We start from the raw sequence: 72,089 nt of genomic DNA on the forward strand, positions 1-72,089 counted from the left end.
CAAATAATATATGGGACCATGTATAGAACAAGGGCAGTGTTGAGCTAACCTCGCCCCTATTGGCCCTGGGATAGAGAACCCAATGACCCCAGCACAGGAGGGCTGGCCCCACCCCTCATAGGAGAACTGCCCCCTTACTCACACTTGGGAAAGCTGGCCCCATCCCTCACCACTAGTCAGAGAGCTGGCTCCAGCCCTCACCTGAGGGGAGTAATCTCAGCAGCTGAGACTGACCAACACAGCTGCCACCTAGGTACACATCCAGGGCATTGAGTTGGCACACCTCAACATCTACCCCAACTGTGACTGCAGAGCCGTAGCTGAAGAATTTCCATGACTTGGGGCAACAACAGGACATTCAAGAGGAGTCTCTGTGAAGGTCCAGTATTGATGGTGTACCAGAAGTCAGAGGCCTTGAACCTGACCAACAACACATTATACAATGAGCACTTGCAAGTAAAGCTGTTTGGGTAAAAGGGCATAGTGCATGATGGGTAGAAGTTCCCAAAGACACTGAGACGAATGAAGAGGCAATAGAGAGGTGATCAAGATGGAGGATTGAAGTAGATTTTGTTGTTGTTGTTGTTGTTTGCTCTTTGCTTTGTTTTGTTTCTGTTTGTTTATACAAAAAGTATATAAGAATATAATTTTTGATTAATATTCTTAGTCATATTTTTATTTTATTTTTATTATTTCTTTTTAAGTTTTCCATGAGGGGGGCCAATACAAGTGTGAAGGGCAGATAGAGAGGGGCTAGGAAATGGGTGGGATCGGGGTGCATGATGTGAAATTCCCAAATCAATAAAAAAATTATGTTTTTTTAAAAAAGTAAGTAAACCAAGACTGTCATCCTGATTCCCTACCTTCTTCTGTTGTTATTATTGTTTCTAGTGAGTTTTGCTTTTTAATAACTTGTCAGCTCTTTCCAGGAGACCTCTTGTTTCAGGCCTAGTTAGGTCACCTGAGAATTCCTTTCAATTTTCAATCAGTAAAATTAAGATTAGAATCTGGGTCTTCTCCATAAAGTGATTAGCTTTTTATAAGACAGATTCATCTCTCCACATACAGAGAAGATAGAGAAATGACTTCCTGGAATACACGTAGTGTGTGAAACCCTTAGGGATAATTTGAATGAGATACATCTCCTATAGGCTCAGGTATTTGAACACGTGGTCTTCACCTGGTGGTCCTATTTGGGGAGGTTATGGAGCATTTAGGAGGCAGAGCCACGCTGGAGGAAGCACATGCCTGGGGTGGATTTGAGTGCAAATCATCTGTCCCCATTTCCAGTTCACTCTCAGCTTCTTATATTATTAAGCATGACCAGACAGCTATCTGTTCCAGCCAACTACTGATATGCCTCTCCATCATAATTGACTCTAACCCTATGGTACTTAGACCAAAATAAATGTTATTCCTTAAGCTATTTTTGATCATGATATTTTGTCAAAGCAACAAACATGTAACTATACTCCCTTACTTAAAGATAGTAGGACCCAATTACTTTCATTTGCCACTATTTCTATGGTCTGCTCAAAAAACATTTATTTTCTAGCCTGCTTAAAAGATGCTGTTAATCAGGTGCAAGGTCATCTTTTTCAGATGGAAGATGCCTTCTATGGAAATATTAGATATTCTAAATTCCAAGCTCTCTTTTTCAAAATGTCAATGGAGCCAACACTTCACACCTTGATTCCTTTAGACTGCAGTGCTCTACTGATAGATGTCTATACCAGCACCACCTTTCTTTTGGCTGATCCAACACACAGCATGCACAATTCACCAAAAAACACATCAGCTCCAGTTATCCCCACTGATCAAACACAGAGGTAAGATGAGTTCTTGCTACAAATGGAGCTCTATAGCCACTAAAGACACATGTTTGATGGACATTCTTATCATCACTCCCGTCTGCAATTCGTGGGCAGCACCAAATTAAACATTAATAAGTGACTCTCACTGAGGCTTAAGGTACAGTCTAAGATGACACATCACAGAATGGGTTATTGTGACTGGAAATTAGATGGCATCAACTGCCAGCATCTCATATCTTACTCCTGCAGAGAAACCTTTGCAAGTTCCTTAACGCTATCTACATTTGTGTGTTTTACATAGTGAACATTATACAGGTATTCTTGGTGATGAGTGGCAGGAATGCAAAAAAAATGTAACACGTAGAAATTGTTAATGAATGAGTTTACTGATGCACACAGCTGAGCCTCAGGAGTATCTGTGCTAGAGCTCTGCTTGTAAATAATTTTATTCAGGTGCTAAAACTCTGTGGTATCACATACATCTTATCCATCCTTTCATATTTATGACTATTTTCTTTTTCTTTTTTTCCTATTACAAGTTTTCTTCTAGTAGTGAAGGAAATATGACCAATGGGAAACTTAGTTGTTCCAACTGTACAGTCTTGTCACTGAAAATAGAACAATATTTTTCCCTCCTGGTGACACTTGTGAGATGCTACACTGATTTTTTTTTAATTTACCTCCCAAAGCGTAGGTGAGCCATGAATGTCTGGGAATGTTGCCAGTGTCTGCCCTCTCCCATCCTAGTTTACTTAGCTATTGATTTCTGTCAGTGGAGGTTACACTGATTTTATAGCCATCGCTGAACAAAGGCGCATGCCCATTAGATACTGGCAATTCTATAAGAAGCCTCGTTCAGTTCAGTGCTCAGTCCCTTATCAGCCCTGTGGGTTCAGACAGTGGTCCCATTTTCTGGGACTTATTACTCTATATTTGGGGGCAAGTTCTCTCTACTCAAAATGATTTTGTGAGTAAAAGTTTAATTCAATTACAAATTTATTAGACACAATTCTGTGTGGGTGTGTGCCAATTAATCTGAGTTAAGTGCACACTGCCTCCACATTTGCAGAAACACACAACAGATCCTAACTGATGTGACTCGATATCCACCTGAAGTCAAATCTGTGTAGCTTTGGTCCATCAAAATAAGTTCTGCAGAAAAAGTTTCTTTTCAACATTAATAAATACCTGCCAATGGAACAACTACAGATAAATAATGTAAGCATATACTTTGAGGTATTTGGTACATTGTGTTATTAAGCCATAATTCTGTTTTATAATGAAGTTAAATGACATCAACTTCAGAATGATCTTGCATCCACTGCTGTCACAAGACCTTCTAGCCTGTGGCCATACTGATCTGAATGCCCCTTAACTCCCCCACAAGACCTTCTAGAACATGCTGCATAAACAGAAGTGGATGAGAATCCACAAATATTAAGCACCCTGTTTTCCATTATGATACCATGCCCATAATTCTTCCTATAAACCAGCTGAATCCTTTCCCTGCTTTTTCTTAGAACTGGTTATGACGCATAATGGTTATCACCTTGACGGTCCAGCAAAAAAAAACCACACACACAATTTATAATTTAGTGTGAAAACTAAAATAAGAGTTGTAGCTCAAAAAAGAATGAGACAGCTAAGTAATCTACAGGTGGGAAGATGTTTGGAAAAGCTACATGTACACATGGCTAGAGAGAGATTAAAGGAACTAAATGACAAGTACAGTATGGAAATCATTTTAAACTTTCATAGTCTGAAGACAACCCTGGAAACTTTAATAGAGTAAGTAACTCCTCAGTAGATTTTGGGATAATTTGTATGACAACACTTAAGAAAAGATATGATGGCTAGACACTAGGAAGTGAAGAGAGGGCACAGATGTACTTTATTACAGCATATTTCCCAGCAGCTCCAAAGAGATGCTCAGAACTTGCATGTAGGACTAATTATAACACAACCTCTAACTACCAACCCATGGATAATTACTGAAAGATGGAGAGAACAGGAGCCACTCTGAGCTTATTAAAATAATTTCTCAGTTGCATATGTCAGGCTTTTACAACACTTCTTGTGGAAGGTAAAAATGCTCACAAAGACTTTTTGAGTATGGGAAAAAGAAAACACTTATCTCAATTGAATAAAAAAATGTGAAACCCTAAATTAATCAATAATTTTTCCTTCAGAATTGCTATGCTGTTCCTATGCTATACAAATCAATGTGACAGTTCAAGCATGACCAACCTGTGGCACATAGTTAAATGCATCTAAGATAGCTATAAATGCAGCCCAATACATTTGTAGAGGACAATATCTTATCACAATGCCAAAGGTTTTTGACACCATACCAAAGGGTAGACATTATGGAATTTACATATTCAGTGATTATTCAATGATAATGTTTCAAAAGAAAAAATGAATTAAATATTTTTCATATCGATGGGAAACAAAACAAGGCAGAATGGAACAGAGTCTAACAAAGGTGTGTAAAGAAAACCATAAATATCATAGAGGTATGAAAGACCAAAGAATGTCTATAAGGAAGTTGATTTGGATTTGAAAGAATGGAAAAAAGAAAGAAAAGGGAGCTGATGAAGGGTTTTAGTTCAAGAGGAAAAGACTTATTAAATATCACTTTAGTCAGTGCTTACAAACAGAACAGTTGATAAGACACAAAGACTGGTGAAGATTAGGCTATGGATAAACTTACATACCAAACTTCTGAATTAAAGTGCAATTTCCTAGGTAATATAAAGTCACAGGGCATAGTATTTATTGTGTTGCACTTACATTTGTGCATGTATGAGAGTATTGTGTAATGTGTTTGTGTGGCCATGTGGATGCAGGTATGCATACTTGTATATGTCCATGTATGTGGAGATCAAAGGTCAACAATGAATATCCTACTCTATCACTCTTCATTCCATTTTTTTGAAACATAGTCTCTTCAGTGAACCTAAAGCTCATTGATTGGTTAGATAGACTCCTGCCCAGGGAGCTACAGGGGACTCTGCTTGTCTCCATATCCCCAGGGTCTAATTATAGATCCATGGTGCCTTGCCAAGCTTTTATGTTGGGTCTGAAGATTTGAAACCAGGTCTTCAGACTTATACAACAAGAGGATCACCCACTGACTTGTCTTTTTAGCCTCTTCTTGAACATCTTTGCTGAAGGAGCATCACAGTCATTACTGGGCCTTTAGGAAATTTTCCTGGAGCAAGATTACAGGCTTGATCAGAAAAGGAGAAATCGAAATCAGGGGAATTAAATAAATGACTCTTACAATATTATGAAGACCATAGCAAATCAATATGACAAGAGAAGAAATGGAAAATGGATGGAAGAAAAGTGGCATGTATCATTTTTCTAACTATTTTTAATTAGAATTTTAAGAATATATAGTAAAATAAAAGAGTTCATCGTCAAGTTCCAAATTGAATAGTTGAGAAAAGAAAAGATAGTGATGTTTGGAGAGAGAGGTCCCTGAGAGCTGGTAGAGAATGAATAAAATTCATTGTGGAGTTCTATTGGGGACTGCTAGAACCTTGAACAAAATGGAGTCTGTCAACCATTTCTTGGCCTTCTGCCTACGTGACTGCGAGCACACATGCCCTTGAGACAAAGGAAAAGGCTAACCATAAAAGTTAAATTTACACAGGGCAGCCCACCCGCCTGGCCAGGGGGAAGTAACCCTTATAGAACAATTGTCTTTGTTAACAAAAGGTTAAAGTGTTCCTTTGAATACTTCCTACCCCTCCCTAATTCCTGCACCTGACTTACGCTGACAAGCATTTGTGGAATGCGACTGATGACTGATGGAAAATTATAGCTTTGTCTTTACCGTATTTGGTGTATATTTGAGTTGAGACTTGATTGACATGCTTGTACCACCCCCTGAGAGTTTTTCTCTATAAGTACCAGCTCGCCCCGAAAATAAACGCTCTTGATCAGCGAACGTTGTCTTGAGCCTGTTTTCCTTTAACCTCTTGAAGTTTACTTTTAAGATCAGATCTGCTCGTGGAGGCCCACCAAATTAGTAGAGACCCTCATCACCTCATCCCCGCGGGTCGGGGGTCCCTTCCGGGGGTCGCAGAGTTCAAGTGCATTTCTGGGAGAATGGCATGTGGGAACTCACTAAAACAAAATAAACCTAGCACACATACAACTCAAAGAAACTTAGCAGAGGAAAGGACACACATCTACACAGTGAGAGACAAGGAGGTGGTTGAGACAAGAGAGTCTAGTGGAGGAACTTCATAAGGTGGTGAAAGGGCTTGGAGCTGGACTTCTAAATAAGAAAACCAAGGACTTTTAGTTTGATTTTTTTTTTGTAAATTTTGTGCTTGAGAAAAAAATGCATCAATTTCACTCCTCCCTTTTTCCATTACAACTCTTCCTGTGCTCCCATTCCCTCTCAAACTCATGGATGATCCCTTCTCTATTATTATGACACATACACACTCAATTTTTATTCATAAACAATATATATTTTATATTACAAATATAATACCTAATTGTCACATATATACAATACATATACTACATACCACATATATATGTATGTGTGTATATATATATAGAGAGAGAGAGAGAGACAGATAAATAGATAGATGATAGATAGATAGATAGATAGATAGATAGATAGATAGATAGATGGATAGATAGATTATGCATCCTACCTTCTCTCAGTGCTTTACCTATGGGTGGGACCTTATAAAATTTCTCCCACCCATATTAGCTTGTCAACTGGTTCTGTCATTATGTTGGAAACCAAATTATAATTGATGCCCATAAAAATATGAAGAGAATAATTCACAAAGGCAGAACTTTATTGAAAAGTCAAAAGTATGAGAAACATTAAAAATCATGGGATGCTTGAACTGGCTAGATGTGGCCATTTACTACTTTAATTAGTTTCTGTTTTCTCCTCTCCAGTAAAGTATATGGAAAATATTTGCATAATGTAGCAACAAAGGAAAAAAGAAAGACAATTTATGTGTTTGAGTTTCTCAACACTTTCACTCATGAAGTAATAAATTAACATACCTCTTAGCTGCAAACTAAAAGAAAATTAGGGTCAGATATATAACTTGGTAGAAGAAAAGAGACCATTTTTACAAACCACCTTCATCATTAAGGCCACTAGAAAACATTCTTATATTAAGAACTATTCTCTACCCATTGTCACCATGTGAATAATTCACATCTGGGACAAGAGAAGTTGCTTGAAGAAGGCTAATTGGAGATCCTCATCATAACAGCTGCATAGAAGTTTAATATGCTTCCCAGAAATTGAATGTTTTCAGTGGAGATTTTGTTCCATTGAAAAAGGGCACCCAATGAAAAAACAATTCTCTGACATTTCCAGGCAGAATATTTCACAACGCCAATAACCTGGAAAAAATTCCCCCAAATACATTTGATATCATTATTCAATGTGTCAGCTTTCTCAGCTAACAAAGAAAAAAGTAGTTTCTACATTGATTTGAGTTCCTGTAGCCAAGACTAAACTGTAGATGGATGTTTCTGTCCCACCTAGTCCCACAACCCCAAATAAACACACAGAGACTTACATTATTATAAACTGTTTGGCCAATAGCTCAGGTTTCCTTTTTGGCTAGCTCTTTCTTAATTATTAACCCATTTCTATTAATCTATGCATCTCCACTTTGTCTTGGCTTACCAGCTCCCTTGGCAGCTGCAGGGCATCTCTCTGGCAGCTCTTCTCTGTCTTCCTCTTCCTAGCATTCCCCTAGTCTGGTAGCCCCACCTATACTTCCTGCCTGGATACTGACCAATCATCATTTATTCCTCAACCCATAAGAGAAACATATTCACAGCATACAGAAAGATACCACCATCACAAAACACTTTCCCCTTCTTAGTAAATATTCTCATTTACTAAGGATAAATGGGGGATTTGTGTGGCATTTATCTCTAAGGTCATAAGGTTTATTCAATTTTTAATTAGATATATTATTTTCAAGGCAGGAGCCTACTCCACAGAGTTTGAAAGACTGTGTGAGAATTGATTGCCTTTTTCTAAAAGAGAAAGTTTTCAAGAGAAACTGATCATATAGCTTTAGGAAGCAGGGTAGGTGCTCACAAAAGAAAGTGCTGTGAGTTGGAAATGGACTCCCCATGAGATGTGGGGAGGAACATTTTAAATCAGTGACTCAGTTTCCTCATCTAGAAATGAAAACTTTAGATTGGTGAAATATTTATCAATTACTAAAATAGTAGTAAGCTCTAAAGATTAAATAAAATAACATAAAAGAATAAAGAGGGGGCTGAAGGTGGCTCAACAGTTAAGCCCATTGGCGTTCTGCTCTTCTAGAGGTCCTAAGTTCAGTTTCCAGCAATCACATGGTGGCTTACAAACCATCTTTAATGGGATGGAATGCCCTCTTCTGGTGTAAAGGCATACGTATAGACAAAACATTCACATAGGTGAAGAAATAAACTAGAAGAAGAATAACAATACGAACAAGAAGAAGAGAAAAGAGAGGAGGAAGAATGGAAGCCTTAAGTTGTAACTATTACTTAGTATGCCAAAGAAAAATTTGCCAAGCACCCAAATTTCTCTTTTGCTCTATAACTTTATTTGTTTATTTTATATATTTGTAATTGCATCTCTTAGAAATGCAGTTTTATTTTTATTTTTTAATTTTATTTCAATTAGAAGCAATCTTATTTTACATACCAAGCCCAGTTCCCTCTGCCTCCCATCCTCCCATCCTCCCATGCTCCCCACAAACCCCCCATTGTATCCCCCATCCACTCCCAGGGAGGGTGAGGCCTTCTATGAGGGATCATCAAAATCTGTCAAGTAATTTGGGGCAGGGCCTAGGTCCTCCCCTGTGTATCTAGGCTGAGACAGTATCCCTCCATGGGAAATGGGCTCCCAAAGTCTGTTCCTTCAGTAGGGATACATCCTGGTGTAGAGGCACCATAGACTGCCCAGTACACCCACATTTTGAGAAGCATGATATTCATGAGCAGCTAACCGTGCAAAGTTGATAGAACTGCATTTGTGAACATGTAGGTACTGTAAATGCAAAGGTTTTTGAGTCAGTGAGAAGCTAAACTGGGTCCCCTCACCTTCAGGTCCAGAAAAATCAGTGAAGCCTGACAAACAGAATGACCATCAAGCTTCAAGATAAAATAAAGAGTTTGTGGGTTTCTTCAAATAGTTGGAAAGCTTCTAGAAGGATAATTGGGGAAATGAAATGAGTAATTGCCTTTTAGAAAGTTCATTTTGGCTACTGTATGGGGGGTAAGAAGCGAGACATGGTAGTCGCTGTGGGAGGTGGGCGAGTACTCCATTTTGAAAGGTATTATAGTCTTTTTTCTATAGCTTCTATTTTCTGAGTAAGTTAAAGTCAATGTTGGCCTTTGGTAAGTTAGAAGAAGGTGTTGATGGGACTATGGCCAATGAGTGGAAACATGACCAACTATGAAGGTAACGCTAAGACTGTGGGGTGAGGAGACCTAAAGCTATGGCCCCAAGTTTCACTGAAGGCAGGACCATGTTGTATTTTTATCCTGCTGTACTTTGCTCTTGAGACAGACATCAGGTTTACCTGGAGATAGAGTGTCACTGAGTATGGTGCATTGGCATGGGAAATGAGCAACTTCCCTGCAGGACTCTGAAACCTAATCCTGGCAGAATGAGTGGGGGCACGACACTGCATGGGTAGTGAAGCATGATTGTTAGTGAATGGGGCCCCTAACTCACCAAATCCCCCCCCAGCAGCAATAAGAAAAGCAAGTTGAATAGTAGGCTGGGGATTCAAAGTCATGTGGTTGATAAAGAGACTTTGGAGGTGTTAGAAATGACCTAGAATAGACAGTCACTCAAGTGGGTGATCATCTCTATGTGTTACTTTGTGTTCATTCAGTCTTTCTTCTTTATCGGTAACCCTAGTGGTTGCCAAAAGAATTACAAAGTTGAGACCAACCTTGATCACTGCCAATTAAGGAAAGAGCTTCTCTTTGACCTCAGTGTTTGAAGTCAGGCTTCCATGGTTATAGCTGTGATTCCCACACTGTGCTAGGGACTAAGACTGAGATTAGAGAGAGGGGGAAGATGGGAGAGAGAATGGAAGAAGAGAGAGGGGAAACCGCTGTCACAAAGCAAAGCAAGTGAATACATTTACTTTTTAAAAAAAGTGAGTGAGGTTAAACTCTTTCCTGGCTTTTGGGGCTCCTGATGAGCCCCCTTCACCTGGTCACTTCGGGTGCAGGATGCACTCACTTCGTTCCCCAACTGATCCAAGCTTTTCTCGGTGCTTCCCTTCAAGTCTCCTCCCTAGAGATCCTCAGACTGGGTATCTAGCTTGGGTAGCTGCAGGCTCCCAGTGTATTCCCTCTAAGGCCTACTTGTCACTATGAAGTCCGAGTTTTAATTCTGGACAGCTTTCTTTGCTATGGTTCTTGGTGTCGTGCAGGTTTCTGCTCTCCAGGAAGCCAAGAGGAACACCAGATAGGAGACCATCTGATACTAGGTGCCTGGCTTCTCAGCCTAGCTTCTGCAGAAACCAGGAGTGCTTCCCCTTCCCACCCCCACTCCCCCACCCTTCTATTCTTGACGTCAAGCTCCAACAGACAGCAGAGGAGCCTTCTGCCTGGGAAGAGCCCAGGGAGAGTGACAGGGAGGGGAAGCCATAGCAGCAACAGCTTGGAGGAGGGAAGTAACTCTCCCTTGCCAGCACAACCTGGGCGAAAGGAACGCAGTGCTAAAGGAGACCTGCGGGCTCAGGGAGCCGCGGGGTTACTGCAAAGAGGGGCGGGGAGAAGGCGGAGGCGCTGCATGCAGTGCGCTGGCTCCAGAGGTGCCCGCGGGGAATGTGACATCAGCGGGGCCCGGAGCTTGCGGCTGGAGCAGGCAGCTAGCCTCGGCTGCGCGGTGCACACCTCGCCCGGGGGAGGACACAGAGCCAGGCAGGCGGCCGGGATGTCGGCGAAGGAGAGGCCAAAGGGCAAAGTGATCAAGGACAGCGTCACCCTCCTGCCCTGTTTTTATTTCGTCGAGGTGAGTTGGCCCAGGGCCCTGGCATAATGCAGATCTTTCCGGACAGCTCCGGAGAGAATTTGGGTCCTGGGTAAGATTGGTGAGCACACCGGACAGAGCACCAGGACGTATTCTGCTACTGTCACCAAATGCTGGACCCTCTCCCTTTCCCCCTACAGGTTTTTCTCCAGATCTCCCCTGAGTCTGCCTGTAGACACCTGCCAGCACCCTCGGGTTACCACTAGGGATGGCTTGCTGGATGGCCTTCAGGGAAGGGATACCTGTGAGAGTATAGGTCTAGTTTGGCCCTGTAGTCACAGTGTGCACAGCGTCCATAAGTGCCCCGCAGGGGCCATGATGCCTATATTTTGGAATTTGTGATTTTCAGTTTGTTGATGGTATCCAGAACTCTGTAAGCTTTTGATGGGAATTCAAATACATACAGCATTGCCTGGACTATAGGACCAGGGATGTTGATGTGGTTTTAGGATGACTGGTGGTATCTATTAACCCTCCCAAGCCCTTCTCCTACTACAGTTGCTATGATACTTCATCTGCTTCTAAAATTAGGTCATTTCTAGATGTCAATCATACTAGCCTTTTGCCATGGGTTGTGTGGGTGTGTGCACGGACATATATTCATATATATGCATACAACACAGTGTATATACTTACAAAAAACGTGTGAATATATATTTTAAATGTATGACATCATCTAAGTTCACATGATCTGTATCTGTGCTTTTATTCTGATCTGAGCACTATTACAGTTAAGAAATTAACATGGGATTGCACTCAAAATGAACCTCTCTGACTTACCTAATGCAGCATTTGAGGGAGGAACAGTTTATGGGAGGGGTGTGTAAAGATTGACAGGTACAGGATTCCATGTATTGTGATTCACTGAATTAGGGAAGACATTTTTAAGCAAGGGGGTTATTAAATTACAGGTGGAGAGAGGATGTACTGCATACATTTAGGAAAAATCTAATAGTTTTAATGGTAAAACTGTGCTCCTTGTAATTACATCTCAGGTTGAATACAGAATTTTGAAACTATTGCTGCATTGTAAATAGTCTTCCTCCGTTGTCTTTTCAGCCAAACATGGAGGTTCTCAGTTTTAAATAGAGATAGCAGATTCTGTTTTTAATGACTTACAGACTTATCTGAATTGGGCACGAGCCACTGTCTTGAAACTTGGAGAAGAAATATTGTATCAAGCCTGTCCTTGGAATAACAATATATCTGGAAGTTTCTTTTCTGTGCTATATATTTTTTAAAGATTCCAGTGTTAAGAAAGGTATATGTGACCTGCATAAATTTCAGAGAAATGACCTGTGACCCCTTCATCTAGGACCTATAGAAAAGCAGAGGGAGAGAGTGAGAGAGAGACAGAGACAGAGAGGGAGAGAGAGGAGAGAGAGAAAACCCGGTTTGCTTAAAATCATTGTTTCATTTATTATCTTTTTAACAAGGAATGTTGAAGATGTTACTTGGGTGATTGAAAACTGTGGGCCCAGAAGATTCCACGAGCAGAATAAAGTAGTAGGAAACCAGGTTGCCTGCCTTCCAGATCAGTGGCTAGACTGCTTGTGGCATTGCTAACCCATTTAGTGGTATTTCTTGCTAAAGAGCTATTAATAACATCTAAATTTATTATATTTATTGAGTAGAAATTAATAAATTGTTGGGCCTGTCTCTAGGAGACACTCACTTAAGGGTCCCTGGAAACTGATTACACTAGAACACAAATGTATGGCTTCCAGCAATACTTTCTGAATGAGGGTACAAGCCAAAAAAACTTAACTGTTTCCTTAAATAATAGAAATACAGACTTTTGAGGAAACTTTTGAAGAATACATGTCCTTTAACTTAGGATTTTAAGGTAAACGTGTCCATAATTCATGGGAATAGTGTCTCTGGGAACAAATACCTTACAAATGTTATGTATTTTCCAGGAGTAGAAATCATTACTTTCATTTTGACACCCTCTATGAATTCCTTAGCTGGACAAGTTATGGAATGCTCACTTGAAGACAGTTGTTGAGTATATTATAAGATTTGCCTTTTGTATTCATTTTCTTGTTTTGGTTTTTATGTTTTGAAATGGGATTCTATGGAGCCCAAGCTGGTTTCAAACTAACTAGTAGCAAGACAGGCCTTGAATTCCTGACCCTCCCGCCTCTCTACCTTCCACATACTGGGGTAACAGGCATGTAACACTGTGCTTCCCTCACGGAGTTTAATTGAGCATCTATAGCACTACATTTTGGGATAATAGATTTCTAATAGAGAGCTACAAATTTGCATTACAATTATCTCCCTTAACCTTAAATGCATGATGAACCTCCAAAGAGACTGCAGAAGATGGGAGAAACCATCAGTCTTCTAACTATTTAGGAGCTGTCAGGAAGCACTGCCCAGCTCTTTAGAAATGACTAATTTTGAAGCTGGTGGGATGAATCTTTGCAAGATGAGTGTTTTGTGAGACGAGTAAACAGCTCTTGAATAAAAGCACTAGAAGAATGACACTTGGACTTGGAGCCTAATTTCCCATGATCCCAGGGATTAAGATAGATTGTCAAAATACAAGTAAATCTCATTCTATCACACATCAGGCCCAGAGCCTAGATATCATAACTGAAGTAAAAAATGCATGTGAAGGAGCCAGTATTTGGGAAGGGGTATGAAAGTCTTTTGATGGTGGGGACAAAGCTCTCATTCTTCAAGACATCTTCGGCTTTAGATTGCTATTTACAATACCCATGGGTTACAAAATAACTTAATTGGGAAATTTTTAACTTGGACCAGAGAGTGTTTAAAATCAGCTTAGATGCAATTCTGGCATGAAAATAACAAAGTTTGATTGATTGGGAACAAAGTAGACCTTAAAAGATAAGATTGACGTGGTTCAAATATCACTAGTGTTATAGTGGATAACTTTGATTCTGCTTGCTCTCTCATTCCACATTTTTAATGTGATAAAAACCATGTAGACACAATATTAGCACACATATATTCACTTACAATAGAAAACTAAAACACCTATTTCTTAGCTATAAAATATACTCTGCTTAAAGCATCAGGCCTGTGTGAAGGTGGGTGCATTGTGTTGATTCATTTCCTCTTTTACGATTGCCTTTGGCCTGAAGTGTATTCTCTCACTGCTAGTCTGGACAGGATCTAATTCATTAATTCATACTGTTCCCCCTAATCCATATCTTCCCAAGTTTCTAGAAAGGGTTTGTGTTTCACAGGTTCTCTGAAATCAATCTGCAGCACTGGTCATGGGTAGGGGCAGTGGAGTGCTCTTAATTTTGTATAGGAAATACGACCATTATTTATGAAGTCTTAAGAAGAGGATGCACCTTCTTGGTCAGTCTTCATTGGTTTTGATTTAGAAAGAAGCCAGTGAGCCAGTGCCATGGCTCAACCCAGTGACCTGGCTTCAATTCCTGGCATCCACATGACAGAAGGGTTAGAAGGAGAGGATAGACTCACTCTTACATGTTGCCCTTTAATATCTATAACATAATATGTACCATGTATACATACTACATATATACATACACACAAAAAAACAAGATGGCTTCTAGAATAGCACCCTACTTTCTGGATAAGTTGGATAATTCAGCTTTTTTGTTTTGGTGTTCAATATGAGAAAAAGGTCAGCTGTGGAAAGACTCTCACACAAGCATGTATCCAAGGCAGTCTTATTTTAAACCAAACGTAGACCAAAATTTTCGTGTATTTTAATTGTCAAAGCCCTCTCCAAGTGATAGGTCTATGTTGGTAATTGCAGCTGGGAACATAGGTCCGTAGCATTTCTGTGTTCCTCATCATTTCTTTCAAGTTTATGTAGCTTATTTGATCTTCCTGTGAAATATTAAGGTTTTTTACATGAACATTAATATCAGAAAGAAAAATAACATCATAATATTTCTGCATTTCCATGTTCCAAAATAGTAACTGTGAATTTTCCCTCCTTTTCTGGATTGGATAGAGATAGTCTCCTCAAAAACTGCTCTAAAACCTGCCAAGTGAGATGAGCTAGCAAATCTTCACTCCCCAGTCAGTTATGATCCACAAATTGATGCAAAGAAAAAGTCAAGAGAGAAGGGGATAGATTAGTCATAGAGACAGGGTTAAATGAGGACACTTCTGCAACACCAGGTATGGAGCACATAACCTCCTGTTAGTAACTTCTCCTCTGAGGCACAAACTCTTTCTCCATGAGTAAATCACTCCTACATTTTTATATTAGGAAAGAAATTAGCTCAGAGATTTGTAATAGTAGCATTGTTGATGATGGTGGTGACAATGATCTTAGTCACAATGATAATAAAGTATAGTGAATTTCAAGTGCTCTTTGTGTGGCGGAAACTCTGGACACGTTATCACTGGTCCTCAGAGCCACTGCATCTAGGAAGTAGTTTGTCCTTTTGTGTTGTTTTGTTTTTGTTTTTCTTTCGTTACATGACAGAGTCTCAAGACCCAGGTTTGCCTCAAACTTGGACCCTCTGGCCTTAGCCTCCCAAGTTCTGGAATTATGCCTAGCCTTAAGCAATGCATTATTATCTTTGCCTTTTAAACTAGAAAACTGTGGCTTAGAAAGATAAGTATCTTACCAGAGACATATTACAATTAATAGAAGAAGCAAAGATTTGCTCACACACTGTGATTGCACAGTGTGCATCTTGCATGCTTCCAATAACAATGCTGGATTTAGTGATGAAGTAGAACAGAGACCAGTCTCTCCTTCTCATGGCCAACTTCCTAGTATTGGGTGTCATGTGCTTAGATATGTCTGCTTGGAATTTTGTCAGAGCTGAAGAATACAGTATTTCTGTGCATGTAGCTTCTTAATTTGGCTTTGTTGGTACAATCCTGTTCGGTGGTAAGTGATTTCCTGCTGGCATGGATTTTTTGAAACTATGATGGTTGTTCATGAATCATTTCTTTTGTCAGGAACAAATGGCATTCATCAGGTGCCTGTGGAAATTAATGAGGAGCTGTGCACTGGATGGAAGGGAAGACTAAAGCTCAGAGTTTAAGGAAGTGGAATGGATAGGATGAGTTTACAAAGTTATAGAGCTGGAGAATGACTCAGTAAATAGTGAGGCTAAGTCAAGCAGGCTTAGGAGAGACATCCTTTTGTTTGTTTTTCCCTGTTTTCATTATTTTTATTACATTATTTTAGAAAATAGTTTGCTTCACATGTCAATCCCAGCTCCCTCTCCCTCCCCTCCTCCCCCACCATTCCCCACAGCCTCCCATCCTATCCCCACTTCCCTCCACAGAGGGGACATCCAGAGTCTGTCATTTCACTCAGGGTAGGGTCCAGGCCCTCACCCAAGAGTCCAGGCTGAGAGAGCATCCCTCTTTGTGTTATGCACACATGAAATCCATTTGTATGCCAGGGATAAAAGTTGATCTACTGCCCAAGGTCCCACAGGTTACCCAGGCCTCCTCACTGACTCTCACACTCAGGGGGTTTGGATCAGTCCTATGCTGGCCTCCCAACTGTCTGTCTGGGGTCCAAGAGCTCCCTCTTGTTCAGGTCAGCTGTCTCTGCTGGTATCACCAGCCCATTCTTTGCCCATTTGCTCATCACTCCTCTCTCTCTGTCACTGGGTTTCAGGGGTTCCTTAAGAAAACTAAATGTAGAGTTGAAGAGCATGGGAAATCACTGAAGTCCTACTGTGTGAATAAAACTTGGAGACCATTTTGGGGACTGGAACTTTCTAAGATGACTTGAATCTGGAACAAAATGGTTACTTTTTATGCTGGAAATATGTCACAAATGTCATTTACAGGAAAAGTGATCTCTTGGCATGAGTATGTATTACAATATATAAAAGCCTAGGCTTTCTCTCAAGCAGACACTCTTGTGTAAGATACAAAATTAGGAATTCTTATTATAAAATTAACTCCAAATCCAAGAACATTTGCTCTGACTGGATGCTTTCAGGTAGAAGAAAAATGTTTTAAAAAGCCAAAGTTAACTAATGATATGTACTGTTAATATCAGATGAATAGAACCAGTTCTCCAGACTTCTGTTGTGCTCTTTCCTAGTTATTATGATTTCTAGAATTCTTTTATTATATATATTTATTTTAATATAATAATAATTCATATTTTATTTCATACAAGAATGTAATATAATGTGCTTTGATCATGCCCACCCCCACTCCCTACTCCAATTCCTCCTAGCCATCCCCTTCCTAACTTCGTATTCTCTTTCTTTTTAAAAAGATAACAAAGTGAGTTAGTTTTTCCCATAAAGATTATAAGCAACTTACTAGGGGCCACAACCTTAAAGAAAACTGACTAACCCTCCTTCAGTGGCAATCAATAGCCAATACTCTCAGCTAGGACCTAGTGAGCGCCTCCTACATCCATGCTGGGATTTTGATTGACTTAATCTTGTACAGATAACCACAGCTGTGGGATCTCATGAGTGAGTGACCCTGCAATTTCTAGAAGACACTTTCTCAGTAGACGTCCCCAATTTCTGATTCATATACTTTTCCTGCCTTTTCTTCCACCATGCTCCCATTATTTATAAGAGAATGTTCTGGTCTAGATAATAATTCATGCAGATCATTCTAATTCAGCACACATATGAACTGTGCCTCTGGTTCAAACCAGTTTCTCGGTGCCTTTCATGCCATCACATTAAACAGCGTGTTACAGCAATCAGCATTGAATCTGCTGTTTTTCTAAATTGTCACCCTTTTTGATGGAGCGTCGTTGACTTGAAAGTTACCAAAAATTATATTTCCCTAACCTGTTGCCAAACTGTTCACATATAATTTCAGTTTCTTCACTTAAAAATGGAGTCTTTTACAGAGAGGAAAGAAAACACTGTAAGAAATAAGATTGTAATTTACAACAATATTTATAAAAATAGCTGAATTTCCAATTATTCTTCAATGTAATTTTTGCATATATTGTAATCTCATCAAATTTTTAAGCACAAAAACAGATACTAACTCTTAATTACTAGTTAAGTAAGTGGCACCTAGCAGTCTAGGAACTTGCTTATAACTCAACTATTAGGGACTGAAGAAATGACTCAGAAATTGAAACATTTTTGCAGCAAGTGTGAAGACCAGGGTTGGATCCCCAGATGCCCAAATAAATGTCAGGTTGCAGTGATGGCCAACCTTCAGGGACCTCCCCAGAGCAAGCTGGCTAGCATGACTTGCCATATCAGTGAGCTCTGAGTTTGGTTGAGAGATCCTGTCTCAATGAATAAGGAGCAAGAACAGTGGAAGACGATTCTCAGCAGAAACTTCTGGCTCCCACATGCAAACAAACCTATACACATATTCATCCACACACATGCACATGCATACATGTATCAACCACACCAGCACACACACACACACACACAATGGAAGAAAGAAAAAAAATCAACCCATGATGTTCTCTCATCTTGTCATAAGGAAATATAAAGTTTTTATTTAAACTAGGAACTAGCCATGAGCATTTCAGCTTTCTAAGATACCTTTCAGAATAGGTTGGAACTGAAATTCCAGATAATTATGCAATGAAATCATTTCCTTGTGGTCAAATGGGTTTTGAAATGTTGAATGCCAAGGAAATGCTAATTATGGCATAATTGATGCTGAGGTGTTTTTCTGTGAATAATTAGACCCTGAGGTCCATTACTATTTGCTTGGTTGTTTTTATATCAGAAAACAATGCCAGTCAACATATGGAAGGATAATTACTTGTTTGTTATAACAAAATTTTTCTTACTATTCTAAAGCTGGCCAACTCATTAGGCCATATTATAGAGAAAAACAAATATGTGTGATTAAAATAAATGTATTTTGGAAAAAGTAAAGAAAATTATCAGTATACTTAGCAGACAAATATTGTTTAAAATGGGAAAGATAGAAACACACAAGAGAAGATTGTCAGCAATTTAATAAGGCACTAAAAGCCTATTCTTTGAGGCTTGTGTCAGGTGAACCACCATCTCAGAAGGTCCTACATTCAGAGCCCCAATGGGACCAATTATACTCTGTCAAATAAGATATATTAAAATGGTATTCTGGGCCGGGCAGTGGTGGTGCACGCCTTTAATCCCAGCACTCAGGAGGCAGAGGCATGCGGATCTCTGTGAGTTCGAGGCCGGGCTGTACCGACAGCCTCCAAAACAATACAGAGAAACCCTGTCTCGTAAAACCAAAAAAATGGTATTCTGGGGTTGATTAATTTTATACTTTCATGACTGTCTATTTAACCATTAAATAAGTTATTTATCAATTGCTTATGATGTTCCTCTTTGTTAGTTAGCTGGAAACAATATCAGAACATTGCTGGTGTATTTTCTGCAAGGAAGGAAATTTTCAGTTAATTATTAGTGAATATATAAAATTTTTAAAAGGCTGATAGTAGAAAATTTTGCTCTTCCTTTCACTTTTTCCTAGTACTGAGATAAAACCCATGGTCTTGTGTATGTGTAAGCAAAAGCTCTACCACAGAACTAAATCTCCAGTCAGTAGGTATTTTTTGTAACTGTCATATTTAATTTGTGTAGACATTTCTAACTATAAAGTAAATGACAGTGAAAGCTATATCAGAAACATTTCCTTATCTTCCAGATTATTGAAAGGCCAGAGATTAATGTCAATGTCTGTGGTCCACATGACCCCTCATTTTAAAACTCTCCTTAGACTTATTTTATAATTTAATGGGAAAATACTATGGGCTGTTTGCTTAAGACAGAAAGAAAACCAGAAAATCTGGTAAACATCTGCATGGTTTCTCTCCTGAAATGAAATCAATACTTAAAAATGAAAATGCCACTTTATCCAAGTATGTGCTCACCTTATTTTTCTTTAGAAAATATCAAGAAGCATTTGTGCAACACCACACAGCAGATGGCATATAAAGAAAAAATGTTGCCATATTTAATTTTTAAATTCCTCAGTGATGTTTCTAAGAAAGGAAATATATATGACCTTTACAAATGTGAATTCAGGAGGAAGATGCCTTGAATTGGTAATCCATATACCAGGCTGAATAACTTTACAAAAATCATGTAATTTTGCCATGCTCTGTGCTCAAATCCATAAGATATACATATTAGTAGTACCTTCCTAAAAAATATTGGAGATTGCCTAAACTCAAACATGCAAAGTCCTTTAAATAGTACCTGTCAAATACAAGGAGCATTAAATTGCTGTTAGTACTGTATTTTCGAAAGTCAGTTGTATGTTACAGGGAAAGAGAAATTGTGTCCATAGAAAGGATTTATAAAGCAATTACTTTCAACACATGAAATACTGGTCCCTGGCCTCGGGTCTTTAGCTCTAATTTGGTTTCACAAACAAAATTCTTTCCAAGACAATGCACATACTTCAGTGTCTAACCATGTATGAGAAAACAATCTTCGGTGCCAGAGGATAAGGCCAATGTTCACAAAGACCAGGCCCCAAGTCCAATGCTACATCAATATTCAGGTAGTAAAGCAGCCACTAAGTGTTATATTAGGCTTTGCTATTAAATTATTGAGTGGTTGTCATTAGTCTTCTTAGAGATATAGACATATAGCTTAAATTCAGGCATAAAAACATATTAGGTATGGTAACTATTTTCTATTAACCTGCATTGCTATTGGGAGGACCCAATTTAGGTTTCCTATGTTCTTGAACTCTAATAAAATCATTAGAACTTCAAAATAGGAAATATTTCTGTTGGTGTATATGGTTGATAATAAATAAAGCTTTCAAATAAGGAATTTTTTAACTGCACTATAAGACTATAGTGTGTGTCTCTGTGTGTGTGTATGTATGTGTGTGTGTTTACTACAAGAACAGTCTAAGCATATGTCATCTTCTTTCTCATCATCTACATAGGCATTAACTTGCTCTACACTGAGGAATAGGCAATAGAATAAGAAAAGAACAGTTTCTTTGTTCCAAAAGACCTTGTTGTTTAAATAGGAGAGACCCTTAAATGAGCAATTTTTAGCTCAAATAATGAATGATGACTGTGGTAGTTCAGGCATCCTCAGAACACTACAGTGTTCATGAGGCAGGAATCTTGGAGAAGTACCAAAGGCCAGAAATCCTTTAGAGCCTTAGGTGTGTCCTGTTTTTGATATATTCAAAGCAATTCACTAAGGAAGATAAAAGTGGAGACAAAATCATCCCAAATCCTAAGTACTTAAAACTCTTAAGATATCACCAAAATAAATTAAAGCGAAATGGCTTTGGAGACACTGCATAAAGAACCTCTAAAATCTGGGAATACTGTATTAGTAGGGTTGCACTTTGAAATTGTCTAACACCCCCCATTCTAGGTGCTGCTCAAGCCCCTTGCACACATGGCTCCCACTAACCTTCTGTCCTCTGAGCTGGCACAGCCACCGTCTCCTGGGGCTAACTTCCTGAAAAGCATTAGACAAGTGCCAGATGGCCACATGTGACAGAATAGCAGTAAGATGTAATGGGGGCACAGGATTTCAGGAATTTAGCTGAGCAGGAATCAATTATTGCTCTTGCCACACAGACATCAAGCACACTGTTTAACGTATCTGGGGCAGAGATTCCCAAGGAAGTAACTGAATTTAAATCAGACAAGTAAAATTAAACATCTAAATAAAAATCAGTAGCCACACCTCTCTCTTTAAGTATGAGTGTGCTTGAGTATGACTCTGTTTAAGTCAAATTACAATGGGACCTAGAAAAGAGAGATCAGAGATCTGAGCAAGTGAAACATTTGTCATGATTAGTTAATAAGGAAGAAGTGAATACAGAAAATGTTTAAGAGTTAAAAGGAAAAGGATGGCCTTTTTTTTTTTCAAAGCACACAAGTGTACTTGGAATTTTCTTTGGGCCACCAATCAGCTCTTAAATAAAGACATGGAATCTTATTATTGATGATGAATGCTTGGCCTTAGCTTAGGCTTGTCCCACTAGCTCTGTTAACTCAACCTTAGCCTGTTTCTATTCATCTACGTTTTGCCTTTGGACCTTCCTTTATTCCATATGTCCTACTTTGCTGCTTCCTCTGTGTCTGGCTGGCCAGCTCCTGACATCTCCCTGGTGTCTCTTTTTCTTTCTCTCTTTTTTCCTTTTTTTTATTTAACATTTACACATATTACTCTCAGTTCTCTCTCCATCCTCTCCTCCCCCGACCCCCCAATGCTCCCAACCCCCCCACAATTCCCCCTCCACTCCTCAGGGAGGGTAAGGACTTCCATGAAGGATTTTCAGAGTGTGTCATATCATCCCCGGCAGGGCCTAGGTCCTCCCCATGTGTCCAGGCTGAGTGAGCATCCCTCCATGTGGAATGGGCTCCCAGAGTCTCTCTGTAAGCCAAGAATAAATACTGCTCTACTCTCCAAGGTCCCACAGATTGCCGAGGCCTCTTCTCTGACACCCAGGTTGAGGGGGAGTATCTGAATCAGTCCCATGCTGGCCTCTCAGTCATCAGTCTGGGGTCCATACGCTCCCCCCTTGTTTAGGTCAGCTGCCTCTGTGGGTGTCAGCAGCCTGATATTGATTCTTTTGCTCATTACTCCTCTTTGCAACTGGTTCCAGGAGTTCAATCTGTTTTTAGTGTGGGTGTCTGCCTCTGTTTCCATCAAATACTGGATGAAGGTTCTTAAACACTGGGCAGAGACCAGAGGGGACTGGAGACTGAGGTGTGGCCAGACTCAGGGTGATCCTTCCAGGTGGGGCGGGCTTCTTTCTCTTTTGAACCCAAATTCCTCCTTCTACTTATTCTCTCTGGATAGAAGTTCTCCCTGTACCTCCTCTCTTGCTATTGGTCATTCAGCTTTTTATTAGACCAATTAGGTGCAATAGGCAGGCAAAGTAAACCAACAACATATCTTTACATAGTTAAACAAATATTCCATAACATAAATAAATGCAACATATCCACAGTTAAGTATTCTACAACATGAATAAACACAACACATCTTTACATAGTTAAACAAATGTAACAATCTTTGCATAGTTAAACAAGTATTCTGTAATACATAAGTCTCCTACACAGCCCATTTCCATCTTGGGAAGTGTAGTCATTCTTGCATACCATTTGAGGTGGGGGGCAAGCTAAAACTCACAAGCAAAGCAGTTCAGAGCAACTTTCCTGGACTTAGGCAACTGTGCAGGAGTCTGGTACTCTCACTACTTTATGATAGTTATATAATTCATATAACTTATCTGCACTCCAGTTTTTCATATTTAAGTTGAAGATGCCAACAGATACTTACTTAGCCTACATAAAATATAAATTCAATACAGCAATAATTTAAGATCAGTACAGTACCTGGAATAAGTTCCTAAGTCCTAAACACATCTATTGTAAATAGATTTTATTTCCACTTCCTTTGATAGTAAGTTCCTGGTCTCCTTTAGTTGAATCTCCCATTTAGTGAACACATTCAAAACAGAGATTTATGTAGAGATCTAACTTTCAGATTCCTGAGCTTAGGATAAGACCATTAATATACAAATATCTATAATCAATGACAAATGAACAAGTCTTCTAATGAAGCTATATATTAAATGTAGGAAGTGAGGGCCTAAGTTCTGAGCAGAGGGCAGAAAAATTGCAGAGAAAAAGGAATGAAAGAGTACTTGTTGAAAAAGAAAGAATTGATAATGAACCATAATGCAAAGATGTTCAAAATGTCACTTTTGAGATGTAAGCATTATAGGGAACCAGAGAAGTGTTTGTGGAGTGTATAGCATATAGACATATGTCAACATTTTTTTAAAAGAGAAAGCCCCATACACAGAAGTCCATTAATGTCATTGTAAAAGGTATTCACACACTTCAGTATTACAAGGTTGCTGTTGGTTGCATTGTCAAATGTAAATTCTATGAAAATCAGCCTGTAAGCCACTGTAAGGGGAGGCAAAAAGAAACTGTAAGAAATAATATACAGGAAATCTTGATACTTTTATTTAGGGTGGTGAGAGCTGAAAAAGGTGAGAGCAGATGCTTCTTCATTACTTTGCATGTGGACGACTTTAGAATCAGAGAGCTGTGGAAGAACTCTTTATTTCACTGGTAATGAGCAAATCCCCAACAGGTTGAAAGCTTGTTCAAATCCCTAAAACTGGGGAATAAATGAAGGAAGAAGCTGGCTTATCCAGGCTCTGAGGCCAGCACTGGTTTTCCATGCTCCTGCTGTTTTAATTTCTATCTACACATCCCATTTCATATGTGAAAGCGAGTTCAGATTTCCGGACCTCTGTATGCTAAATATTCATTCTAACCTGCCCCTTTATTGAGAATAAAATGTTAGTTCTTATAATCTATTCTTAAGTTTAATTCTTACTTATCTGAATATGCTATTATTAAAGCAAAATTTGTTTTAGAGATCATAAAGCTTTATATTATATTTTTGACACTGTTATTGCCAATATTTGGATGAAATATTGTCTACACAGAAAAAAAATGCCACAGAGCATCATTAAAGCTAGTATAACAGGGAAGAGAAAGTGTCCTCATCAATGTGTTGCCTCTTGACAGCATTCTCAGTCCTTAATAAAACCACTTTGACCTATTAATATTTTTCTATTTCAATTATGCAATGCTCTGGGAGATTTCAAGTTTTGTGCATGTGTTCATGTGTGTGTACATATATGAGGGAGCTAGAAGTGTATATCAGGCTTGTTCTTCGTTCTCTGATTCATTATTTTCCTTTTTGTGTTTGTGGACTGTGTGTGTGTGTAAATGTGGAGGCACAAGTGCCTTAGCACTTGTGTGAAGGTTGGAGGACAGCCTTGAGTTTGGGACCTTGGCTAGCAGGCTTGAGAACTTCTGGGGATTCCCCTGTTTCTACCTCCCATCTGTCAAACCCCTGGAATTAGAGATGTGGCTTCTACAGTCAACTCTTATGTGCATTCTATGCACTTTTATGAGACTCAAGGAGGCTCACATTTGTGATCATCATGGTTGTTCAGCAAGTGCTCTATCTGCTGAGAAGTATCCCCAGCTTAACCACTTTACTTTTTGAGGCAGGGTCTCTCACTGAGCTAGGAGGCAGACTGTTCATCAAAAGGCATTAGTTCCCCCTGACTCCTCTCTCCACCCCAGCACTGGGATTACAGAAAAGGCCATACTGGGTTTTTCTCACATGGATGCTGGGGATCCAATTCAGTTCTTCATACTTTCAGCACTTTATTGCCTGAGCTATTGCCTCAGCCCAGAATTCACTACTGTATATAACTTTGGGATATGTGTCAAAATGACATTTAGACTTCCCACTTTAAATTTCTTATTAGTCTAAAAATGTTCCTTTGAATAACTCACATAGTTATATTCTTTGACTTCTTGTGGCATTACTCATAGCAAAACCAAGATAACATTGAAATTTTTGTGCCAGTGTAGTTCTTCAAAAGTGAGGATGGTGCTTTTGTTTAAACAATCCTACAGCCATGGAACTTCAACCTTCTTCTTTATAATTTTTACCCTCCAAATAGCAAGTTGCTGTTTGCTGGCCAACTGTGCTTAAACAATCAAGAGACATCTCAATTTGAATAGCTGTAAAACAGTATCTTTGATCACTCCCTACGTGTTTTTTTTTTTCCAGCATTCCTCTTCCTAGGAAATGGTCCTGCTGGCCCTACTGCTTGGATTGCAAATCCCTGAAACCAACCTTTATTGTTTTCTCTTCCCCAATGACTGTCCACTGAATTCCTGTCATGTTTTTACAACTACTACCTTAACTAGTGGGTTCTCAATAGCTTTAGTTCTGGGCCACATAATAGCCATCTCCTTTCTTTACTGGACATCTAGGTAAACTCTGAATCCACTGGAATTTAAGTCAATTGAATTGGAAAGTTTTTCCCTCCACCATTTAGTTTGAGCTATGCACTTAAAAAAGTGTCTTGCACCTCTTACATGTGCATACACATTCTGCTTATAAATATTTTTCCAAAATTCTTTTTATCTGCCTTCCTCATCTAGAAAAGAATATCTATGACATTAAGGTCTCTGCTTAATCACAACCTATATACTGACTTGTGTGATCAGGCAGGCTCTCAATAGATATTTATTAAAGAAAACAGTAAGCAAGTCACCCAGCTGTGCTGTGTATGTTGAGTGGCCTTTTGGGGGAGATGGGGCCACCATTTCAAGAGGATTCTGTATCCATCATGGCCATGAAGTCGTCCCTAGGTAGAAACTAAGATTTGTTCCACCATCTGGAGAGCAAATTGAATGCTCCCCAATGGGGAGTAACCATGTCATTGGTATTGGCATACTGGAAACAAGCAAGTTATCTGTCCTAGATAAGATGCCATGGTTGATTGCATAAATCGTCACTAAAGCTGGTATATAACTACAGATTTGGATTTTTGAAATCAACATTACACAGAAAATGTGATCTTTTAAAATAACTTCCTTTCCCTTAGCCCTGTGTTTCAAAAGTTACCACTTTATTTTCTTTTAAATTGCTCTATCATTTTCACTCACGAGTGCATAGTAATTATGAGAATCAATCTGTTCTTTTTGAAAACCGCTTTTCTACTGTTCGGGTAATTTCCCTTCTCGGTACTACTGCAAAAAGCAGGTTAACTCACCCCGTTTTCTTAGCTACATCACAATTAAAGAATAAAATATCTATACTTGTAATGTACACAGTTTTAAACCCTCAAGATCTCATTTTAAGTGCTATCAAAATCTTTGCAACTTTTCCTATTATGTGCATATAAAATTATGTATGTTTTCCAAAACTAGAACATTTCATCTGTTAACTTTCTTACATTCAAAAGCAACTTCTGTTGCTAAGCATTTGAAGATGAAAAGACACTTCTGAAGACAAGCATTACAGAAAAAATGTGATTTAATTCACTGAGCTTGAGTGGTAAAAGACAAAAGTTGATGAGAAAGAAATTAAATGACATTTTAAGTAACAAATGGAGACACTGACATCTAAGGAATAGAAAAAATTTTCCTAATTTTGAAAAGAAATAAGGTATTGAAACAGGCTTCTACTCAACATAGATAACTATTACATAGCTACAAAAATTGGCTAATGTAAGAAACACAAAAAGACCTAGATACTAGAAATGCAAATTATTTTAATTCACATGTTAACTTATTATTTGTGTGTACCAATGAGTGTGCATCTATTTGGAAGTCATTATTATATTAGCAATCACTAATGTCAATATTGAAAGTATGATTACACCACAGCCTGAAGATTTTAGTTTGGGAAAACATCAGACCCATTCTATATATCCATTCCAGATAAGTACAAAATTAATTAATAGAGCCAGCATGCAAAAGATGGGTGCTTGGGAATTAAGGTGAGAATCAGAAAGTATAAGAAGTATATTGCTAACATTATGCAACTATATTGGACAACTTTAAACAGTAGCCATATCTTATCTGCAGAGGTCCCATTCCAGGAATACCTGAGACTTAGGATAAAGTTTAACTTAGGAATTAGACATGGGAAGAGACTAGCAACTCTAATAATAAATATGAGCATTTATCATGCCTTATGGTAAAATTTGTTGTAAGCTTTTGCAATTTTATCCATAGATTTTCTGCTTAATATTTTTAAATCACAGGTAACTGAGGTCACAGATAAAAAACTGTGAATAAGGGAATCATAGTACTAATTCATATCCCAGTACTAATTCACAGTACTGTGTCATCTTGTTTACAATTTCTTCTTGTCAACTGACCAGTGGTAATGAGTTCTCCCAACATAGATAATTTCATAGATAAGGAAACTGAAATTTAAGGAGCACTTCCAATGTCATCTGTGGTACAAAGGGACCTAGTGGTACTAGAACATCCTACTCACTTAAAAACCACCTGACTCCACTGGTTCTACTGCATTGGCAAACTTCTAAGCATTCTTTCCCTTTTTCCCATGTACAAGCATTGGAAATAATACCTTCATTCTTTGGCTATGTCTTTGGTAACACAGTTGGACAAGGGCTCCATGAAATCAGACATAAAATCCAATGGGGGAATATGTCTCTGCTAAATAAGACCAACTTTATGTTCAGATGAATTACATTGGTAAAATTTTGCTTACTTGTAAGTTCATCTTCAACAATTGGTGCAAGCATAACTGGATGCTGACATGTAGAAGATTGCAAATAGATCCATATCTTTCACCATGCACAAAACTTAAGTCCAGATGGATCAAAGACCTCAATAAATACAGTACAGCCACACTGAACCTCTTAGAAGAGAAAGTGGGAAGTACACTTGAATGAATTGGTACAGGAGACCACTTTCTGAACATAACACTAGTAGCACAGACACTGAGATCAACAATTAATAAATGGGGCCTCCTGAAACTGAGAAGCTTCTATAAGGTAAAGGACACAGTCACAAGAAAAAATGGCAGCCCACAGAATGGGATAAGCTCTTCACCAACCCCACATCTGACTAAAGGCTGATTTATAAAATATACAAAGAACTCAAGAAGCTAGTCATCCACTCCCCCCATCCCACCCTCAATTCACTCCCCAATGAGGGTGAAGCCTCCCATGAAGGATCATCAAAGTCTGATACATCATTGGAGAAGGGCCTAGGCCCTCCCCCGTGTACCTAGGATAAGAGAGTATCCTGCCATAGGGAATGGGATCCCAAAGCCCATTCATAACTAGGGAAAAATACTGGTTCTGCTGCCAGAGGCCCCATAGACTTCCCAGGCCTCCCAACTGACACCCACATTCAGGGGTGTGGATTTCCCAGCATGGCCTTGACCCCTTTGCTCATCACTCCTTCCTCTTTACAACTGGATTTCAGGAGCTTGGTTCAGTGCTTGACTGTGAATCTCTTCTTCTGCTTTCATCAGCTACTGGATGAAGGCTCTAGGATGGCATTTAAGGTAGTTATTAATATCATTATAGGGGAAAGGCATTTAAGGTAGCCTCTCCACTATTGCTTAGATTCTTAGTTGAAGTCATCCTTATGGATCCCTCTGGACATTTACCTAGTGCCAGATTTCTCTTTAAACCTATAATGGCTCCCCCTATTAAGATATCTCTTTTCTTGCTCTCATTCTCTATTCTTCCCCCAATACTATCTTCTTGGTCTCTCAAGTTCTCCTATCCCCTCCCTCCCCTTCCTTCCACCTCCATCCTCCCTCCTCCCATGCTCCCAATTTGCTCAGCAGATCTTGTCCCTTTTATCTTCTCTGGGGGACCCTGTATGTCTCTCTCCTCATTTCTCGGCTTCCCTGGGGTTGTGGATTGTAGGCTGACTATCCTTTGCTCTATGTCTAATATCCATTTATGAGTGTATACATACCATGCTTGTCTTTCTGTGTCTGGGTTGCCTTACTTAGGATGGTTTCTTCAAGTTCCATCCATTGGCCTGAGAATTTTAAGACTTGTTTTTTATGCTGAGTAGTACTCCATTGTGTAATTGTACCATATTTTCTTCATCCATTGAGGGGCATCTAGGTTGCTTCCAGGTTCTTGCTATTACAAATAATGCTGCTATTAACATAGTTGAACAGATGTCCTCATGGTATGAATACTCACCCTTTGGGAATATGCCTAAGAATGGAATTGCTGGATCTTGAGGTTGACTGACTCCCGGTTTATTGTATAGATAGTGGGGATCAAACTCAGATCCTCACATATGCAGAAAAAGCAGTATACTGACTGAGTCACTTCCCAATGCCAAACAAAACATTTCTGAATGATATGTAAGTCTGTATTGTTAGCTTTGGCAGGACCGTTATTAAGCAAAAAAATTCACATGTTCTAGAAAACTGGGATTATCTCAGTGTATGTCTTTTTCTCTAGAGCATATAGGTTGAATGAAAGAATAAATTCACAAATTATATAAAACAAAACGTTATAAACTACATTGTAATTGGTTTAAGGAGTCAAAGAGATGGTCGATGAAATTAAAGTTTCAGAAAAACAATGAATAATCTTCAATGTATTTCTCAATCACTGAGTGAAATAGTCTTACAATAAAAATTAGTTATTACAATCTGAAATTTTTATTTCACTGGATAGTGTGTATTTTTATTTGCTAAATCTGGTGACTCCAATATACTTACCATAACACATTAGGGTTTGCACATTTATTCAGTTAATTTTTTATTGATAAGTGAAGGGGCCTCATTAGCATAGTAGGTATTAGGTCAGTCTCATATTTATTGATAAGTGGTTATAGGACACTAAATACTAAATGATGTATTGAATATTACCATGTACAAGTAATAGTTTTATGCTCCAGGGACTCAGCAATAAATAACATTGGCAGATTCTTACTTCCTTAAGTCTTTATTTCAGTGGTAGTTTATAGCAGATGAAAACTAAATAACTTAATTGCTAACTTTGCTAGCATAATGTTAATTCTCAAAGTAATTTTGATTAATAAGTGCTATTAAAAATCAAGCTAGATGACAAGGTTGAGGATGGATCAAAGGTCACCGTGGCTGGATGGTACAGGGCAGTCCCATTAATGGAGGAGAAATGTCCTTCCTGGTAAGAATCAAGGGAAAGACATGAAAGGAAAAGGAGCCAAAGATGCAAAGGACCTTGGGCAGGAGTAAATTTGACTCTCATAGAACAAGCATCAAGAATAATCTGGGCGTGGTCAGCAGCAAATTGAGGAGTGACAGAAGTTGGCACTGGAAGAGTCAGACTCTGAAACAAAGGCCAGATATTGAAGAAATTTCCATTCCATGGTGTAGCTCTTGAATCTTGTTCATGTTAGACATTTGAAATTTGGTTCAGATGAGAATGGCAATTAACAGGATGCTTAAGGTGGAGAATGAAGTGGGTTAGAACATTTCCAGAAATCTCCTTGTGATGTTAGTGGTGGAAGAGTGGATGGGAGGATTGGTAAGTGAAGTGAAAGGTGAACGAATAGGCTAAGGTGACAAGGGAGAGGGGCCTGGCAAGGTAGATAACTAGGAGGCATACTGTGAATGTCAAACCCACAGCACTTTATGAATGCATTGTAGTCTGCCCCACCGAAGAGCCATGGCAGAAGGGAAAAATTCCACCAGTTTCAAACTTCAAGATGTACTAATTCTATTTGTCCTATTTACAAAAATAGACTGTCTCCTGTGTCTTTCACCCTCAGTTGCCAATATTGGCATCATCTGTGGTTAGCCTGTATTTCCTGGAACTCACAGATGTCTTCAAACCTGTGCACTCTGGATTCAGCTGCTATGACCGGAGTCTTAGCATGCCGTACATTGAGCCAACCCAGGAGGCCATCCCATTCCTCATGTTGCTTAGCTTGGCTTTTGCTGGACCTGCAATTACGGTAAGAATTGACCCCCCCCAATTTTATTGTTCAGTCCCAGAAAACAAAAGATGACCCAGTTTGTGTATCTAGCAAGCAAGTGTTCTAGATATACAGACAGACAGACAGACAGACAGGCAGGCAGGCAGGCAGGCAGGCAGGCAGGCAGGCAGACAGACAGATGAACTCTAACCCTTGGACTAGGATGATCTTGTCTTTGAGATATATTGTGTATATTGATATTATCATGTGGTTGATTGTTTAAAACTGTTGGCATTTAAAGTTTTTAAAAAATTACACAATTTCCAAAATGATCTGTTTACTTTTATACACCATTATGAGAAAAAGTTTTCTAATTAGACAATTATTCTTAATGGATACTTTATATTGCTGTTATAATTTTAATTGATGTAGGTTTCATTGCTTGTTTACTATTTGAATTCCAGAAAGTTGAAAATAAACATTTATATACACAACAGATTCTGTCCTCAAAAAGGATTTTAATAACATTTATAGATTCAGTTTCACTAAATTAACACTTTATGCTGAATATAAGCATACCAACTGTAAAGAGCTCAAAACTCACCTTCTGGTCATGCATGAATGCTTACTACAAACACATACACACATACACACAAACACACACACACATACATACACACACACGTGCATGGCTGCACATGGCAGGCAGGCAGGTAGGTAGGCAGGCAGGCAGACAGAGTGAGAAATTTGCATTTTAAAAACATGTACATAAAGAAATGCCCCAATCTACCAGAAGTGAATTAAAGCGTAGTTGTTTTTAGTTTTAAACTTTGCTATAAAAATGTTGCAAAAGAAAATCACATGCTAAAATTATCCACACCAAAGACTATACAGCTCAGTGAGTTTCTTTTGTTTTTTGTTGCTATTGTTTGTTTGTTTTCATAGTCCAATGTGAAATAATGTACCAAATGCACACTTGCTACATACGTGCAGGTATACTCTGGTTTCTCTTCAGTTTGTATAAATCTTTCGCCTTCTACTTATGTATGTGCAGGTGTTACTAACTAGACTCTTCATGTGAGGGAAAACATGTGGTTTTACTTTCTCAGAATGAGGGACTTTGCTTAATGTCGCACATCCTAAGTACATTTATTTACCTACAAACTTTGTGAATGTATGTTTCTTTAGAGCTGAATAGTATTCCATTTTATATACATATAAATTTTCAATATCGATTCATCTATTGATGGACAACTTAGCTGATTCTGATTTATCACTATAGTAAATGTAAAAGCAATAAACTTGAGGTTCAAATATCTCTAGGGTAGGATATGGACTTCTGTAGATATATGCCCAGAAATAAATATTGAAGTCATATGGTAGTTCTACTTTTTATGTGAGAAATCTCCAAATGATTTCCACAATGGCTGTATTACTTTTTTGCCTCCACCAACAGCAAATAAGGCTTCCCTTCTCTCCACATCCTCTCCAACATTTCTTGTCAAATTTATTAATGACAGTCACTCTGATTAAGGAAGGGTAATATCTTAAGGTAATTTTAATTTTCATATTTCTGATAGCTAGGAATACTGAACACTTTTAAAATAGTTATTAACCATTTTGTTTCTCTTTGAAAGTAACCTAATCAGTTCATTTATCTATTTGTTCATTGACTATGGTTAGCTAGATATGCTAGTCCTCTATGGTTAGCTGGTGGCCGCTCCATTCTCTGTATTGTAATCCAGGCAAACCTCGCCATGCCCCTCACCCACCTGTGTATGGCAGGTGTATTTACCCTGGATCTTTGAAAGAAAGGCTCCACCCACTTCTGTTCTCTTTCCTGCTTTCCTGCTGTTCCCCTGGGGCAGACAGGACGTTTCCTGTCTCCTTCTCTTCTGTCCTTTCTCTATCTCTGTGTCTCTGTGCCTCTTTACCACTTTTCTTTTTCCTTCCCCCTTTCTCCCCTTTCTAATAAAACTTCTCACTAAGCTCTGTCTTCCTGGAATGTTTATCCCCCACCATGGTCACCCATACCTGTCATGGAATCCAACAAGGTCCCCCATTTTATCATAACACTCTGACATAAGACAGGCTTTATTTATACAAGCAAGATATCACCGTAATTGGCAGTTTTATTTCCTTGGTATTTCATTTCTAAACAATTGTTTTAATGTGTTACTACACATTACAAGTAGCTTATTTTAAGTAAACCATTAATAAATAAGGGGAGCAAACTCTGCTGCCTTTTGTTCTGCCCCCACACTACTAGCCTAAAGGTCAAGAAACAATGTTCCCAGGGTGGCGTTGTTTACTTATTCCAGAAGGAGCCTGTGCTAATCTCTAGGTCCTTCATTATACTCATGAATGTTGAACAAGTGTCATTAAATGAAAAGGCACACTTAAATGGATATTGTATAAGACTTTCTGATGCATTGACATTTTTAGTTTTGGTATATCAACAATTTTTAAAAGTCTTCTGTGTAGACTTTCTAAACTCTTCACTTTAAAGTAACCATGACTCTGTATTCAAAGTACCACTCCTATAGTAAATAATAATACGTTATTTAAACCATAAATACATTTAATAAACTATTTGAATAAAATAATTGAAGCCTGATTTATTCCCTTTGTAAATTAATCATATTTGAGCTCCAGTGAATTCAGTATTCAATTAGACATATTTATGATGCACTTGGAAACACAGAAAACTCTTTATTATATTTCCTCAAATAGTAACAGATTCCTGTCATTTTGCTTAGTCATTTGGTGATAGCAGAAAAAGTATGTTTGCTTTAAACCTATCATGTCAGAAAGCATTTTTTTAGCCAAAGTATAGTACATGGATTTAATTGATATGTCTGTAAAAAATGCATAAAGTACTGCATGGCTATGTATGACTCTACCAAAAAGACTGTTTATGTGCAAGCATTTGAATAACTCACATTTTATAGTTGCAAAAGTGTTTATTCACTAATCTATGAGTGAATAAAGTGAGCAAATAAACACTGAGTCACTTGCAAAATGTCTAATTGCGATGCATCCTATCAGGAGCATATATCACACGATGCTTCTTCTCCTGACATTTTTCATGTGTTGGGAGCAGCGAACTTGCCCTCATCGTAGCTTTCTTGTTTTGTTTTGTTTTTCAAGACAGACTTTCTCTGTGGCTTTGGAGGCTGTCCTCCTAGCTTTTGTAGACCAGACTGGTCTCGAACTCACAGAGATCCTCCTACCTTTGCCTCCTGAGTGCTGGGATTAAAGGCATGCACCACCACCCGGTTCATCATAGCATTCTTATTTCTTTTGAATCCCATCACAAAGTCTCAATATACAAGTTAGGGATGCTTCCTAGGACATTGGAGCTTGAAGACCTGATAAATCAGTGTAAACATACCACCTCTTCCTCCCACAGAGCAGACGTGAGGAACCCAGGTCCACCTCCTTCTATTGGGGCATTTCTGTAGGGCCTCCATCCTGCCATATGCCTCTTAATGTAAAGAGAAGCAAATCAGGAACTATTTGTGTTTGGGGATGAACCACCATCTCTTGGAGACTTCAGAGACTTCAGTGACTTTTTTCCTTCCACAGCAGTTTCATAGTAAACAACTCAGTGTTGAGATGAACTGTGTAATTGTGGATAAATGACAGTATCGGACACCTCTCTCTCCAAATATATAGAAATCTTCTGGATTTGTTGTGATTTCATTGTTCTTTCTAATTTTCAGGCCTTTCCCCTAAATAAGAACTCTTCTCAGCATTGATTCTGTGGCATGCAGAGTCATTGTAACCTTACTACAAAAATTACTTCCATAGCTCCTACATCCTTTCCATTTCCTAGTGAAAATTAACAGACTCTCATCTTTGACCATTAAAGATACTGGTTTTCTTCTCATCTTTTTAGATGAATAAACTTATTATAAAATTTGGATCTTCTGGGGAAGAAAGGAAGCTCTAACGTCTTTGGCCTAGGTTTTTAGAGCACCCTGGTGTGAGGGAAGGGTTAACTACACAGAATAGAGAGCCCGGGGCATCTCCAGGTCTCCTTTGAAGTAATACTGTCTGAAAACATTAGTCAAAGAGCATAAATAATTCATTCATCATTGAATTGTGAGAAAATTCCCCTCTATCATTTCTGTACGGATTGACTGTAAAAGAGTTATCAATGTGATATTTGTTTGCCTTATCTTCAGAGTTCATTGAAGAATATTATATCAAAAATTTGTGTACAAATTGACTCATTACAATTATACTCACACCACATCACATGTACAGATAAATATAGCTAAGAGAGTTATAATTTTGAGCATTTTACAAAGCAAATAAAAGGTTTTAATGAGATGTTAGAAGCTCACCCAGAAACATCTAATGTTAACCATTGTTCAATCCTAAGTGCATTCATAATCATTGCAGTGACATGATCTACTGTGTCTGAGGAAGTATTAATCTCTTGAAACTCTACTTTCCTCAACTCCACACATTTATGAAACTACTACCTAATATGACAGAAACTTATTAGGGATAATACTCTCAAGCACTTGAAATATTTTTGATAAATAAAATCATAAATTCAAATCTTGCCTGTATTATACAGAATAAGTAGCACCTCAGATTTTTTGGGTAGTTAGCAAAGTAAAACTCATCAACACAAATTCCATGTAAAAATGAGAATAACTAAGGAGTGGCTCTTCTCTTGGGGGTTCCTAATCTAAGGAGAGACTATAAAGTGAATGTGTAGTATGCAATTCAAAAAGCTACTCAAAGGATAAGACAAATAGTATAGAGGGTGATGAAATTGATGTTTGGGTATGGTAAGAAAATTAAAGAGGAAAAAAGTTCTTGAATGAAAGGACATCTAAATAATATGGAATTCCTTTACTAATATTGTAGTTCTTAAAGTCCCACAGCAAAATCCACTGTTTATATCTTAAAATAGTCCTGTACTACAGTGTGGTTTTTTTATCTACTGTAAGCAGGCACTCTGAAAGATTATCCCTCAGAAAGCCTACCTACTTTTCTAGATTCTCCTGTCATCTGCATTCTCCAATAGATATCCATCCAACATGTGGTTTTTTTAAGTCTAAATTAATTGAGTTAAAAATTTTAATATAGCACAATTAGCATTAAATATTCAATCTATTTGTAGTGCCTACATTTTTGAGTACTTAGCAGCTACATGTGGATGGTCATTGCCATATTAACCAATAGAAGACATCGTTCCATCCCTACAGAAGTATCTGTGGAATGGCTACACTCAATAGTAGACATGCTTTCCACATATTTCTCCTTCTGCTAAATTAACAATTGTTTTGTTGAGCAAATATGTTTGTCAAATGTCTCTGATCCTAATGCTATACTTACTTGATTCTTCTAAAGTATCTTGGGATTAATGTCAAGATTCTCAAAGTTAGAACAGAATCAGCCATAGTGTGGTTGATTGAATCACTGGGTGTGATGCTCAAAATGCCGAGGACTGATTGTTGTAATCAAATTGAAATTCTGAGATATTTTCACACCGTTGACCAATGCACAGGAGTAGACAAGATACAGCCAGACCTCTTCACAGTTCTACAATTGCTTATTTGTCACTGCTTATTAAATCTGCAGAATAAATTGCTTACATTTCTGAAGTGCTGAGGAAAATGTATCTTCTCTGTGTTGAATTGGCAATGTGTGAAGGGATGGCGCATAGTTTATACTTGTTAGTGTGTAGGTATAGTTACACTCTTGCTGACACCATGTGACCTTTGCAGATCATGGTGGGAGAAGGGATTCTATACTGCTGCCTTTCCAAAAGAAGAAATGGAGCTGGACTGGAACCCAACATCAATGCTGGGGGCTGCAACTTCAACTCCTTTCTCAGAAGAGCCGTCAGATTCGTTGGTGGGTGTAAGGAGCCAAAAAGAAAGGAAATGCTTTTCTTCACAGAAATACAATGTCTAATTACAGATATTAAACCCTTAAAACTGTAATTTAGATGTATGTTCAGTGTGTGATGAATTTTAAGTTATACAGGAAACCGTTTTAAAAAAAGAATTTAGGCTATCTATTGAAAATGTGTTATTTAGAGTCAATGTTTCGTGAGCTAGCACACCACATATTTCAGGGAATTTTGCAAAACTCCGATTGAAGCATAAATTTAGTTTAAAGTAATTTCACAAAGTGTATGTTTTAGGTTTTTGTTTTTTCCTGGTGGAGAAGGTAAAAGTAAGGGCAAGTTCCATGTAGTCCTGGCTGGCCTCAAACTAACTATATTGCTGAGGCTGGCCTTGAATTACCAAGCCTCCTGCCTCTACTTCCAAAGTGCTAGGATTATAGGTGTGTGGCACCATGCCCCATTATGTTTTGTTAGGTTGTTTGTTTGTTTTTAATGGAATAATAGGTCATTATTAATTGACAATGATTCATAGATTAATTTATTCACATAAGTGATTCTGTTTCTTAGTGGGTTCATCCAGAAGTCACTGTACATGGAAATGTCACCCTAGACCGCTGCATCATGGCTATTATTTCTTGGTTAGACTATCTTATCTCCAACACACACCTTACATTTTTTAATGAATCTATAAGAAAAATACAGGTCTGACTAAGCAAATATCTGAATCATACTAATTACTAAATCAAATTAGCATGGGACTATCTTAATGTAGTTTGAGTCACAGACACATTATTTTTTTCACTGATTTAAATGATCATCTACAGTACCAGACAACAACCTGAGTGTTTTGTATTCATCTCAGTAAGTCAATATAATGTTGTTTATGCATACAGCATGTTAGCATAAAGGAATTGGTAGCTTCTTATAGTATCCTATAAATAATCACATGAAATTTTCTCTCCCATGACTGGCTCTGAATCATCCTCTTTGGATCATGCTCTTTGAAGATATCTTCTTTTTGTTGTTTTGCTTTGCTTTGTTTTTCAAGACAGGGTTTCTCTGTGTAGCTTTGGAGCCTGTTCTGGAACTCGCTCTGTAGCCCAGGATGCCCTGCCTCTGCTCCCCACGCCCAGTGCTGGGATTAAAGGCGTGTGCCACCACCACCCAGCTGAAGATATCTTCTTGACATTATATTGACATGGTAATAAGACAGTAGCCCCCTTCACAACATTTGAGGTAAAGAAAAAGAACCCCAAGACCTAAAGCTGTACTCAGAAAAATGTTGCCATATTAGAATAGAATGTTAGGGACAAAGAACTGTGAGCTCTGAAATACTGTCAACAAACACGGTCATCCTCCAATCCTCTCTGGGCCTACAGAGTATCATTTTCATTTTCCAAAGGTAAAATAAGTTGACTCCCTTCTTATTCAGTCTTTACCTTGACCACACAAATCTCAGATCACACTGCCTGCTCTTTGTGTCCAACACACAGTGATCTGTGCTACATCATGTAAAGAATGAATCCTAGGGGAGATGGGGAAGTGGTTCAATAGAGTGTTTGCTGCTCTTCCAAAGGACTGGAGTTTGACTCCCAGACAGAACCCACCTTAGGCAGTTTACAACTGACTGAAACTCCAGTTCTGAGGGATCTGACACCTTCCCTCTGTTCTCTATGATATTCACACACTAATGTGCATACTTATACACCTACATGTAAATAATAGACCCTGCGCATGCATATAGGAACTGGAATGCAGAGAAGCCTTCCTTGTCATGAATCCCTACTGTAACTGGAAAAGGAACTGAGGCTGTATAGATTAGAAGACAACCACTAGAGAAGAAAAATGCAAATCAGTCTTGGACTGGAGGTGGTGAAGGGGTGCCTCTCAGAACAATTTCTGTGGGTATCTCATGAATCAAAATGCAAGCATGGAGTCAGAATGAATGCAGGGAGTCAAGACAGCTTGGGAAGACTAGGCAAGTTCTAGATCACCTATATCTTAGAAGGATTTACTCACAAGACGAGCCAATCAAGTGTCTTCAAACAAGCATAGAACTTGAGGATTCAAAATTTAAGATTGGCCCCAGAATATAAAATTGAAAGTTTGGCAGGAGATATAAGAACACCATCACCAAATAAGGCAGCTCCCACAGCTACCCAGGCTGTAACTGCTGTTTGGTTATTATGGAAAAGTCTGCCTTCCCCCTTCTTTGTTACATTAACATTTTTATCAGTGCTATGCTTTATGGAAAACTGAGAATGAATTCTGTAGAGTTTAGTAACTGAGCCTATAATTATAGACCAAAGTGACAAAAGAGTACTAACAACTCAGAAATGCTCAGAACTTTAAATTATTATTTTTAAATTTTTTTGTGTACATTCTACTACAAATTTAAGTAACTTTTATTAAATTTGTTCTTTGATGATTTTACACATTCATTTAATACATACTGACTACTGTCACCCCCTGATTCGTTTTCATCTCCTTTCCATCCCTGTCAACTCCTCCTCTTCTCTAAAAGCTGTTTCCCACAATACTGAACTATTTAGCTACTGATGGATTAGAGGGAGTGCATTCATTGTCTTACTTGCAAGTCCACCAGATTCCAATGAACAGATTCAAATCCATGATCATACAGATAGCCCTGAGTAAATTCAGATGATCACAAAACAAAAAATATATTAAACATATATTTAAGATAAAACATTTTTTAATTCTATCACATTTCTCATATTCTGTCCCTCTCTAATTATTCATCAACTTTCCCCTGATATATGGCAAGTGACCTATGGTAAATAATGTAAAGAATTGACTTTAAACACTGAAGATATGGCTTATAAGTTAAGAATACACACTGCTCTTGTAGAGAACCCAAGTTCAGTTTCTAGCATCCACATCTGACCACTCACAACTGCCTGCAACTTCAGCTCTGTAACTCCAACACTCTCTTCTGTACTCTGCAGGCACCTGTACTAACAGATTGAATCCCTACACACAAAAGCATTTAATTAAAAATAAATATGTATATATATAAACGATTTATCCTAATTAACAAGAGTGACTACAGTATATTACTAATCAGGAAATTCTCATTGTACTGTTTTGCCCATAAATAACAACTTAGATGTTTAGAAAATTTCTATATTATCTCTCAAATGCTCTTAGAGAAAATGACAGCACATTATAAGATGAAAATATTAGTGTGCAATAAACATGGTAAACACTACTATACACTCAACTTTAGCCATCAACTATGTAACAGTGTTTTCCATTTTGCTTCTAGGTGTCCATGTGTTTGGACTGTGCTCCACAGCTCTCATTACAGATATCATACAACTGTCCACAGGATATCAGGCACCATACTTTCTGACTGTGTGCAAGCCAAACTACACCTCTCTGAATGTATCCTGCAAAGAAAATTCCTACATCGTGGAAGATATTTGTTCAGGATCTGACCTTACAGTTATCAACAGTGGCAGGTTGAAAACAGAACTCTATAACTATTACATGTCAATACTGTATTCTGCTGTCACTGCACCATACAAACATGCCATTTTCAGTCACAGGCATTTATATATTTTACTCATATTTTCAATGCAACAATCAATTCAGTGACTATAACACAGAGATCTGGTAGAGACTTGTTCAAAATTCTTCTCTTGAAGTCTCCAAATTTCAGTTTCACATTCTTAATACAAGCCTCCTTTTACTGAACTCATTTTTTGTATTCTGTCACAATTGGGCTAAAATACTAATGATCCATATATTATAGCAGACAGACAATATGTATATTGAACTCATTTAAGTCAAATACAATAGCCTGTGTTATATCTCTTCGTTTATTTTAAAATTATGTAAATTTTGCTCTTGCTCAAGTCTGCAAAGGTGTGACATCTGTTGTAGTTGCATCTCTTTTCTTTGAATGAACACAGAAATGTTAAACAGCTCCTGACTTTACATTTCAGACAGTTAAGGACATGAAAACACAAGAAACTATGAATATATGAAAGTTTTTCAATCAACAAAGTAAAATAAACATAAGACAAGAGAAAGTTTCTGAGATGCTCAAAAAATAAGTAGAGAGATACAAAACACTAAACAATTATTATGAAAATTGGATTTGTTATAGATGACTTCTCAACAAAGCAAATTCCCATGGACCATTCAGTAATTTTGAATCTATGTTGAAGAATCATGCCCTGTATTCTTTCTCAATACTTCCACATTTTCTTGCCTGTGTTGAATAGAAAGTGTCAAATAATTTGAAAAGCAATAGTATAACTGACTCTTTTTCCTTGATTTTATTTCATTGAAAGAAATTTCTAATCCTTTTGCTGTGTGCCTTTTTCTGACCAATGTTCCAAAAGAACTTTCTTCCCTAAGTTGTTTAACTTAAGAAAATTCTGTGTTGTTTTAGAAGGGACAGTCACATTTAAGTGGGCTAAGCAGAGAAGCAGTTTGTTCAAATAGGGCTTTTCTATACAGTTTAGAGTTTAAAAATACATTAAGACGTACTGGTATGGGAAAATAATTTCATTACTTAATGTAATGAAACTATTTTGGGAGCATAAAAAATTATCAAAGCCCTACATTTTATGAACTTTAACAAGGAATTTATATAATTGTAACCAAAACATAATTATTTTCTAACTCATTTCAGACATCATCTCACATGTCCCTTTGCCAACCTCCTACTTATTTTCTACTTCCTTTCATTTTAATTTTTACTAAAAAGTACATCTTTAATGCTCATGTCAACCAGCAATGCTCCTGAGGGTAGTAAATCACTCTGGCTTTCTCCATAAACTAAATATTAATTAAGGGTATGGCTTCTTTGTGGCTTTAAATTGAACATCTTACCCAGCCCTCTTCAGATGATGGCTGGCAGCTCATTTAAACTAAAGTGCATAATTTGGCTGTCTTCCTTTGGCAGAAAGTCATTCCCGTCCCAACACGCGACCCTTGCTGCCTTTGCTGCTGTATATGTGTCGGTAAGTAATGGTCTCCTTGTTAAGTTGTGACCTGTAGAAAAGCCAAAGAATGAGTGTTTTCCCCAGAGTGACTAAAATTAGATTATAACTTAGTACTGCTTCCCTTTAATACAATAGCATCTAAAGCAATTATCAGATGCTACTTTAAAAAAAAAAGTAGAATTAAAGAATTTTTCTAGTGCTTAACCATAGACCATTTCCATGCAATACTTTGTGGGAAGATATTTATGAAACTCATGAATGTGACAAAAAAACAAAACCAAAGGGCTTTTATTAAGTCAGTGTACAAAAACACAGGCAGGAGCACAGAATTCAGTAATTATGTAACTGCAGTGAGTTTTAGGTCACTGTCAATTTGATAAGTGTTACACAATGAAGAGTCATTGTGTTTGATTGACAACACGGCCTGAGTAGTTTTTGTGAGACAAATACACTGAAATTGTGTGGTATATAGGAGGGATATTGGGATTCTCTGGTTAAATCTATTGCTTCAGTGTTTTTCAAACTTTTCTGCAATTAAATGAATGTTTGCATGCATTTCCCTCCTTGGCAGGTTGAGAACTTAGCCATGGCAAGGGGATAGGTGAAAGTATGTTAAGTGTATCAACCAGCCTTTTGAGTTGAGCTTTTAACTTGCTTAGACTTTTTTAACACAATGGCCCTTCTAGCATACTTAACTCACATCTTTCATTTTAAAGATGTACTTCAATTCCACGTTAACTGATTCCTCTAAGCTACTGAAACCACTCTTGGTCTTCACATTTATCATCTGCGGAATCATCTGCGGGCTAACACGGATAACTCAGTATAAGAACCACCCAGTTGACGTCTATTGTGGCTTTTTAATAGGAGGAGGAATCGCCCTGTATTTGGTAAATAACATTATTAATACTTGGTGAAGTGCAATTTACTGTGAAAGAGCATGCATAGAATATCTTGTGTAATAATTAGTTACTCTTGATGTATTTTAAATTCATGAGAAAATCTTGCATTTTCATTCTAATCCAAATTATACTTTACTTCCAATAAAATGATTAATGAGTTCTTCTTATGAGCCAAAATTAATTATTAATTGCTATATTTCATACTTAAAGCACACAGAAAGAAATACCATGTATAATGAAATTTAATACATAAGGCAAGTGGATATAAGTAAAAGGAGGAATAGTGGAGGCTTAGTGAAAGTTACTATAATTTTCCCAACAACACAAGTGTAGCACCTTCCTGAATGTAACTATGTTCCAACTAACAGTGAATTTTTTACCATTTTTTAAACTCTCAATCAAGTTAAATATCTTCAAGATGAGTATCTGCATTATGAGGAAACTCATAGAGCCTATTGAACTCCGTCATGTATCCACCCTTTCATTCATGTTATGTATTCATTATCTACTCATTGTTATCCACTATGAAGCAAAGGAAAGACAGATGCATCCTACAGACACTTGTAGTATAAAGACAAACGCCAGCATAAATGATCACAACATGCTTAGTAGTGGAATGTGGTTCCTTGAGAATAGAAAACTGCCAAAGGAACATCAGGAGGCCTTTCTAGAAATGATATGGTTTAAAAAATATATTAAGGTAAAGGAAGTAGAAAGCTCATTCAAGGGGAAGAGATTATCATACAAAAAGATAGACATGTGGAATATCAATTGGACAGAAAGGGAAGTGTTGGAATGAAAATATTGACCAAATGTATAACTTGGAAAACTGGACTTATAGTGACCACATTAGTAGACCAGGTAAACAATCAAGCTAACAGATTGCTGGATAGAAAGGCGTATGAGGAGTTCCTGATGAATTAATGAGCATTTGAGTAGTTGTGTCTGAAGGAAAGAGGAGACATGAGTACTTTGGAAGCCAGGGGCATTACTTATAGAAGTATAATAGTAGTTATTTTAGGTGAGAGGGAGTGGGAGAGGGAGGGGAAGGAGGAGGCGAGGGGGAGAGGGAGAAAGATTTGATTTTATTCCAATTGCACCTTGTGCCCTGAAATTAGAACATTGACATTCCTGAGCATATGCTGTTCCTCAGTGTCAAGCATTCTATAAAAGACTAAAACCATGAAATTGCATTACTTAAAAAGTAGAGCCAGCCGCCCTCAGTTGAAATTAGCTCACAGGCAGACACCTGCTTTATGATCTCTGGAAATCCAGCAGGCATTTGATCTGTAACCAGAGTAACAAATATGAAACTGAAATTCAACCTTTTCAAAATCTAAACCAAATAAAAATTGACGGACAAAGTATAAAGACAAAGTTAAATAAAATTTGCCCCACATTTGGTACAAAAACACTAATTTAATCCAACTTTCCCACTTGAAGGTCAAGTTTAAAGCACACAGGCAAGGCTGAAGGCAGTGTGACTTGCCTGTATGTCTCTGCCCTCATTTTCAAACCCCACACAGTGTTTTTATGAATGATCCATTGTCCTATATTTCCTGCAGCTCATCTGCTTGCCATCTGAAGGTATGATTGAAAATGAAAGGGAGCATAAATCATTCAAGCCTCTTGGGCTGTCACTCAAAAAGAAGCTACTAGTTTAAAAAAATGAATAGCTTTGGAGGGCAGAAAAAAATGTCCTTGTTTCTCTCATTGCCTCTCTTTTCTTTTCAAAACACACAGAGAGTGTGACAACAACACCTGGTGGGACTGAAACGAACCAAACTTATCTAAGCAAGTAGTTGAGTGATCTAGATAGTTACAAGCTACCCCCTTAGTAATTGCACTTTCTTCACTGTTTTATTGGTTGTGGCTTATGCACAGTACCTACCTCAGTTGTGTGCCCTCTCGGGCATTCTAAGGGAATCATGATTAATGATGTCTTATAATGTGTGATGTTTGTTGTTTTTTTGCCTTGAACACCAGGGCCTATATGCTGTGGGGAATTTTCTGCCTAGTGAAGACAGTATGCTCCAGCAGAGAGATGCCCTCAGGTCACTGACAGACCTCAATCAAGACCCCAGCAGGGTTTTATCAGCTAAAAATGGTAGCAGCAGTGATGGAATTGCTCACACAGAGGGTATCCTCAACCGAAATCACAGGGATGCAAGCTCCTTAACAAATCTCAAGAGGGCCAACGCTGACGTAGAAATCATCACTCCTCGGAGCCCCATGGGGAAGGAGAGCATGGTGACCTTCAGCAACACTCTGCCCAGAGCCAACACACCCTCTGTGGAAGACCCTGTGAGAAGAAACGCGAGCATCCACGCCTCCATGGACTCTGCCCGGTCCAAGCAGCTCCTCACCCAGTGGAAGAGCAAGAACGAGAGTCGCAAGATGTCCCTGCAGGTCATGGACACTGAGCCCGAAGGTCAGTCTCCACCCAGGTCGATAGAAATGAGGTCCAGCTCAGAACCTTCGAGGGTGGGAGTGAATGGAGACCACCATGTGCCAGGCAATCAGTACCTCAAGATCCAGCCTGGCACTGTCCCCAGCTGCAACAACAGCATGCCGGGAGGGCCACGTGTGTCCATTCAGTCCCGACCTGGCTCCTCCCAACTGGTGCACATCCCCGAGGAGACCCAGGAAAACATAAGCACCTCGCCCAAGAGCAGCTCTGCAAGGGCCAAGTGGCTGAAAGCTGCAGAGAAGACGGTGGCCTGTAACCGGAGCAACAGCCAGCCACGCATCATGCAGGTCATCGCCATGTCCAAACAACAGGGTGTGCTGCAGAGCAGCCCCAAGAATGCCGAGGGTAGCACCGTCACCTGCACAGGCTCCATCCGCTACAAAACCCTGACGGACCACGAGCCGGGTGGCATCGTGCGGGTGGAGGCCCACCCCGAGAACAACAGGCCCGTCATCCAGATCCCATCCACTGAGGGCGAAGGCAGTGGCTCCTGGAAGTGGAAAGCTCCAGAGAAGGGTAGCCTGCGCCAAACCTATGAGCTTAACGATCTCAACAGGGACTCGGAAAGCTGCGAGTCCCTCAAAGACAGCTTTGGTTCCGGAGATCGCAAGAGAAGCAACATCGATAGCAACGAGCACCACCACCACGGCATCACCACCATTCGAGTGACCCCAGTGGAGGGCAGCGAGATAGGCTCAGAGACGTTGTCTGTGTCCTCCTCACGCGACTCCACCCTGCGCAGGAAGGGCAACATTATCTTGATCCCCGAAAGAAGCAACAGCCCTGAAAACACGAGAAACATCTTCTACAAAGGAACCTCCCCGACGCGGGCTTACAAGGATTGAGCCCTTCCGCCATCATACGGTGACCACCACCACCCTCAAGACCACACGTTAATTCTACCTGTGCTTTTTTTTTTTTTTTTTTTTTTTTTGGTTTTTGGTTTGGTTTTGTTGTTTCAGGAGGATTTGGAAAGCCTTCTTGCCCAACCTGACTGTTCACCATCAGCCCGGAACTCTCACTGAACTACCACAGAAATTGTGGCAATTTTTCACCAAGGGAAAAGCACAAAGCAAGACCCGGATTAGTTTCATCACCCGAAAGTTCTTAAAACCTGTCACTGAGGCTTCACAGAGGGCAGTATTAAGGCAAAGCGGTTTGGTTTCGAACCAAATTCTTTCGATGTATAGTATTTAACTTTCTGAATGTGCCAACATTGAGATTTTTTTCATTAAATTAGCTGTGGGAGCCCAAAACATCAGGCTTTCCCTACAGAAGAGGCCATGCAGTATTATATATTATTCATTGTTGCTGAATCTGCACCAGAAGCGCAGTCTGGGAGGTGCTGATTATTGCAGTGCATATACCTTGTAGACTCTCAAACTCTACTTAGCTGTGAAATAGTGGTGTGCAACCCCTCGTCAGAGAAATGCTCCTCTTATTCAGAAGATGTGGTAGAATAGGCCATCCTCGGCTTCCCTGTAGTGGCTCTGTCATATTGAAAAATGTTTTGAAAAAGGTTCTGAGCATTTCTTTGAAAAAATGCATTTTTTAAAAACATCTGAAACTCTGTAGGAATGTTTTCAGTGAAAGGAAATAACTAGTTATCTGCACCATTTTTCTGCTTTTTCTTTAAGTATTGGTAATACTTATTTCTGGTATTTTTAGTGAGTACATTTGCATACTTAAAACATTGTTTTAGAGAATATTTTGAAATTACTGTGATTATATTTTCCATTTTATGGCTATTCCTTAGTTTATTAAGTGTTTTGAGGTTATACATATATTCTTCTATTTAAAAAAATAAAAATGGCTATTTACATTCCTTGTGCAAACTACACTGCTGCGAAATTATAAACAAGAAATCTGAGCCAAAAGTCGAGATTGTGGGTTCCATTGCCAGACATATAGGTCAGGTTCAAGATGTCGCCAACCTGACGGCATAGGTTATGATGTCAGTGAGTAATCAGAAAATTTCATTTTATTCCAGGGAATTTCATTTTTACGTTATCTTCATAGTAAATTGAAACCGCAGTGGGGTGAGCTTGACTCTCTTCCCTGACGTATTTAGAATGAGACACTAAGAGTAAAAATCTAGGCAAATGCAATTGATAAATAAAAGTGTGTCACAGTGTAAATTCAAAATGCGTAGGCACAGCTTTTGATCTTAGACTGCAATCAGAAGTTTTGGCTGCCTGTCTTGAATTAAAAGCCTTGAGCCTAAATTAAAGAAAACCATATGATTGTTAGCAAGAAGAATATCAACAAAATATTGTGAAGTATTTTTCCAAGTTAGATATTTAAAGTGTGGAGAGATATTTGGTTCTTTGAATCTGGTATTAAACATTTCTATGCCATATCTTAGGGATTACAATGTACACTTGATGATTGCCAAGAGGGGGATAAAATAGAAACAGCAGAGCTGGTCGATCTGAACTCAGTGCAGTTTTCAATGAGAACAACAGCTGTCCAGCAAGGACTCATTCATCCCATCATCAGTTTCCACATGCAAAGGGCAGAGCTTTATAAAGAACTCAACCTCCTAAGGCATTAGGAATTTAGATGAAACCAGCAGAATTGAAAACCCTGGCAATAAAATACAGACTCAACAATAACCCTTCTGGCAGTTCCCTTCTCAGACAAGGAAGAGGGAGTAAAATGTTGCCTTCCCCACTTCTTACATCACCACCATCACCGTGTCCCCCCGGCTGGCCTGGCCAGTTCCCAGAGGGAAGGGTGGAATGGTTTTAGTACTCTGAAGAAAAACCAAGCTGCAGTATTTGAGGTGCAGTATGATATTTCCTAATCTTTCCTATTTCTTAACAAAAAGATTTTAAAGTACTTCTCTAGTCATTGGATTTTTGTTCTTTACATACTATTGATATATTCTTTTTCTACTCAAAGTGCCAAAGGCTACAGTTTTTAATGACTTAACAAATTGTACCACATTGTTAAGTAAATATGATAGACACTAGAATTCAGACCTCTGCATGTATATTTGATAACGCATCTTTTGTAAAAAATAAATAATTACAAAAAGTTTGTTTACATTCCACAGGTACCTTAATTTAAAACAAATCAGACTAGCAGGTGTTATCTCTCCTTAGTGTTCTATTTATCTTATTTGCTAATGAGAGCACTTCTTCTTTTGTTAGGCTGTGCTTTATTGATAAAATCAAGTATTGAATAAAGAGAGTTAATTATCTTTTTAAAGTATATAAAATTATGAATATATAATATATATGAAGTATTGTGTTTAATAAAATGTTATGCAATGTTTTCCAAACTGATAAAGTTTGTAAAGTGCTATAAATGTATTTTGTTAAGTACAGATCAAAGCTATCGTGTGAGTATATTGTGCTAACATCATAGAAATAAAGATTAGATTTCTTCATCAAAACTGGAATATTTGGGTTTTTATTTTGGATAAAATATAAATTAGTAATAACTAGAAAAGAGCTAAGGAAAATATAAATATGAGTTGGTAATCTCATATAGTTGATGATCAGAAAGAGTATTGTTAAAGAAAGGAAAGTTTGTGAAACAACGTGTTTATTTGTTGGGAAATTTTATTTCAGGAGCCTAGAGAGATTGTGCAGTGGTTAACACGCTTCCTTCATTTCCAGAGACCCTGAATTTACTTGTCAGCACCCTCAATGATTGGCTCACAACTGCCTATAAACTACACTCCCTTTTCCAGCTTCTTTAAGTACCTACACACATATGACACACACATATATACATACAGTTAAATAAAAATAGATCTTTTTTTAAAAGAATTTTTGTGTCATGCTTATTATGGGAGGTCTCTTGCATTTAGACACACTTTTCCACTCTTTAATACTATAATATTATATGCAGAAAAATGGATATATAAGACAGTCAAGTGGTCTTGATGTCCAAAAGTAGTCAAGGCAGCCTTCTCAATTATTGCCTTTCACACTATTGTAGGCAGAACCGTTGCAGCCTTTCTTAACAATTGACTATGTTTTCTTTCAAGCCATAAATTCCCACTTGCTGACTTTTACTCATCTGTATTGCATCAGAAATAGTTAATACAAGGTTTTAGACTACAACCAAGATTTATACTTTAATCCAATGACTTTAAGTACTATTCCTTAGGAATAAAACTGACTATTTTCTAGAAATGTCACTATGTTTTGTAACTGTTGAGTAGAAATTATTTTCATGGATACCAAGGAGTGAGATCATTACAGCCATTGCAGACTACTATGAAATTATGGAAATATTCTGTTTTTACAAACAATATGCAAACCACAATGTGTGTCTCATAGTGATTTAAGTGCAGTTTTAAACTCTGTTGATTCTTGAAATTTTCATTTATAAATCAACTATACCAAGAATTTGGTCATTTCTGAAGAATATCCAACACTTTATGAGTTTCTGTGGATTATCGTACTACTTTACTCAGTAAGTAAAACTACTAATATGGAACCAGAAAATAACCTGCTCAAATGTCTAATTAATATTGCCCCCTTTGGCCACAAGTTTTGAAAAAATGAGCAAGTATCGGATGCTGAGAGCCTATGTCAACTATTTTACCACATAACATATCAAAAGAGTTAATTTATGTACTTAGGTCCCCGGAACAAGCATCATTTTATCAGGACTCAGGTGAGCAGCTTCTGAACTGTACACCTAAGACAGTTGTCACAGCTATGCCATTTCTTTCTTTTTTTTTTTTTACAAGACAGGGTTTCTCTGTTTTGGAGGCTATCGGTCCAGCCTGGCCTCGAACTCACAGAGATCCGCCTGCCTCTGCCTCCTGAATGCTGGGATCAAAGGCGTGCACCACCAACGCCCGGCCATTTCTTTCTTTTACAGGTCAGGAGCTTAATGGTGTTGTATTCCACACCCCAGAGCAAAAGAACAAAAAATGCATTTGTGATTGCAAGAATAATCTAGTTAATATGACTGAAAACAAGCAAAATGAACTGACATGTTTTAGTCTAATGGGGAAACAAACCTGCTAAACCCTGCGCTTCATTTCCTCTAAATGTTGATGGTGTGACCTACGTTTATTTGGTTAAAAGCTTTAAAAGGCTCTAGGATCAAACATTGCAGTTGGAAGACAACACAGATTCCCGTAACAGTATGTGGTTTATGGGATATAAGATAGAGTTATAGGAGCTTTTCAGTAACCATGCTATTTGCAAGGAAATATCTCAGAGAGAGCCATTAATACAGAGAGGAGCTCTTTCAGTATTCTGGAAATGTAGTTACAGGATCCTAACTGTGTATCCATGCCTCATAGGTGATGTCAAAGGCTAGAGAACTGGAGGTGCCAATCCAATTTGACAAGCTCATAGTGTGCCCATTCCATCTCATTGTATTGCCTATTTTAAGATCTTCTTGTCATTGCCATGAGAAAATCTATCAAAAATCTAAAGTTCTCTTTATAAAATGGTAAAGCAAACATTTAAACAAATGAGTCAGAAAAAATATGAATGTGTTAGAGTCATTCAAATTCACCCTTAATTTTTTTTAATCTGGATACTCCTTAGGATAGTAATGGCTACCCCTTGTTAGAAACTGAGAGGCTCTATGAGCTAGGAAGCCTGGCTTCTTCCCTATGGGTATGTTTCTATCTGCTAGATGTCTAGGTAAGGTATGCCATCTTAGAGTTTGGAGAAAACATAATTTATTCCACCTCCAGGTCAGTTTCCCCCATTGCGGGTCTAAGTTAAATAATGACAGACATTTCAAAAACTCTCTTGGAGAGCTCAAACACTTAGATATAAAATATATAACTTTGTGTTAGGAACAGGTGGAAAATATTTCAAATATAAGATTTTTGAATTCTGGTCCACAAGTATATTTTTCTAGTCTGGAGTTTGTCTTATCTTTTGAACAAGCTCTTTCCTTTGTACCCACCCCCAGGGATGCACAGCTTATTGACGTATAATTATCAAATAAAACTTTCTGTGGTTAAGGTATACTCATGGATGTCTGCTATAAAAATACATATATATTGTAAAATAGTTACCATAATTAATCTAGTGAGAAAACAATAGTCCAATGATCTTGAAGTGCAGTTTGGCCATGTCTTAGTTACTTTTTATATTATTGTGACAAAACACCACAACAAAAGCAACTTATAAGAGAATTTAATTGGAGGCTTGCTTAAAATTTTGGAGGATAAGGCCATGACCGTTGTGGTGGGGAGCATGGTAGCAGACAGGCAAACATGACCCTGCAACAGTAACTACAAACTTTGCCTGCTGAGATAACCATAAAGCTAAGAGAGAGAGAGACAGAGACAGACACAGAGACAGAGAGAACTAAATGGGAATGGTACATGCTTTTGAAACATCAAAGCCTATCCCCAGTGGCACACCCCCTCCAACAAGGCCACATCACCTAATCCTTCTCAAATAGTTCCACTAACTGCAGACCTAGAATTCAAATATGTGAGTTTACTTGGGCCATTATCATTCAAATCACCACAGACCATTTCTTTTTAAACTAAACATATTCTTACCATGTGGAGCAGAAACTATAATTTTGACCATTTACCACATAGAATTGGAAACTTGTGCTTTCACAACAAAAGTCTGGCACATAATTATTCAAAGATGCTTCATTATAAGTAGACCAAAGATATGGAAAAACCCAGATGTACTTTTATGTGTGAACAGTTAAAACGTTATACATCCATCCCTTGGAATAATACTCTGAAATTCAAAAATAAAAATGTATCTAACTTGAATGATTCTCCAGGAACTTCCGCAGAAAATAATCAGGAAGGTCCAGGGAGATGGTTTGGCCATTAAAAGCTAGGCAGACAAACCAACACAGAACTGTCACATAGTATATATTTCTATCACATGATATAAGTAATTTTGATATTAAAAAGCCCACATTCAGAGAAAGGGAGTCATAGTCATTAACATGTGACTTCAAAGATCACTCTGATTGTTGCAATTTCCCAGCAGAATGAAGTCAAAGAAAAGCCACTTTGGCTTCAAAATTACACATAATTAACATCTACCATTCGTAATCTATCCCATGGGCCTTAACTATATTACCTTACAGCAAAGGAAGGTAACAGATGTGATTTTGTCCAATAGACCTTGGCTCAACTAAAATTCTATGTCTTCTCCAAGTAGGTAAAAGATAGAAATGGTACTGAGGGTTGTTTAAATCCTTTTGACCCTTAAAATCTACATCTCAGTCTTAACTGTTAAAATCTGAGAAATTTTGACTTATGAGAACAAACACGACAATCACCCATGTTCCACATGAGAGAGAAAACAGAATATGTGGGGAAATACTTATTAATCTTCATAACTGTCATGTATCAGGGAAACACTGGGAACAGAAACATGGTCCTTTATCACTTTTTTGTCCCTGTGTGGTCATTAGATCACTCCATTAGATTGGTCCATGAATTTTGTCTTTTATTTTGATTGAATCTTTGAAAAACAATATTCAACACATTTCTTCTCAAAAGAATGTATCCATCACCTCCTTTTAAGAATGCTCGAAAATCTCTGTTGGATGTAATCAGTATATTTGCTTGATCATACAGGTTATATCATCAATCATTTTGATGAATGAGGCATTTAACTTTTATCACACACTGAACTGTAAAGTCCTTATGAACAGTTTGTACCACCACGTGTTCGATAGACAGAAGAATAATTGAATTGAACACTGTCAATACAGAAGTCATTAGTATAATTAAATGATATAATTTTATATACAGAAGAAACAGAGGGTTTGAAACAGACAGAAACAGATGTCAGAAGGTAGAGATAGTTTAATGGCTAAGAGCACTAGTTGCCCATGCACAAGATCTGAGTTCAGGGAGTATGACACCATCTTTTTGTTTCCATGAACACCCTAGCATACACACTCATACATATACGCACAGAGAGAAATTCACATGCAAGTAAATTAAGGTTAGAAAAATAAATGTCTGTCAATATGTTTTAGCACTGAAGATCCACCACTTTAAAAATTCTACCTCCAAACTTTGAAGCTGAGTTTGCACTACTTGTATTTTTCCCTTTGTCTTTTCTCGTCTGAAGCATGTTTTAAAGGCTGTTTACATAGCATAAATTAGAATTCTTGGAACAGGCTGTCTTCTTCCAGTGCTTATGATTTAACTCCAGCTGTTTGTTCAAATGTTGCCACCTCCACAGTCAGCTTCTTAGAAGTGGTGAGTAAAACTAAACAGAACCTTCTCGTCTACTGTATAAATCACCAAACCCTGAATACTTAGAAACTCTGCTGGACTCAAGAAGCCAAAATTATTCTTTGCCTCAAAATTAGGCATCCAAGTGCAGAACTTACTGGTTTCTCTATAGTCTGGTGTCTATAGTCTCTATAGTCTGGGTACACTCCACCGTCTCTGCTAGGACATCACACCAGATTTTAATAGTTCTTAAATATCAGAGCATTCTGCTTTGGCTTAGAATTCTTATAGAGTAGTTATGAGAATGACATGGGAAAAATGGATGATACGTTCACTATATTGTGTACAAATGTGTGTGTGCTATGTGTGTACACACGAGTTTGCAGATGTGTGTGTATGTGTGTGTGGTGGGAATACATGTATGAATACAAAGAATAGAGGTGATGTACAGTGTTCTCCTTAATTGTTTTCCACGTTACTTTTTAGAGACAATCTTTTGCTGAACCTAGAGAGTCCACTGGTTCCATTAGACTGTCCATAAAGCTCAGGGATCCTCCTGACTCCACCCTCCCAGTCTTTTTTTTTTAAAGAATCTTATTTTACATGACAATGACAGTTCTCTCTCCCTCCCATCTTCCCACTCTCCATCCCACCTCCCATCACTTCTCAGACAAGGTGAGGCCTCCCATGGGGAATCATCAAAGTCTGTCACATCATTTGTGGCAGGACCAAGGTCCTCCCACCTGTATCTAGGTTGAGTAAGATATCCCTGGATAGGGAGAGGGCTCCAAAAAGCTAGTTCATGCACTAAGGATAAATACTGGTTCCTCTGGCAGAGGCCCCACAGACTGCCCAAGCCCCCTCAACCATCACCCACGTTCAGGGGGCATAGTTAATTCTTATACAGGTTCCCTAGCTGTCAATTTGGAGTCAGTGAGTTCCTATGTGCTCAGGTCAGCTGTTTCTGTGGGTTTCTCAAGCATGTTCTTGACTCCTTTGCTCATCCCTCCTCCCTCTCTACAGCTGGATTCCAGGAGTTTGGCTCAATGCTTAGCTGTTGATCGCTGCTTTTGCTTCTGTCAGCTGCTGGATGAAAGCTCTATGATGGCATTTAATGCAGTCATCAATCTCATTACAGGGGAAGGGCATTTAAGGAAGTCTCTCCACTATTGCTTAGATTCTTAGTTGAGGCCATCCTTGTGTATTCCTGAGAATTTCTCTAGTGCTAGGTTTCTCGTTAACTGCATAGTGGCTCCTGTTATCAAGGTATCTCTTTCCTTGCTCTCCCTCTCTGTCCTTCCCCCAACTCGACCTTCCTGATCTCTAATGTTATCCTCCTCCCTCCTCTTCTCTCCTACCTGCTCCCCTCCCCACATACCCTAGTCTTAGACTTGCAGGCAAAAGCATTCTATACTTAGAAGTGAAGGGGGGGTGGTTAGGAGTCTGTGTACTAGAATCTGAACTCAGGTTCCCATGCTTGTATGGCAAGCACTTTATTGACTGAGACATCTCCCCAATCCCAAGCTTATATGATTTTTAAAAATTAGATTCATTTTTTTGATTTTTGTATATATGAGTGTTTGCCTGCATGTATGTATGTGCAATGGGTGTATGTGGTAACGGTGGTAACAGTGGGGTGAGAACAAGGTGTGGGATCTCTGAAGTTATGGGCAGCTACAAAATGCCTCATGGTCACTGGAAACTGAACTTAGGTCCTCTAAAATAACATCAAACACTCTCTGCCTCAGGAATCTCTCCAGCCTCTATTATATGATTTTCAAATCTCTAGTACTCTCCTCTCCCTAGCTGTCTGGACTCATTAATACTGCCTTGTTGATTTATATTTCTGTTTAAACATCTATAATTATCTCAGATTTCATACTTTTGAAATAGACTCCCTGATATGATTTCTATGTCCAAATTTGTTTTTCCTTCACAGTCATAGGAACATCTCATGACTACTATAGCTACTGAAGGAAAGTTCCAGCTGTCTTCAATCCATTCCTTCCCATTACTATCGGCTCCCCGACCAAATCCTATCAGTTCTACTCTCAACTACATCCTAAAGATTCTCTCTTTCTCCAGTAATACCCCAAAACAATTTTGGCTAAGTTATTCACATATATACATTCACTTTCACTGGGTTCATAGGTTATATGTTCCTAGTCTTATGTCTTTCAACATCACAGTGAAGAGGAATGGGATTCAGAGATCTTGCAAAGTCTTCAGTTTGTTTTATTGATGAAGACAAACCAAGCTGCGTATGTTAGAAACACAGTCCCTCAAAGGATGACTCTAATGAGTGCTACCCACTTTCTCATAAACTAACCACCTTTCAATCTATGACTAAGTCATATGGTTGCTAATATTAAACGCTTCAACATACATATACAAGGTCCAAATTGAACTTTGCATATGTATACAGAGAAAGAATCAACTTACTTCCCATTATTGTTCTCTATAGATTTTGAAAATATTGCCCCTAGAAGAGTGTCAGGATACTAGATATCAAACTTGTTAATTTCAGTTACTTTGGCTACAAAATAATTATCCTTGAGTAGAGGCATTTAGATGGCAATCAGTCTTGACAGAAGATGATGAGTAAGAGCATTCAAGTCTCTTTCCATGGAGCTAAAGTAAGAAGGGGCTAATTATGTAGGGGTGTGCTTGGGCAGTTTTTTATTTCATTTTTAAAATTTTAGATTTTAAGTTTTTTAAATGCTGTATTTCAATCATGTTTTTCTCATCCCCAGATCCTCCCCACCCAATTTTGTGTTCTTCTCTCTCTTCCTCTTTCTGTCTCTGTCTCCATCATTGTCTCTCCCAAATAAACAAAAATAAACATAAGAAACACACACACACAATGTCAAAAAAATCTGAATACTGATAAGATGAAAAATGCTCCAAAAGCAAAGTGAAACAAAAATATGATTGAGTTTGTTGTGTGTTGGTCAACTACTCCAGGGCACAGGGCCTGCCCCAAGGTGTGGTTAGTATACGCAGGGAGAGCTGACTGGGAAAATGTTTTTTCTTTGTCAGCAGGTATTAGTTGCAGGCCGGGAGTCCATGGCTGCTTCCCCCTCCCTTTTCTGGGACCACATCTGGCTTGAACCTGTGCAAACCTTGTGCATGTTCCCACAGTCTCTGTGAATTTCATATGTGCATGAGTCCTGCGGTACCTGGAAGACACTGAAAAACTCGCTATTCTTTTGAACTCTCACAGTATCTTTTGTATGGCCAACACCTGATACTTCAGTGGGCAGTTGGGAAATACTGAGGCCTACTCTTAGACTATGTTGAGCCTTATTGTTGTTTCACATTGGCATGGACTCACCTCTCTGTTTGCTTGATTTTCACATTTTTCTTACCTCATCCACATTGTCCTTTGCACTCCCAGTGATGCTAAGCTGATAAGTAGTCACCTCACACAACTCTCTCTATAGAAATCCTGTGACAGGGTCACTACCTCTCATCATTACTATATTCTGCATTTCTATTGTAAACATTCAGAAAAATTCTATTGCCTTCACACCACAGAGGAGACAAGACTCATCAGGCACATTCCCTAGTCCTCAATTTTATTCCTTTGATCATCAGCTTTCAGCCAACTATTATACTGACAGTTTGTAACCATCTGGAAGCTCATGGAATAGTAGAATAGAAGGAGATAAGAAAAAAGACTCATGCAGTATGTGTGGACTCAGATTCACTTGGAACCAAAGAATGGAACTGATTATGTTCTCTTACAATAATTTTATCTCTTAGAGCCCGAAAGCTAATAATTTGGTTCTCAACTGACACTATTTCCCTATGTAGGACTTCTCTATGTAGCCTTGGTTGTCATGCAACTTGCTCTGTAGACCAGATGGGCTTTGAACTAAAAAATCTGCCTACCTCTGCTTCCTGAGTACTGAGTTTAAAAGCATGTGATTCTATTTTTTGTATAAGGACAGAACTGAGGCAGTATCATTTAATTATACAAATGTGATTATCTCTGCAATTTTGTTGGTCTTTTTTTAAGAAAAATACATTGCATTTATCTGCTACTCCAGTGACTTCAATTAACTAGACAGAATCCCTCCTGTTGCTGGGTAAGATGGAATTAAGATAGATACTGAGAAAAATAGCTAAGTGTAAATGTTATACACACACAAATATTGCAGTGAAAGTCAACTTACTAAACTATACCTTGGAATTTTCCAGAAATTAATTTTCAAATTCAATATAAACTTTTATCTGGATACAAATAAGCTGTTTGTAAAAGAACAGACATGGGAATACCCTAAATATCACCATAACCTGAAATCAGGAACAATAGATTTCAAGAGTGTTTGGTTAAACAGGTGTATTCAGCTAGGGTGTCCCCAGCATAAAATGATACCCTTAAAGGATTTAAGTAAAGAGAGTTACAGAAGTGTGAACAATGTTATCAGTTAATGAAATATAGTAAACCACAATGGAAACCATACTGTGACAAATCACTTTGGTCTAAAAGAAGGCAAATGAGTATTGCTAAATGATGGCTGTTGTCCCAGATAGTAGAGGATGAAGAGCAGCGTACTTACTGGGCCTCCATGTTGGGAGAGAGACTAACAGGCTTTCCTTCTCTTTGCTTGTTACTGACAAAGAGATATGTCTCCTCTCACACTACCTCCAACCCCAACTGCAGTAGTCTTGACTCTTACCCTCTAGAAGAAGAAGAATCGCACTGAGGCACAAGTAGAGTGAGTCAGTAGTCAGAGATCATTTTGGGATGTGAGAAAGAGGATGTGGAAAGTAAGTGCATACTCCAGAGTGGAAGGCAGACTGAGCCTAGCAGCAGCGTCAAGAGACTGCACCTGCACTCTTGGGCCACCATTTCTTCTCTTTTTGTCAACATCTGAAGCTTTCTGGATATGGTCTCCTTGAAATAGGCAAGAGCTTTATTGGCATCCAATCTTACCCACAATTCAGTCAGTCTGTGACAATTAGCTTCAAGAAGTTGAGAGTTTCCTAGAGGAATGAGTAACAGTGTCCTGCACATGCTCCTGGCTTGCAGTAGGAGAGGGTTACACAGGACCAGGTTAGAGCCTGCCAAATTCTGCTATGTTTTGTTCAGAGTTCTGTCTTTCCTCTTCCTTAGTTTGACTATTTCATACCCAGCTGTAACCACCTCTGTGTTCCCAAATTTGCTGTTTTAACCCCAGTAGCCTGACTGCATGCTGTGCTGTTTGCTGTTTTGGGAACAGTTCTTACAAAATGAATTTTGCATCTCTAAAGTTCACAAGCTGAGGAACTACCCCTCACTTTCAGAATATGACAGTGTGTGGAGACAAAGTCTCTACATAGACAGTAAATTTACAGGGTTAGAGTGAACCCCAATGCAATATAACTGTGGAAATTTGAACACAAATTTATACAGAGGGGGTGATGATTTGAAAAGCACAGAAAGAAAATGATTATCTCCAATCCAAAGAGCAAGACTAAGACAAGGCTTTCTTCTTCAGCCTTCAGAAGAAATCAGAAATTTTGACTTTAGCCTCCATAGGTAAACAGTATAGATGTTTAGTTTGAATATTTATGATATAGAAATTGTATTAGATAGATAAAATAGTTTAGGAAATGCACATACATAAAACATAGAGAATGTAGCAAAGGCAAGAGTTGTTTTTTATTTAAAAGTAAAACATAATTGCTATGATTAAATAATAATCATTAAGTATAATAATTTAAGGCCCTAAATCAATAAAAAATTCTGTATGTTATGATACAGAAAAATAGATGAAACTGTGGGTTCAGTGAGGCAATATCTCTGTGTTTTTAACTTATTCAGTTAAGAAATATTACTCTTTGTAAAAAATTACATTGCTTGATAGAATTCTGGCAATAACCCTAATTCTCACCAAAAACATAACAACAACATATGTTAACTGGTTTGATCAGAAGTTATTTCTCTTATAGAAATATATACTTAACATATGTTTTGCTTGTAAATTATGTGTTCTTTTTCTGGTATAGGGAAAATGGTATGGCATCAGGGTCTTACATAGCCCTGGGCTGTCTTCAAATTCATATGCTATAGATGGCCTTGAAACTTTGATCCTTATACCTCTTCATCCAAAATTCTGGGCTAACAGATGTGCAGCTTGTACCTCCTTATAGAACTCAAAATAGCATTTTTTCCTAAGCCTATGCAATGTTACCCTTATTCTATATTCTAAAGCTTGCACCACACTATTTAAGCAATTCTGCTCATTTTCTCTAAAATTACTGTTCATATTATGGAGACTCTAAAATATTGTCAAAAATAGCTAAGAGAAGAGAATTTCTTCAAGCTCTCTTTGGCATTTGATCATAGCTCATCTCTCAACTCTTCACTGTTTTATGAGTCATAGCAATCATCTAAACATGCTGTCTTGAGAAGAAAAAAAAAGACACCGAAAAGAATCAGATATATACATATGTAGCCTGTAGTTTAAAGGTCAAATAGTTGGAAAGTTATTCTGGTCTCCAAACGCTCAGAGCATGTCATGTGTGGCCCCCTAGCTGTCCTTCACCATAGAAACAGTCATCTGACTACAGCTGCACCTGTGGATCATGTAGTGCATAGCAACAGAGATGGCTGATCTAAGGCTCATACTTAGCCATCCAGTATGCAGCACGTATTCGCATGTGCAGATTATTTCTTATTTCAATGTCTTCATTTGAAAATGAATAGGAAAATATCAAGTGAAACATACCCATCAACCATGTGTTTAACTCCCCTCCCTTCCCAAACTCTAAAAACTAACACAATGTAGAAAAGGGTTTTTTATTTTAGCTATATTTATACATATGCAAGGAAAGTGGGAAAATGTAACAATAGATGGCATGCTCACACACACATACACATGCATGAACACATGCAAGCACACATAATCACATATCACACACACACACACACACACACACACACACACACACCACAGCTCACGGTGGGAAAGGGACAGAAGGATCATGATAACAGAAGTCAGTGAGGATGATAGCAAAGCATTGTCTTCTAGAGATGACACAGTCACACATTGGCTAGCATGGAAGGGGAAGGAGCTCACAAACCCCAGCCCAAACCTAGGTATTGACAATTGAAGCTTCTGGGGGAAGGAGAAATCAGTTTTCTTTAATGTGTTGACCATGTTCCAATGTATGACCCCACACTCATGAGCATATGGGCAGCGCAAATTGGACTTGGTAGGTTACTGTTTTTTAAAAGGAGGACACAAAAATCATAAAGTTAGAGTGAAGAGGTTGGGGATGGTTGACTCGAACTTTTGGGAGCTCATGGACTCTAGACCAACAGCTGAGGATCCTGCAAGGGACAGGACCAGACCCTTTGCATGTGGACAACAGTTTTGTAGCCTGATCTGTGTGTGGAATCCCTGGAAGTTGGAACAGAATCTATCCCTAGTGCATGAGCTGGCATTTTGAAGCCCATCCCATATGGTGGGATGCCTTAATCAGTCTTGATGGGGGGTGTCACCTTGGTCCTGCCTCAACTGAAGATGCCAGGCTTTATTGAGTCCCCATGGGAGGCCTTACCCTTTCTGAGGAGCAGATGGGGGATTTGGGGAGAGGGGAAGGGATGGAGGGATGGGGGACTGTGATTGGTATGTAAAATGAATTAAAAATAAGTATTAAAGTAAAAGAACATGTAAATCAATCAATATGAATAAATAGATGTCCTGCCTTCCCTGTTTCTAATCTGTACTTTGGTGATTCCTAATAAACATAAGTGCCCAATATCATTATGTGATTTTTTAATACTTCCGTGTTAAAAACAAGAAGTAAAGCATTGCAAAACAAAATTTCATTCAGAAAAACTACAAAATTTAAAGATAAGATTATAAGTAAACTATTTCAGGATATAAAAGACACTGTGTCTACTACATAAGTAAAGAAAGATACATTTTTAAAAGTATGACCCCAAAATATAAAGAATTCATGAAATTTTTGAAATTTAAATTCCTTGAAGATTTAAAAGATTAATGAAAGAAAATCTCGTGGGAATTAAGGAACAATATAGAAAAGAGAGAAAGGGGAAGAAATAAGAGATATAGAGAAAGGATATGACAATAATAATTGGGGATTTAGCCTGAAGATAAAATATTTAATAATATTAAAAATTACCAAAACTGATAGACCTTATACCTTAAACTGAAAATTTCTGTTAAACAGCAAAAATGGATGAAAATAAACAATTCCTCCTAGATACCCTGTCAAAATTCAAATCCAATGTGAACAAGGAAGAAAGACTGGTGTTAATCATTCTTCTCTTTCACTGACACTAGGTGCCATGGGCCGCAAATACAAAAGAATGAAAGAAAATAGCTTTAACTCACAATTTCTTATCCCACCAAATTATCATGTAAAAGAGAGAATTCCAAAATAGTGAAATCCCAAAATAGTGTATTCCCTATGTACCCCTTAATATTCTCATCTACCAACATACTCAGTTGAGATATTAGATGACTGTGTCAGTGTTGTGCTGGTTGCCACGCTGATTGGATTATGACAACTTCATAACATATTCTGAAACCAGGCATCTTTGGAGTTCCCTTGTCTCACAATGTACCATGGCTTTTTTTGCTTTTTTGTTTTACTTATTTTATTTTATTTCACTCTATAGGTTTAGTGTATATATTATGACTTCTAGTTTGTGTTTTTATGGGATTCCTGAGTGTGCAAATGAGTTTGCCTTTTCTTGGACTCGTCATTATTTTTGTTTGTTTTGTCCTATTCGACTTTGTGTTTTTGTTTTATCATCATATTATATCATATTTATTATATTATTATCCCCTTGAAGCCTGATTGTTTTCTAACAAGAAACAAACAGGAGGTGGACTCAGATGGGAGGGGAGGTGGAGAGGAACTGGCAAGAGTAGAGGGAAGGGAAGTCATAGTCAGGACATAATATATGAGAAAAATCTTTTTTTTTGGACAATAAAAACATTGCATAGTCTTGTTACACAGGGTATCAAGTAGTTCAAGGTGACTAGAGCATCTATACCATTGCAGTGCCCTCTCCAACCAGAGGAGAAAGGGCTTATCTTGCTGTTGGACAGAATGTGGACTGAGTGTTTAGACCTGAATTCTAGAGCTATACCATCATTTCAGACTATTATTTCTTCTCCAGAGTCTTGCAGGCAGAGAAACGCTAATGTCTGGTGCTCTGTGAATAACGTGCTGTCTACTGATCCACTGTGTTTTATTGCCTACTTGTGGAGTCAATGAAGTTGTGAAAATTCAATTTACTTGCTTGGTCTTCACCTAAGGAACTGTTCAGCTCTGTTTCCTCTATGAGACTGTTTATTTGTTGACCCTACATTCTCCCACTGACTGCCCTAGGTGTGTTTTGCCCAGCTTCAGGCAGAAACTAGGAAGCTGAGAATGCCATGTGTAAATACAAAGAGATACAACTGAAATTCAAACAGGGTATATTTCTTACTGAATGTCTTTTTTCTCCATGTACAATGTTATTTTTAATTATTTTTTATTTTACTGTCCCAATATAGGTGGTGTTTTCCTGTCCTAACCACCTGCTCCCAAATAACTGACTCAGAGACTTAATATGAACTATAAAGACTCAGCCAATAGTTCAGGCTTGTTTCTAGCTAGCTCTTACAATTAAATTAAGTCATGTTTCTTATTTATGTTCTGCCACATGGCTCATGGCTCGTTACCAACTTTTCTACGTGTCCTGCTTCCTCAGTGTCTGACTGGTTTCTATGGACTCCACCCTTCTTCCCGTTATTCTCAGTTTGGCTTTCCCTCCTACCTGTATCCTGTTCAGCTACTTACCAGTCAACATGCTTATTAAACCAATCATAGTAACATATAGTCACACAGTATACAGAAGAACTATTCCACAGCATTATAGATGTTCTTTTTATCTGCTTACTTATTTTAAGTCCCAATTGGTAATTCGTCCCAAATGCTCTGCTATAGTCAGATTTGCAGCTATCATTCTTCCAGATGCTCAGATATTTTGGATGCAGCCAGTCAGTTCTGTTCCTAAAGACATTTCTCACCACCCTCGACCATTCTGCTCCAATCTGGCCTATTGATTTCTGGGCTTGGTTACAACTACATTCCCTTCAACATTGCTGTCTGGTAAATACCTTGGGTCCTATGTCTTCTTTCACTTCCTGCCCCTTTGTGGAAGCAGGTACTCCAGAGCTTCCTAGACATTGTGAGAGAAGAATGCTACCCCCATGGTGTCTGTTCAGCACTTACAACTCTACTTACCCAACAGCAGCTCATTAGACATTTTATTATTTTAAATTCACAGATATCATTGTGTATAATCAGGAACTACAGTTTTATACGTAGACATGAATATACTTTATGAAATTAATTAAATCAAGCTGGTTAGCTAATCACCTCTCTTACTTAACATTTTTCATAAGTGACACATTTAAGTTCTATTCATTTAGAACTTTTAATGAATGATTTACATTATAACTAAATTTGTTAATCTTGCAATGCAATAGATAACAATGTTTTCATTTTTAATAAGTTCTTTGTATCCTTTGACCATTGTCTCTCTTTTCCCCCATCATACATTCTTTCATCCCTCCCTCTCTGGTGATCAAAATCTACTATTTGCTTCTGTTGAGACTGACCACTTCAGATTATATATATAACTGAGACCATGCAGATTTTTCTCATAGCTAATTTCACTTAACATAACATTTTCAAATGGCTTAGCTAGCTTGATTCTTCAAAATTATGTCTTGGAATTTGTATGATTGGTGTAAGTATGTTTGTAGATATATTTTTAAACCCATGCATAATCCTCCTTAGCAATTATCTGTTAGCATGAATAAGGCTTGCAGTAAGTAGGAAGGTTGAGATTAGAGTCATGAATTGACCACTAGCCTCCAGTGTAATCTTTTCTCCTCTATCAGAATGTTCATTTCTGCCTGCTAAGTTGGATCTTGAATGTCTCCTAAACATTTGGTGTACATCCCTTGATTGTAGGAAATTTAAGAGGATAGGCCTAGCAGAGAGGAGTTACTTCATTGTTGGAAGGACCTCCAAGAGGATGCTGGAACTCTCATCCCTCTCCTCTTTCTGCTCTGCTCTCTTTCATTCTATGAGATGTGCAGGCTTCCTCAGCCATGTGTCTCCATGGCAGTGCACAAAGTTCCCATGAAGCCAAAGCAATAGTGGTGACAAGTGTCTAAAAATATAGGCTAAAATCAACATTTTCTCCTCACCATAAGGACAAGAAATATGTTCCATTTGCTGCAATGTTTCTGCTGTCCTTCATAGGGTCTCAGCATTGAAGAAGCTCAAAGTCATCCATGGAAATCAGCTAAGTCCTCTCAACAATGTGGCAATCATTGCTGCTTCAGTTTAGAAAGTTTGAATAAAAACCTTCAGAAAGCAAGGACTTTTTCAGGCTGGTCAACTCCAGGCTGCCCAGGTTTCTAACTCCAGGTTGGGAGTTGTGTCTGTAATGGGCATTACAGAAATGTAGTTACTTTTCCCTTATAGTTGAGCAATGGACTCTGAAATGTATAATTGTCCAGTCAGGAGTAGCCATCCAGGTTTGGAGGAGATGAGGGTATCCATTAATTCACTAAACTACCACCAGGGGAATTTATCTTGGAAAATTTCTAATCAATAAAAAAATAAGTAAAAACAAAACTAAAATGTTGTTGATCCTTCAGTAGCTCACTTTTATAAAACCTTATTCATAGTGTATTGCTATATTTAACGGCAACCTCAAATGGGTACAGATGTTCCTAAGTTTTTCTCTTTCCCACTTGATTTCAAAGACTGTTTTTGTGTCCTATCAATTTGCAGCATCCCTGCCACAGGGCTCCTCCTTCTGTCCAAATTGAGATAAAATATATTTTTCTACTCTCAAAATTTTAATGTTTCTTTTTATCCCATTTTTATTTTATAATTATTTCATTTTTCAAGTCTATAAAGTGATTACATCATTCTTACGTTCCCTTTCCTCCCCCTAAGCCCTCCCAGGTACTTCCTCTTGTTCATTTTCACGTCCATACAAGTAACTTACTTCATAACAGAGGCCTTATTCTGAGTTTGTTTTGAACTTAAAAGATAAGCAGAGATAATTTTCTTTCATTTAAGAAAACCAAAACAAATAAATTATTTGGAGTTCTTTAAATGTATACTTTGTTGGTGGGAGAGAGATAAGTACCTCTTCCAAAATTCACAAGTAGCCAGGTAATGCCCTGCTGTCTCTACACTGACTTGTTTTAACTTTGTTGACAGATACTAGGAGCATGGCTGGACCTGTGTGCATTTATCCTGCTCCAGATCTTCAGTGTTCTCATGACTACCCATTGGCATTCTCCTCTGTTGTACCCTCTCTGGTACACTTCCACACATGCTCAGAGCATCTTGACTGAGCTGCTTTGCTACTGAGTTGAGGAGAATTTATTTTCAGCTCCAGTGAGGGAGACTTGGGGAAATATGTAAATTTGTGCTATGGGATTTCTCTCTCTCTCTCTCTCTCTCTCTCTCTCTCTCTCTCTCTCTCTCTCTCTCTCTCTCTCTCTCTCTCTCTCTGTGTGTGTGTGTGTGTGTGTGTGTGTGCATAATCTTTAAGGGAAGGCATGCAGCTGTAAATTGAAGCTGCTGAGTCCTGACTCTATGAATATTTCATGTTTTTTCCTGGACATTGCCTTTGTAACCTGTATCTAAAGTGAGAAAAAAAAGTGCCAAGAGACCAGTTTCCATAGGAACACATGCAGCAATGGAAAGAAAAACCTGTCAGGCTAGAGTACTGCTACCAGGTAAGGTGAATTCACAACAGTGGTGTTAAAAGCAATGCATTTGCTTAATTTAATTGTGTTTTCCAAACTAATCTTGAAAAAACTTCACACAGGTAGTATTAATTAAACTCTTGAATGGGCTATATGTTCTCTGAAAATAAATAAATTGAATCAGAAATATAACCATATCTTTAACTTGGGTTGTTACAATTTGAATATAAGAAGGAAAAATCAGCCACAACTATGAAGGCTACCTGAAGAAATTAATGCAAGCTAAATGTTTCTTCTTAAAGAATAAGTCTGCAATATATCTTACTGTAAAACATTCTAGATAGCCTAAAGAATAAAATAATAGTAATCAATAACCTCAATGTTATTAGATGAATTAGTAGTAGGAAATTAAACTTGAAAGTTGGTAATTTCTCATAGAAAGTATAAGAAGGCAAGACTCATCTGTAGTGTGTTTTAACAACTAAGAAGTATAACCTGATCTAAGAGGATGAATCTTCTTATGTAAATGTTAAACTTCAGCTAACGGAATTTTCATTCTTCTCTCTCTCTCCACATTCAATTTTTAATAAACTCTGCATCCTGTCAGTTCTCCTAGTTTCTGCCTGACCTCCCTGCTGTTCTTCTCCAGGGTGACCAGGTGCTCAAAACACAGGTTCTCAGGGCTCCAAAGAAGAATGAAAAATAATTTCTCTTATTGGATGTCTGGATAATGTCAAAGAGATTCAATACTCTCCAGGTCAATAGTAGAAAATTATATTTGACTAATATAAAATAACTAAGGGTACTGATATCAACCCAGCCAGACTAGCCAGAAAGGATGAATGAAGAACACATAGTAACTTCATGCATATGTACACTTATTCAGAGCACTTAGAAATATATGAAGTAAAAATTAACAATACCACATCATAGGTGGAGATGTTAACACTATAGCTGAATGTATGTTTTTAAATTCCCCATCCCACCCCTGAGATATTTAGAGTTAGGATAATTTCTTTTGGTTGCTTGTTCTTACATTTCTTTTATTTATTTATTTAAATTTGAAACAAGCTTATTTTACATGTCAATCCCAGTTTCCTCTCTCTCTTCATCCCCTGCCCTCCCACAAGCCCCCCTATTGCATCCACTGTCTGCTCCCTAGGGAGGGTGAGGCCTTCCATGGAGGATCTTTAAACACTGTCATATCATTTGGAGCAAGGCCTAGACCCTCCCCTGTGTATCTAGACTGAGAGAATATCCCTCCACTCAGAGTGGGCTCCCAAAATCCACTCATGTACTAGGGGTAAATACTGATCCACTACTAGAGGACACATAGATTAACTAGACCTCCAAACCAAACTGACATCCACATTCAGAGGGTCTGGATCACTCCTATGCTGGTTTCCCAGCTATCAGTCTGGGGTCCATGAGCTCCCTCTTGTTCAGGTAAACTGTTTCTGTGGGTTTCTCCAACCTGGTCTTGACCCCTTTGCTCATCACTCCTCCCTCTCTGTAACTGGATTCTAGAGTTCAGCTCAGTGATTAGCTGTGGCTGTCTGCTTCTGCTTCCATCAGCTCCTAGATGAAGGCTCCAAGATGGCATATAAAGTTGTCATCAATCTCATTATCGGAGAATGGCATTTAAGGTAGCGTCTTGGCTATTGCTTAGATTGTTAGTTGGGGGTCCACCTTGTAGATCTCTGGGCATTTCCCTAATACCAGATTTCTCTTTAAACCTATAATGGCTCCCTTTATTATGGTATATCGTTCTTGTGCTCCCCTACTATTCCCTGACTTGATCTTCTTGCTCTCTCATGTCCTCCCCTCCTCTCCTTTTTCCCCCTTCTCTTTCTCCTAACTCCCTTTCCCCTCTCCCCATGCTCCCAATAAACTCTGGAGATTTTGTCCCTTTCCCCTTCGCCAGGGAACCATGTATGTCTCTTTTAGGGTCCTACTTGTTTCCTAACTTCTCTGGCATTGTGGATTGTAGGCTGGTAATCCTTTACTCTATGTATAAAATTCATATATGAGTGGGTACATACCATGTTTGTCTTTTTGTGCCTAGGTAACCTCACTCAGGATGGTTTCTTCTAGTTCTATCCATTTGCCTGCAAATTTCAAGATTCCATTGTTTTTTCTGCTGAGTTGTTAGTACTCCATTGTGTAAATGTACCACATTTTCTCTATCCACTCTTCAGTTGTGGGGCATCTATGTTGCTTCCAGGTTCTGTCTATTACATATAATGCTGCTATGAACATAGTGGAACAGACATCATTGTTGTGTGAATGTGCACCTTTTGGGTATATGCCTAACAGTGGAATTGCTGGATCTTGTGGTAGACTGAGTCCCATTTTGCTGAGGAATATCCATACTGATTTCCAAAGTGGCTGTACGAGTTTGCACTCCCACCAGCAGTGGAGGAGTGTTCCCCTTTCTCCACATCCTCTCCAGCATAAACTCTCATTGGTGTTTTTGATTTTAGCCATTCTGACAGAAGTAAAATGGTATTTCATAGTTGTTTTTATTTGCATTTCCCTGATGGCTAAGGATGCTGAGCACTGTCTTATGTGTCTTTCAGCCATTTTGGAGTCCTCTATTGAGAATTCTCTATTTAGTTCTGTACCCCAAATTTAATTGGATCCTGTGGTGTTTTGTGACCAACTTCTTGTGAAATGACACTACCAACACTATATATATATATATCCTTTGTAAGTAAAAGATGAAACACCACATAAGATCTACTGAGTCCTAAAACAAATAGGGTAACTTTAATTTTTTTCGACATTTATTTATTTGGAGGAGGGGGGCATGTGCATACCATAGCATGCCTATGGAGGACATAGGCCAGTTTACAGCAGTCAGCTCTCTCCTTCCATCATGTAAGTCCTGGAGCTTCAACTCATGTGGCAAGCATCTTGCCTCCTGAGCCATCTTACTGGTGGTCCTGGTAAATTTTGGAGGACTATAATCACATCTTTTCATGTTTCAGTCATATTTCATTTTCAAACACCAATAAAATATCTAGGAAACCCTCAATTGTTTTAAAACCAATCATTTTCTTTTAAACAACCATCATAACAACAAAAAATTCATGAAGAAAATTAGAAAACAATTATTAAATGAAAATAAAAATGTAATGCACTCAAACTAGCATGCTACAGGGAGACAGTATTTAAAAGGAAATTTATTGTGTTAGATATACATGTTTAGAAGAAAATATGCAAAGTCATTTGCAGACTCTAGAAATTCAATGGTACCTACAACATATTCCCTGTGCATATGGTGGCTATAGCCTCAAGCAACGGTTGCTGAATGGCCACCCAAATAACCATCACCAGGAACCAACAGTCATCTATAGGTGATAGAGGGGCTCATGGTCCTTGTCACTTGCTGCTGAAATACTATGACTAACAGACTGTAGGAGATGAGTAGGCACAATTTCCACAGTGTCCATTTGCATATCCACCAGTGAGCCCTTTAGGCTTCAATAAGTAGGTCAGGTTAAACTCAGTGGGTCACAAAACAAAACCAAACAAAACGTCATGAATAAAATGGAAATATTTGTTGTGAAGAGAAGTAGTTACCAAGGACAAGAGGAAAAGAAGGCAGAGAGAGAGGAGAGTAATAGAAATGAGTTATGTATAAATGTATGAATTTGTCAAAGAGCAATATTTATTTATTAAAATTAAAATTTGTTTTTTAATATGTGAAGGTCACAGTTTTCTCTTATGAAACAATAACTATAGCCAGTACGTACTTCATTCAGCATATCTCCAGCCAGGTGCCTAGCAAATCTATGAAGACTTCAATTACATTATAAATTGTTCAGTAGCAATTACAATGAGAACACCCATCAGCATGACTGAAAGAAAAGAACAAATGCCAAATAGTGCAAGCATGCGGACCAACCAGAATCCTCATGCTGTTGATGGATGCTTCAACTGATGTGCAGCCATTGTGCTGAACTGTTTCCAGTACCTGCTGAAGCTGAACATACATATACGCTATGGCCTATGACCTACTTCCTTATCATGTTCCCTACCATTACATATTGACAAAATCACGTTCAAATTGAAGTATTTGGGGAACCAAAATGAGATGTCTGGAGCAAAATAGAAAAATAAGTTGTTGCATTCACAGTTAGGCACAACATAATGACAAATAACAATACATGCAAGAGGTGAGTGTGTATCACAAAGGCAACCAGTGAGAGGAGCAACTCCCGACATAGACCTGTGGTAATAGTATGCTTTCATTCAAGTAGGTTTCATTGCTAGGGAAAACTACTCCAAGGTGGTAAAAATAAGAAGAAACTTAATCACTGAGCAATGGATACTGACCAAAACATATAGTTTGTGGGAGCCTGGCAACATTCTATTTCATTTGTGTGGCTGACAAGAGAAGGTTGATTTAGTATGGATTCATTGGGCTGTCACACAAAATTTGTTCACACTTCATTCAACTGTAACCTTTCAAGTGAAATTCCAAATGGGACGGGAGAAATACTTTTCCTCATTTCCAACTTAACTAATTTAAAACACTGTCAAAGTGTTTTCATTATCTGGACTTCTTGTGCCGGCTCTTGCTACCCACGGTTCTCTTTCTTGCTGCCTTGTGTTATGTTGTGTTCTTCTGTTGGTTCTCATGGGGTGTTCAAAAGAACAGACTATTGACATTCCCAAGATAATCCCCCAGCATTCAGGTCACCTTTTCATGAGTGGAGACCATTAGTGATAGTTCCCTAGTTACCTCTGCTGCTTCCTATGGGGAAGGGAAAACTTTTCTGTCTGCAGATAAAGAAATCTATATTGAGTCATAATCCTTCTTCTCTCTACCATTGCAGACACCTGGCATGTTTAATTTGTATTCCCTGTATTCTAATCATTTTCCTTTCCTTTCACAAGTATGTGAGAAAGTAACCACTTTCTTGAGTGCCAACTTTTGAGAAGCATTTAATTAAACAGGAGGATATCTATAGAAACATAAATTACTTTGTCCTCCATAGTAATTATAAACTTCCTTTGTTATGTGAAAAATATGTAGCTACTCATTGATTTATATTAGAGTAAATGCAAGTTACATTGGAGTTTAAGATGTAGCTGACATAATGTATTAACTAGATTAAGCAAAATTGGTGACAATCCTTTCATACAACTATGCAACTCTTTTTTTTACTGCATGAAAGATTCATAAATTAAGAGAACCCACTCACAAAGGCATTTATTAATGGAACACTTTTTATTTTCAGAAATTAAAGAATATTTCTAAACACGAATACTAAATTTAATTCCCACCAGAAATAGCTTTAGCAATAACTTACTGCAGTCTATTGGTGAGGGACAGGCCTGAACTCAGGAATGTCTTAGTGACTTCCTTGTCACTGTGATGCAACACCCTGACCAAACCAACTTAAGTGAGAAAGGTTTGGTGTGGCTTACAATTCCAGAGGGTATATTTTATCATTGTGTAGAAGATTTAGCAGCAGGCAGGGAAGGCTTGGTGACCACACTGTATCCACACTCAAAAACTAGGGATGAATGTAAGCAATTTCTCTACACACTCTCTCTGTAAGATACAGTCTGGAAACCCCTATGTCGGATATGACCCCACTCATGACTTAGATGGATACTCTCAAATCAACGAACATTATCAAGATAATTCTGCACAGACATGCCAAGAGTATAATCTCAGGGAATTCTAGTTTCCTCCAAATTGACCACACTGATTATTCCAAAATGACAGCATTGTTGCACCAAACAAATCAGCTGTGAACACCTTCAACAATTAATTATTATGATTAATATATGCTATCACTTTGATAGTGTCTCTGCATTTTATCCAGGGCTCAAGTACCAAGTCTAGGCCATAGTCATTGTATCATTTTAGGAATGAGTTTGAGTCAAT

General features: G+C 38.2%; 1 protein-coding gene across 1 annotated transcript; it reads left to right on the forward strand.

Moving 5' to 3' along the window:
* The first annotated feature begins 10,421 nt into the window (after positions 1-10,421).
* Positions 10,422-48,665, forward strand: Plppr4 (phospholipid phosphatase related 4). The gene is made up of 7 exons (XM_005077117.4): positions 10,422-10,851; positions 30,896-31,081; positions 36,793-36,922; positions 40,204-40,399; positions 41,854-41,911; positions 42,610-42,783; positions 44,782-48,665. The coding sequence occupies exons 1-7, from the start codon at positions 10,630-10,632 to the stop codon at positions 46,108-46,110; spliced, it is 2,295 nt and encodes a 764-aa protein (XP_005077174.1). The 5' UTR covers positions 10,422-10,629; the 3' UTR covers positions 46,111-48,665.
* The last annotated feature ends 23,424 nt before the right edge of the window (positions 48,666-72,089 follow it).

This window comes from Mesocricetus auratus, unplaced genomic scaffold (genome assembly GCF_017639785.1).
Source record: "Mesocricetus auratus isolate SY011 unplaced genomic scaffold, BCM_Maur_2.0 Super-Scaffold_100009, whole genome shotgun sequence".
NCBI lineage: Eukaryota > Metazoa > Chordata > Mammalia > Rodentia > Cricetidae > Mesocricetus > Mesocricetus auratus.

Excerpts from the sequence above, each read along its gene's own strand:
- Plppr4 (XM_005077117.4), top strand. The coding sequence starts at position 10,630 with ATGCAGTGCGCTGGCTCCAGAGGTGCCCGCGGGGAATGTGACATCAGC. Across the intron at positions 10,852-30,895 it reads CCTGTTTTTATTTCGTCGAG|TTGCCAATATTGGCATCATC; the intron begins GTGAGTTGGCCC and ends TTTCACCCTCAG. Across the intron at positions 31,082-36,792 it reads TTGCTGGACCTGCAATTACG|ATCATGGTGGGAGAAGGGAT; the intron begins GTAAGAATTGAC and ends TGACCTTTGCAG.